This window comes from Salvelinus namaycush, chromosome 1, assembly GCF_016432855.1.
Source record: "Salvelinus namaycush isolate Seneca chromosome 1, SaNama_1.0, whole genome shotgun sequence".
Lineage (NCBI taxonomy): Eukaryota > Metazoa > Chordata > Actinopteri > Salmoniformes > Salmonidae > Salvelinus > Salvelinus namaycush.
Genome location: NC_052307.1, coordinates 19,624,377 through 19,696,465, shown reverse-complemented (window position 1 = coordinate 19,696,465; position 72,089 = coordinate 19,624,377). Strand labels below are relative to the sequence as shown.

Here is a 72,089-nt window from a genome sequence, read left to right as displayed (position 1 = left end):
CATCAGCGAGCCCACAATGGGGAATGTCTAAGGCAACTAGAGGAGCAGATAAAATCATAATGTATCTCTGCGAACAACATCTTAATGTTTTTCCATTGAATGTGAAGATACCACTAGATATGCAGATGAAATACATGACATTTTTATCTGCCATGTTTTTTTAGTTTTTAAAAAATCTTTTGAAAAACCTTTCTCCTCTGCTCTTGTTACTACCTGTGATGAATGTGATCCATACGTGTTGAATGCATGTTTAGAATGTGTTAGGATTTGAAACCAAATAAATGTGAACGTTATGCAACTGTGAGATTGTTGTCATGTCAAGCATTATTTGAGTGCCATGTAGAACCCTTTACACAGAGGGTTCATTATGGAACCCAAAATAGTTCTACCTGGAACCAAAAGGGTTCTCCTATAGTGACAGCCGAATAACCCTTTTGGAACCCTTTTTTCTAAGAGAGTAGTGTTTTTGGAATGCACACTCTCTGGCATTTGAAGCTCGTCAACAGATTTTGGATGGGCCTAATCTGTGTGTCCCTGATCCATCCCCCAACATCCAGTCTAATTTGTTTTGCGACTATCATTCACACACACAAAAACAAACTGTTCCTGCATGTCAAATCAGATAGAGAATGATCTGTACCTAGACAACATGAATTATGATCATCTACATTTAGGTGTAACTAAAGTGCAGGAACAGGGTCACAGTATACTGTACCTTTGGTAGAACCTAAATGCTAAAGCTATAGGGAATGATGCAATGCATATTCAAATGTTAAGCAATTCATATCTACTATAATAGGTATAAATTGTCCTTACTATAGTCAGAGAAGAGGAGGAGAGATGAGAAACACATGATCGGCAGATTCATGGTCCTGTTTAGGAGGTTGATCGATAGTTTGTATTTGTAGTTATTATGGATCCCCCCATACTCTTCCTGGGGTCCAGCAAAATTAAGTCAGTTCTACCATTTTTAAAACATTACAATACATTCACAATAGACTTCATGACACATTAAGCGTGTGCCCTCAGGCCACTACTCTACTACCACATATCTACAACACAACATCCATGTGTACGTGTGTGTGTATAGTGCGTATGTTATTGTGTGTATACATGTGTCTGTGCCTGTGTTTGTGTCTCTTCACAGTCCCTGCTGTTCCATACAATTTATTTTTATCTGTTTTTAACAAATCTAATTTTACTGCTTGCATTAGTTACTTGATGTGGAATAGAGTTCCATGTAGTCATGGCTCTATGTAGTACTGTGCGCCTCCCATAGTCTGTTCTGAACTTGGGGACTGTGAAGAGACCTCTGGTGGCATGTATTGTGGGGTATGCATGGATGTCCGAGCTGTTTGCAAGTAATTCAAACAGACAGGTCGGTGGATTCAACATGTCAATACCTCTCACAAATACAAGTAGTGATGAAGTCAATCTCTCCTCCACGTTGCACCAAGAGAGATTGACATGCATATTATTGATGTTAGCTCTCTGTCTACAGCCAAGGGCCAGCTGTGCTGCCCTGTTCTGAACCAATTGCAATTATCGTTATTCCCTCTTTGTGGCACCTGACCACACGACTGAACAGTAGTCCAGGTGCGACAAAACTAGGGCCTGTAGGACCTGCCTTGTTGATAGTGCTGTTAATTTTAAGAATGCAGAGCAGTGCTTTATTATGGACAGACTTCTCCCCATCTTAGCTACAATATGTCTTGACTATGACAGTTTACAATCCAGTGTTACTCCAAGCAGTTTAGTCACCTCAACTTGCTCAATTTCCACATTATTCATTACAAGATTTAGTTGAGGTTTAAAGTTTAGTGAATAATTTGTTCCAAACACAATGCTTTTAGTTTTGAAAATATTTAGGACTAATTTATTCATGCCACCCATTCTGAAACTAACTGCAGCTCTTTGTTAAGTGTTGCAGTCATTTCAGTTGCTGTAGTAGCTGACATGTATAGTGTTGAGTCATCCGTATACAGACTCAAAGCCAGTGGCATGTCGTTAGTAAAGATTGAAAAAAAAGGGGCCTAGACAGCTGCCCTGGGGAATTCCTGATTTTACCTGGATCATGTTGGAGAAGCTTCCATTAAAGAACACCCTCTGTGTTCTGTTGGACAGGTAACTCTTTATCCACAATATAGCAGGGGGTGTACAGCCATAACGCATACATTTGTTCCAGCAGCAAACTATAATCGATAATGTCAAAAGCCACACTGAAGTCTAACAAAACAGTCCCCACAATCTTTTTACATCAATTTCTCTCAGCCAATCATCAGTCATTTGTGTAAGTGATGTGCTTGTTGAATGTCCTTCCCTATAAGCGTGCTGGCTATTTGAGTCAATAAAGAGGGCTTTACTATTCTTGGGTAGCCCGAATGACCTTTGCTTCCCTCCAGGCCTGAGGGCACAAACTTTCTAGTAGGCTTAAATTGAATATATGGCAAATAGGAGTGGAAAAATTGTTCGCTATTATGAGTAATTTTCCATCCAAGTTGTCAGACCTCGGTGCCTTGTCATTGTTGATAGACAACAATAATTTTTTCACCTCTTTCACACTCATTTTACAGAATTAAAAATGTCAATGCATATGTTTCATAATTTGGTCAGATATACTTAGATGTGTAGTGTCAGCGTTTGTTGCTGGCATGTCATGCCTAAGTTTGCTAATCTTGCCCAAAAATCTATAAAGTAGTTGGCAATATCAGTGGGTTTTGTGATGAATGGGCCGTCTAATTCAATGAATGAATGGAGCTGAGTTTGACTTTTTGCCCCAAATTTCATTTAAGGTGCTCCAAATCTTTTATCATGTATCTTTTGTTTCACAGTATAGCCTCTTCTTCTTTTTATTCCGTTTAGCCGCATGAGTTCTCAATTTGCAGTACGTTTGCCAATCGGTTGTGCTGCCAGACTTATTTGCCAGTGGACCTGCTGCTTGCATCATGTGTGTGATTGTCAGTGGAGCTGCTGCTTGCATCATATGTGTGATTGTCAGTGGAGCTGCTGCTTGCATCATGAGTGTGATTGTCAGTGGAGCTGCTGCTTGCATCATGTGTGTGATTGTCAGTGGAGCTGCTGCTTGCATCATGTGTGTGATTGTCAGTGGAGCTGCTGCTTGCATCATGTGTGTGATTGTCAGTGGAGCTGCTGCTTGCATCATGTGTGTGATTGTCAGTGGAGCTGCTGCTTGCATCATGAGTGTGATTGTCAGTGGAGCTGCTGCTTGCATCATGTGTGTGATTGTCAGTGGAGCTGCTGCTTGCATCATGAGTGTGATTGTCAGTGGAGCTGCTGCTTGCATCATGAGTGTGATTGTCAGTGGACCTGCTGCTTGCATCATGTGTGTGATTTGTCCAAGGAGTGGGCTATAGGAGAGGACCCACTTATCTGCTCAAGGCTGCGTGAGGTGAGGGGCATTTGACAGGCTTTTCTAACAGCAGCCCCTCTTCTCTCCCCTGACAAGATTCCCCCCAAGCCTTCACTGACTGACCTCCACTCTCAGGTCCATTCAAGTCTGAGCGTGTGAAGTGCCTTTCAATGGAGACGTATCATGCATGGATAACAAAGGATAAAGGTTGCATTTACATTAGTTAAAATATGTGTAGTAAGATCTATCTCTCTTCAACATCAGATTTGCAACTTTTCAGTTTACACTATCCTTACTTCAGCCTCAGATGTGGTGTGGCCAAAGCCACATTCCTGCTTCATGTGTGAGTGCGCCTATTAGCATACCGTAAATAGACAAACAAAATAAGGATAGCAATTCAAACTATACAGGAGGTTCTCATCTAAACTATATTTCACTTAATGTTGCACACTTGATTAATGCAATGATTCACAAATGTGTGGATATTTTAAATGCCTTTAAAGGGTAGGTAGCATAAACATAACCACATGTAACATATGGATTCGCAATAGTATACACATCAAAAGTCACAATGCAAAGTTACACCCTTACTTTTGTAATTTTCAAGTTATTACATAAAACCGATCAGAATTCCCAAGAATTACATTTCTTTGCGGGGTGTGACGTTATATTCAGGACCCGGCAAGCCAGCCTATTCCCTATAATGTAAACTCCAACTTAAATAATTAACTTCAAATGTATAACTTCAAATTAAAGAAAATCATTTTGCACTCATGACTACTGGTTTCAATTACATTTTCAGCCAACTTACAAGCAAATACTTTAGGAATTTATTGCTACAAATCGTCTCGCAAGTTTGCTAGCCAACTAGCCTGCTAATGTTAGCCCCATCAGCCTACTTAAGTTACATTAGCACTGCATGAGTCAGCTAGTTGCTATCAACACCTAGCTTACACCTACATTAACCAGTTATCAAATAATGTTACCGGCATATGCAATTATCTTAGCCAGCAAGCCAGCAAGCCAGTCAGCTAAAGTTAGCTATTTTAGACTGCTAGCTAGCCTAGCCAGCTAACTAGACTAGCTAGCCAACCACCACTGTCAATATAGCGAAGTAGTAAGCCAGAGAACAACACCAACTAGTCTAACACAGACAGGAACCCACAGAACACAAACAAATCCAGCAGATATAAAGTAGAGAGAGCGGAGACTTACTGATTGACGGCTGAGTTAGCTCAAAAAAAAAGCCCCGGAGAGAGGCGCTTCGGAGAGAAGCTCCAAACAGATGAAAATGATCACAACGGCACAGTCAGATATTGTAGCGTGCTAGTACTAAGCCAAGAATGAAACACGCTGGTAGCCTATTCACGGAGCCCTGATGTGTGGAGAATCTGATTGGTTGTTTACAACACACCTCCTCATGATTGGTGGATTGTAGCGCACCACTGCCAACACTCAGTCTGCATGACTAGTGGCTAACATTAGCCAGCTCGAGCTAGTTAACACATAGTAGATCCTCCATATGACTTTGAGAAATAGAGCATTGTGGGTAGTTCAGAAGATATCCGGAAATAAGTTAATAAATATGTAAAACCCCCTAAACATAACTATGTTTGTAGTTATAGGTGACCAGATCATGACCACAACGAAGTTACTAAGTCATTGACCACACTGTGTTGTTACTAGGGTGAGTAAAAACGCATGCTTCCTACCCTTTCATTTTCAATTTGGCTAACAGAGAAAAAATGCTGTCTACTGGTATTGAGGTAATTAAGTAATTATTGCAGGCACATGGTTTGGAAGAGCAAAAATGTTGTCTACTGGTATTAAGGTAATTCTTGCAGGGATATGTGGTGTGGGAGAGCCATTGTCTTTACACTATACCACTCAGAGGTGGGTATGTGGTGTCAATGTCCCCCACACTAGGGGCCTCTTTACGCTACACTACTTTGACGACTCATAGGAGTCCCAGGAAATATACTTTTATAGTGTAAATGGCGGATCAAGGTTCTACCTCCGGAGGTAGTGTGGGAGACATCTACACTACATCATCCCGTTTTAGTGGTATAGTGTAAAGACAATGGCTCTCCCACACCACGTCCCTGCAATAATTACCTTAAGGATCTTAATACCAATAGACAACATTTTTGCTCTGTTAGCCAAATTGAAAATGAAAGGCTTTTAAAATATCTACACTTTTGCGAATTGTTGCATGTGCAATATGGTTTAGATGAGAAGCTCTTGTATAGTTTGAATTGCTATCCTTATTTTGTTTGTCTATATACTATGGTATTTACGGTAGGCTAATAGGCACACACACATGAAGCAGGAATGTGGCTTAAGGCCACACCACATCCAAGGCTAAAGTAAGGATAGTGTAAAAAGAAAAGTAGAAAATCTGATGTTGAAGCGGGATATAGATCTTACTACACATATTTTACTAATATAAATCCACCCTAAAACCCAGAGGTAGTTTGGGAAACATCTCTCGAAGAGAGATTTGAACCTAGATCTGCCTCTTTACACTACACAAGTATCTTTCCTCAGACTAGTATGTGTTGTTTAATTAGTGTAGTGTAACAAGGGCCTTAGAGGGGGAGATTATGTGAATAGCTAACATAATAACAACTCTCATCAATACTTCTATTTGTATCTACCACTCACAATAGAGAAATGGGTCATACCATGACAAATGCAGTAAACACAATTCAATGCATTATGATGACACAATAACATCCACAAAATCATCAACATTGTCAAGATCAAAATATTCAGAACCAAGTTATAGTATAGTAACATTCAGTAGAGAGGAGAGATATGTTAATTGGAGAGTGGGGGGTTAATTTCAGGCCCTGGCAGCATTAGGTTTTGGTCGGCCCACTGTAGCGGAAGCTGCCCTTTAGAAACGCCACACTCTGAGCCATGTTTTCTTATCAGAACTAAAAGTCCAATATCCTCTCTCTTTGATAACACCCAGAGGTTTGATAAACACGGAGTTAGAGCTGATATGGAAGAGCACAGTACCACAGATTCAGGGGGAGGGCTACTGCTTTGATTGAGATGTAAAGACAACCTCGGGAAAATGACGCCTTTACTTGTTTTGCCACACACATATTCCTCCTGCAACTGCATTATCATTTGTTAATTTTGTTCGCTCAATGCCTTGACGATGTAATATGAATTATTTTACTGTAATAGGAATTGTATGGTATCAACCCCATTACACCTGTCTGTGCTTTAGGTTAGGCTCATTTACGTCACACTTGGAGACATGTCAAGGCTGGGGCCGACCCACAACCAAAACATGAGAGATACAAGTGGAGAGAGGGAGAGGTGGGTGGAGAAAGTGAGGTAGAATTCTTATTAGCTGTATAAAGACATAGAGAGAGAGAGAGAGAGAGAGAGAGAGAGAGAGAGAGAGAGAGAGAGAGAGAGAGAGAGAGAGAGAGAGAGAGAGAGAGAGAGAGAGAGAGAGAGAGAGAGACCATTTCAGGACAATGGAGCATGGACTGTAGGAAATGGCAGAGGCATTAGAGAAATGTGAGGGAACAAGGTTACATTTTTCTGGAAGTGTGTCAGTTGGTGGAGGGTGAGGAATGGTGGGACTGTTATTGGCAGGCAGTGGGTCTGGAGTGCTCCAGGGTCAAGGGGACACAAGATGAGAGGGGTGGAGAGGGGGGAGACGAGAGAGAGGGGTGGAGAGGTGGGAGACGAGAGAGAGGGGGAGAGGACCACACCTGGAGAAGGCACGATTCAGGAGCGTGGCAGAAAGGACTGAGGCTAATAAAGCCAAGTGGACACTGACAGGCCTGTACCATCAAGGCCGGAAGATCCTTTAATCTCCATAATTTCCTTCTGGTTGTTAAAGGGGCATTCTGCAGTTAAAACAATAAAAATCACACCCCACCACTGTTTTGTTAAAAAGCTGATGGATTGGGCTGGAGAAATGTAACCACTGTCAAATTCATAGACAGAGCTATGAATGCATGGACTGACCATTCATGATATTAAAATGATACTTTTTACCATGATTTGAGGCTATATCGTGTTTGATTACAATGATATTGTTTACAAACAATGGAGTAAAACAATCTTATATCTTGGGTTCTAATGGGGTATGACAGTTGAACTAATCTCATGAGGCATTTATATTCTTCAATAATCAATGGGTAAATATACAGTACAGTGCCTTCAGAAAGTATTCACAACCCTTGATTTATTCAAAAAAAATTGTGTTACAGCCTGAATTCAAAATTGATTACATTTAAAAAATCCTCACCTATCTACACACAATACCCCATAATGACAAAGTTAAAGCATATTTGGGGATTTTTTGGGGCACATCTATGGAAAATGAAATCAGAAATATTTAATTTACATAAGTATTCACACCCCTGAGTCAATACATTTTCAAGCCAATTTAAGTCAAAACTGTGACTCAGGAACATTCAATGTCGTCTTGGTAAGCAACTCCAGTGTATTTTAGGCCTTGTGTTTTTAGTTATTGTCCAGCTGAAAGATGAATTTGTCTCCCAGTGTCTGTTGGTAAGCAGACTGAACCAGGCTTTCCTCTAAGATTTTTGCCTGTGCTTAGCTCTATTCCGTTTATTTTTATTTAAAAAAAAACTTGCTAGTCGTTGCCGATGACAAGCATACCCATAACATGATGCAGCCATCACCATGCTTGAAAATATGAAGAGTGGTAGTCAGTGATGTGTTGTGTTGGATTTGCCCCAAACATAATCAAATCAAATCATTTGTCACGTATTTGTCACGTGCGCCGAATACAACAGGTGTAGACCTTACAGTGAAATGCTTACTTACAGGCTCTAACCAATAGTGTGAAAAAGGTGTGTGTGTGTTGGTAAGTAAAGAAATAAAACAACAGTAAAAAGACATTTGAAAATAAGAGTAGCAAGGCTATATACAGACACCGGTTAGTCAGGCTTATTGAGGTAGTATGTACATGTAGGTATGGTTAAAGTGACTATGCATATATGATGAACAGAGAGTAGCAGTAGCGTAAAAAGAGGGGTTGGTGGGTGGTGGGACACAATGCAGATAGCCCGGTTAGCCAATGTGCGGGAGCACTAGTTGGTCGGGCCAATTGAGGTAGTATGTACATGAATGTACATGTATGTACATGAACGCACCACCCTCTGAAGTGCCATGCGGTCGGAGGCCGAGCAATTGCCGTACCAGGCAGTGAGTGATGCCACCGGTCAGGATGCTCTCGATGTTGCAGCTGTAGAACCTTTTGAGGATCTCAGGACCCATGCCAAATCTTTTTAGTTTCCTGAGGGGGAATAGGCTTTGTCGTGCCCTCTTCACGACTGTCTTGGTGTGTTTGGACCATTCTAATTTGTTGTTGATGTGGACACCAAGGAATTTGAAGCTCTCAACCTGCTCCACTACAGCCCCATCGATGAGAACGCTTTGTATTCAGGACATACATTCTTTACAGACTTCCTTCTTTCAACTCTCTCATTTAGGTTAGTCACATTCTTGTCACAATGTTTTTGATCCATCCTCAGTTTTCTGCTATCACAGCCATTAAACTCTGTAACTGTTTAAAGTTACCATTGACCTCATGTTGAAATCCCTGAGTGGTTTCTTTCCTCTTCGGCAGCTGAGTTAGGAGGGACACCTGTATCTTTGTAGTGACTGGGTGTATTGATAGACCATCCAAAGTGTATTTAACGGCTTTCGTCTTCCTCCTCGTCTGAGGAGGAGAAATTAGAAGGATCGGAGGACCAATGTGCAGTGTGGTAATTGTTCATTTTGTTTAATCAAAGTGAACACTCAAAATACAAAAAACAACAAATGTGAAAAACCGAAACAGTTCTGTCTGGTGCAGACACACGAAGACTGAAGACAACCACCCACAAAACCCAACACAAAACAGGCTACCTAAATATGGTTCCCAATCAGAGACAACACAAAACACCTGCCTCTGATTGAGAACCATATCAGGCCAAACACAGAAATAGGAAAACATAGAAATACAAACATAGACTGCCCACTCCAACTCACGCCCTGACCATACTAAATAAAGACAAAACAAAGGAAATAAAGGTCAGAACGTGACAGTGTAATTAATAATTTCACCATGCTCAAAGGGATATTCAATGTCTGCATTTTTTTTTTGAAGGCACTGTTATTAATTTAAAAGTCCCAAAAATGGATGTACCAATGCCAGATTGCCCCTTTAAGATGTACCTACGTTTATAAGGAAATAATGATTGAAAATGAAGTCAGATCATGGTGGAAAAAAACTGGATTAAAATAATATGTATTTATTGTTAAAGATATGCTTGGCCTGTCACTCTCAAGAGGGAAAACATCTACTTAATTTTTCCTGAAAGAATTAACACAATTCTGTGATAAGAGCTAGGTAAATGAGCAATCTGTTTGGGTAAGGGTATTATAAATACAAATAGCAATTGTTTTAGATGATTTTGGAGAGGAATGTGAAACCAGTCATGGAAGTAAACTGAAAAGCATATCAACATGACAGGTATTTCTGCCCCTTTCCCACAGTGAAAAAGCCAATAGAATATCGTGACATTGTTTTAATTATATGGCCATTTAACTTGCGGTAATGAAACTTGGACACGCAAGCCAAATGGGTAGGCTCCTGCAGCCTGGAGTATGTGATGACGATGCACAGCATTGCGCAATGACAATCGCACAAAATGTAGCCTTCTTTTTGTAACAGATATCAGGGATGTGACAAATGGAAAATATTTCTTATGTTTAATCAGACATCTTTTGATTGTTTTTCCCATTAAAACGATAACACAAATTAGTAAAATTCCATGTGAATTCACAATGCAGATGGAGGGTCTACATCACATTTCCCTTGGAGAGAGAAAATGGTGTCATTTATGTTGGTGGCCCTCTTGCTTTTAAAGAGAGTGGCGCATGTAGCTTGTTCTTGTTGTCTTCCAGTCCCAAGTTATCAAAGTCATAGAGCTAGTCATAGAGCTAGAGCCTCCGTGTAGCAAGTTATTAGGAGATACAGTGGGGCAAAAAAGTATTTAGTCAGCCACCAATTGTGCAGGTTCTCCCACTTAAAAAGATGAGAGAGGCCTGTAATTGTCATCATAGGTACACTTCAACTATGACAGACAAAATTAGAGAAAAAAAATCCAGAAAATCACATTGTAGGATTTTTAATGAATTTATTTGCAAATTATGGTGGAAAATAAGTACTGCAGTGCATCTCCTCCTCATGAACTGCACCGGATTTGCCAGTTCTTGCTGTGAGATGTTACCCCATTCTTCCACCAAGGCACCTGCAAGTTCCCGGACATTTCTGGGGGGAATGGCCCTCACCCTCCGATCCAACAGGTCCCAGACGATGATGCTGTGACACACCGCCCCAGACCATGACGGACCCTCCACCTCCAAATTGATCTTCTCCAGAGTACAGGCCTCGGTGTAACGCTCATTCCTTCGACGATAAACGCGAATCCGACCATCACCCCTGGTGAGACAAAACTGCGACTTGTCATTGAAGAGCACTTTTTTGCCAGTCCTGTCTGGTCCAGCGATGGTGGGTTTGTGCCCATAGACGACGTTGTTGCCGGTGATGTCTGGTGAGGACCTGCCTTTACAACAGGCCTACAAGCCCTCAGTACAGCCTCTCTCAGCCTATTGCGGACAGTCTGAGCACTGATGGAGGGATTGTGCATTCCTGGTGTAACTCGGGCAGTTGTTGTTGCCATCCTGTACCTATACCGCAGGTGTGATGTTCGGATGTACCAATCCTGTGCAGGTGTTGTTACACGTGGTCTGCCACTGTGAGGATGATCAGCTGTCTGTCCTGTCACCCTGTAGCTCTGTCTTAAATCAATCAATCAAATGTATTTATAAAGCCCTTCTTACATCAGCTGATGTCACAAAGTGCTGTACAGAAACCCAGCCTAAAACCCCAAACAGCAAGCAATGCAGGCGTAGAAGCATGGTGGCTAGGAAAAACTCCCTAGAAAGGCCGGAACCTAGGAAGAAACCTAGAGAGGAACCAGGCTATGAGGGGTGGCCAGTCCTCTTCTGGCTGTGCCGGGTAGAGATGATAATAGAAAATGGCCAAGATGTTCAAACGTTCATAGATGACCAGCAGGGTCAAATAATAATAATCACAGTGGTTGTAGAGGGTGCAACAAGTCAGCACCTCAAGAGTAAATGTCAGTTGGCTTTTCATAGCCGATCATTCAGAATCATTCGGACCTAATCGGAAAGATAGGTAGGAGCAAGCCCATGTAATGCTTTGTAGGTTAGCAGTAAAACCTTGAAATCAGCCCTTGCGTTAACAGAAAGCCAGTGTAAAGAGGCTAGCACTGGAGTAATATGATCAAATTTATTGTCTCTAGTCAAGGTTCTAGCAGCCGTGTTTAGCACTAACTGACGTTTGTTTAGTGCTTTATCCGGGTAGCCGGAAAGTAGAGCATTGCAGTAGTCTAACCTAGAAGTGACAAAAGCATGGATACATTTTTCTGCATCATTTTTGGACAGAAATTTTCTGATTTTTGCAATGTTACGTAGATGGAAAAAAGCTGTTAGTCAAAAGAGAGATCAGGGTCCAGAGTAACGCCGAGGTCCTTCACAGTTTTATTTGAGATGACTCTACAACCATCAAGATTAATTGTCAGATTCAACAGATCTCTTTGTTTCTTGGGACCTAGAACTAGCATCTCTGTTTGTCCGAGTTTAAAAGTAGAACATTTGCCGCCATCCACTTCCTTATGTCTGAAACACAGGCTTCCAGGGAGTGCAATTTTGGGGCTTCACCATGTTTCATCGAAATGTACAACTGTGTGTCATCCGCATAGCAGTGAAAGTTAAAATTATGTTTCCAAATGACATCACCAAGACGTTAAATATATAGGTAATACTAATAGTGGACCTAAAATGGACCCTTGAGGAACACCGGAATTTACAGTTCACAAACCATCCACAGAGACAAACTGATATCTTTCCGACAGATAAGATCTAAACCAGGCCAGAACTTGTCCGTGTAGACCAATTTGGGTTTCCAATCCCTCCAAAAGAATGTGACGACCGATGGTATCAAAAGCAGCACTAAGGTCTAGGAGCACGAGGACAGATGCAGAGCCTCGGTCTGACGCCATTAAAAGGTAATTTAACACCTTCACAAGTGCAGTCTCAGTGCTATGATGGGTTCTAAAACCAGACTGAAGCGTTTCGTATACATTGTTTGTCTTCAGGAAGGCAGTGAGTTGCTGTGCAACAGCTTTTCAAATTTTTTTTTGAGAGGAATGGAAGATTCAATATAGACTGATAGTTTTTTATATTTTCTGGGTCAAGGTTTGGCTTTTTCAAGAGAGGCTTTATTACTGCCACTTTTAGTGAGTTTGTTACACATCCGGTGGACAGAGAGCCATTTATTATGTTCAACATAGGAGGGCCAAGCACAGGAAGCAGCTCTTTCAGTAGTTTAGTTGGAATAGGGCTCCAGTATGCATCTTGAAGGTTTAGATGCCATGATTATTTTCATCAATGTGTCAAGAGATATAATATAAAAAAATTGAATATCTCCCTTGATCCTAGGTCCTGGCAGAGTTGTGCAGACTCAGGACAACTGAGCTTTGGAGGAATACACAGATTTAAAGAGGAGTCTGTAATTTGCTTTCTAATGATCAAAGAAGTTCATGAATTTATCACTACTGAAGTGAAAGTCATCCTCTCTTTGGGAATGCTGCTTTTTAGTTAGCTTTGTGACAGTATCAAAAACACATTTTGGATTGTTCTTATTTTCCTCAATTAAGTTGTAAAAATAGGATGATCGAGCAGCAGTGATACTGCACAGTACTGTCTTTCCAAGCTAGTCGGAAGACTTCCAGTTTGTTGTAAAGCCATTTCCATTCCAATTTTCTGGAAGCTTGCTTCAGAGCTCGGGTATTTTCTGTATACCAGGGAGCTAGTTTCTTATGACAAATCTTTTTTGTTTTTAGTGGTGCGACTGACTGCATCTAAGGTGTTACGCAAGATTAAATTGAGTTCCTCAGTTAGGTGGTTAACTGATTTTTGTACTCTGACGTGCTTGGGTAGGTGGAGGGAGTCTGGAAGGACATCTAGGAATCTTTAGGTTGTCCAAGAATTTATAGCATGGCTTTTGATGATCCTTGGTTGGGGTCTGAGCAGATTATTTGTTGCATGGTGGTTCGATAGTCCAGGATTATGAGGAAAAACATTAAGATCCACAACATTTATTCCACGGGACAAAACTAGGTCCAGAGTATGACTGTGGCAGTGAGTAGATCCGGATACATGTTAGACAAAACCCTCTGAGTCGATGAAGGGTCCGAAAGCCTTTTGGAGTGGGTCTGTGGACTTTTCCATGTGAATATTAAAGTCACCAAAAATTTACTACAAGATCCGATAGGAATTCAGGGAACTCCATGAGGAACGCTGTATATGGCCCAGGAGGCCTGTAAACAGTAGCTATAAAAAGTTATTGAGTAGGCTGCATAGTTTTCATGACTAGAAGCTCAAAAGATAAAAACACAGCCGTTTTTTTTGTAAATTTAAATTTGCAATTGTAAATGTTGGCAACCGCCAAGCCTTTGCTGGATGCGCCGGCGATATGGTCACTAGTGTAACCAGGAGGTGAGGCCTCATTTAACACAGTAAATTCATCAGGCTTAAGCCATGTTTCAGTCAGGCCAATCACGTCAAGATTATGAACAATGATTCGTTCATTAACTATAACTGCCTTGGAAGTGAGGGATCTAACATTAAGTAGCCCTATTTTGAGATGTGAGACATCACAATCTCTTTCAATAATGACAGGAATGGAGGTGGTCTTTATTCCAGTGAGATTGCTAAGGCGAACACCGCCATGTTTAGTTTAGCCCAACCTAGATCGAGGCACAGACGCGGTCTCAATGGGGATAGCTGAGCTGACTTCACTGACTGTGCTAGTGGCAGACTCCACTAAGCTGTCAGGCCGGCTAACAGCCTGCTGCCTGGCCTGCACCCTATCTCATTGTGGAGCTAGGGGAGTTAGAGCCCTGTCTATGTTTGTAGATAAGATGAGAGCACCCCTCCAGCTAGGATGGAGTCCGTCACTCCTCAGCAGGCCAGGCTTGGTCCTGTTTGTGGGTGAGTCCCAGAAAGAGGGCCAATTATCTACAAATTCTATCTTTTGGGAGGGACAGAAAACAGTTTTTAACTAGCGATTGAGTTGTGAGACACTGCTGTAGAGCTCATCACTCCCCCTAACTGGGAGGGGGCCAGAGACAAGTACTCGATGCCAACACATCTTTCTAGCTGATTTACACGATGAAGCTATGTTGCGCTTGGTGACCTCTGACTGTTTCATCCTAACATCGTTGGTGCCGACGTGGATAACAATATTTCTATACTCTCTACACTTAGCCAGCACCATCTTCAGATTAGCCTTAACGTCGGTAGCCCTGCCCCCTGGTAAACAGTGTATGATCGCTGGATGATTCGTTGTAAGTCTAATACTGCGGGTAATGGAGTCGCCAATGACTAGGGTTTTCAATTTGTCAGAGCTAACACTTGACATTGTCCATAAGCTTCATACAAAAAATCATACAATGATGGAAAGACCTGTCTGTTGTCCTTGTTAATGCAGACAGAGAAGAGCTCCAACTTCTTAATCATAGCCTCAATTTTGTCCCGCACATTGAATATAGTTGCGGAGAGTCCCTGTAATCCTAAATTCAGATCATTCAGGCGAGAAAAAATATCACTAAGATAGGCCAGTCGTGTGAGAAACTCATCATCATGCAAGCGGTCAGACAAGTGAAAATGATGGTCAGGAAAGAAAACTTTAAACTCGTCTCTCAATGAATTTTTTTTTGTCAATACTTTGTCCCTTGATAACCAGCGCACTTATGTATGTTGTAAAAGTGTTACATGGTCACTGCGCATATCATTGCATAGTGCAGTAAATACACGAGAGTTCAGGGGCCTTGCTTTAACAAAGTTAACCATTTTCACTGTAGTGTCCAAAACATCTTTCAAGCTGTCAGGCATTCCCTTGGCAGCAAGAGCCTCTCGGTTAATGCTGCAGTGTACCCAAGTGGTGTCTGGAGCAACTGCTTGCACGCGCATTACCACTCCACTATGTCTCCCTGTCATGGCTTTTGCGCCATCAGTACAGATACAAACATGAGCAGCAACTACGTTTGGCTACATACAGACCATTAGTGGAATTCCTGCGAGAGAGTAACGGTTAATGTGATTGGATGTTCATTATTTGACTAGGCTACCTGTATTTCAGGTTGTGTTGTTATTTCGCTGAACACTAGATGGTTTAATATTATTTTTGGCAGTAAAACGAGGCTACTCAGGCGAGAAAAAAAACCCACACAAATGTATAGCCCCGTTGGAAAATATAAATGGACTGTTTGAAAATGTGAAGAAAAAATGTTTCCCAAAATTGATTGAATGTGAATCACATTTTATTTGGAATACCTCCGACATCATTGCGCGTTCCCCTGCGGGTACGTGTACCCCAGTTTGGGAATAGCTGATCTAAGGAATTATCTAAGTGAGTTTCAGAGATGGCCAGTATTTGAATGTTATCCGATGTTAGCAAGTAACTGATTTCATAAACCTTATTTCTAAGGCTACATACAGTATAATAATACAGGGTATTCTTATCACTTTCCTGGGTAGCTTATCGGAGATAGACATAAAACACTGTTTGGCTAATAGAGTCAGTCAATCAGGCACTGAGTGTCAGTTGATGTATGCGTGTGTTAGATATTATATGTTAAATATTAGTAACACACATATTTTACTGCCAATTTATTGTTAGTTCCCTTCAGTATAGCCTACAGTTCATATCATTCCATTTCTTTACATTGTTTTGTTTACCTTAATTTGCTTCCTCTGTAGACACTGTCACGTTTGTGTGGTTGTTGCTGAGGGAGCCACGCCACAAACCTCGTTAAGCACATGCATAGGGTGTATGAATAACAAATACTGAGAAGTGCTTAAATCAAAAGGTGTAAGAAAGGCACACGTTTCCTAAGTCTGAATCAGCCCCCTAATGAATAGGCTACCTACCAGGCTGTTGTAACCTTGAATGTGAATGTGTTTCTGGCAGATGCCAACATTTTAATATCTGCTTGTCCAGTTAATGGACTTTTTCGACATTACAGTTGATAGTGCAGGCGGCTGCCAACTGACTGATCAACAAATCACCTTGCATCATAAATAACTACTTATTCATATTTGTAGGTCAGTCAGTCATAATTTACCCATTATATATTACGTTTTTTTTGCTCTCAAACATGGCCATTCACTTCAACCTGATCCCCTTCACTAGAGCATGATCATAAATGGCAACAGCATTTTAATAAATTCTCATATCAAACACAGAGCGATATACAGTGCCTTGCAAAAGTATTCATCCCCCTTGGGGTTTTTCCTATTTTGTTGCATTACAACCTGTAATTTAAATAGATTTTTATTTGGATTCCATGTAATGGACATACACAAAATAGTCCAAATTGGTAAAGTGAAATGAAAAAAATAACTTGTTTAAAAAACAAAGTGGTGCGTGGATATGTATTCACCCCCTTTGCTATGAAGCCCCTAAATAAGATCTGGTGCAACCAATTACCTTCAGAAGTCACATAATTAGTTAAATAAAGTCCACCTGTGTGCAACCTAAGTGTCACATGATCTGTCACATCATCTCAGTATATATACACCTGTTCTGAAAGGCCCCAGAGTCTACAACACCACTAAGCAAGGGGCACCACCAAGCAAGCGGCACCATGAAGAACAAGGAGCTCTCCAAACAGGTCAGGGACAAAGTTGTGGAGAAGTACAGATCAGGGTTGGGTTATAAAAAAATATCCGAAACTTTGAACATCCCACAGGGCACCATTAAATCCAAGATAAAAAAATGGAAAGAATATGGCACCACAACAAAGAGAGGGCCGCCCACCAAAACTCACAGACCAGGCAAAGAGGGCATTAATCAGAGAGGCAACAAAGAGACCAAAGATAACCCTGAAGGAGCTGCAAAGCTCCAGAGCGGAGATTGGAGTATCTGTCCATAGGACCACTTTAAGCCTTACAGTCCACAGAGCTGGGCTTTACGGAAGAGTGGGCAGAAAAAAGCCATTGCTTTAAGGAAAAAAATAACAAACACATTTGGTGTTCACCAAAAGGCATTTGGAAGACTCCCCAAACATATGGAATAAGGTACTCTGGTCAGATGAGACTAAAATTGAGCTTTTTGGCCATCAAGGAAAACGCTATGTCTGGCACAAACCCAACACCTCTCATCACTCCGAGAACACCATCCCCACAGTGAAGTATGGTGGTGGCAGCATCTTGCTGTAGGGATGTTTTTCATCGGCAGGTACAGGGAAACTAATCAGAATTGAAGGAATGATGGATGGCGCTAAATACAGAGAAATTCTTGAGGGAAACCTGTTTCAGTCTTCCAGAGATTTGAGACTAGGGCGGAGGTTCACCTACCAGCAGGACAATGACCATAAGCATACTGCTAAAGCAACACTCGAGTGGTTTAAGGGGAAACATTGAAATATCTTGGAATGGCCTAGTCAAAGCCCAGACCTCAATCCAATTGAGAATCTGTGGTATGACTTAAAGATTGCTGTACACCAGCGGAACCCATGCAACTTTAAGTAGCTGGAGCAGTTTAGCCTTGATGAATGGGCAAAAATCCCAGTGTCTAGATGTGCCAAGCTTATAGAGACATACCCCGAGAGACTTGCAGCTGTAATTGCTGCAAAAGTTGTCTCTACAAAGTATTGACTTTGGGGAGGGGGGGGGGGGGGGGGGGGGATTAGTTATGCACGCTCAAGTTTTCAGTTCTTTTGTCTTATTTCTTGTTTGTTTCACAATAAAAAATATTTTGCATCTTCAAAGTGGTAGGCATGTTGTGTAAATCAAATGATACAAACCCCCCCAAAAATCTATTTTCATTGCCGTTTGTAAGGCAACAAAATAGGAAAAATGCCAAGGGGGGTGAACACTTTCGCAAGGCACTGTAACCATGATTCTCAGGGCCAGGAAATGAAATTGAGGGAAAACAAATTAGAATTTGTTTAAAGTTGTGTCTATGTATCTATAATACTTTGGAGGCAGAAGAGAATGAGGACTTTTAGATCAGTCTCCAAATTGTAAGAGGAGAGATTTGGTCAAGGACAGCTCCAGGAGGTTTGTCAGGAAGTAACAGTAATATTTTTACTGTACATATTATAATAAAATAATAATTAGGTGGGTGCTTATGCTTGTCCTAATACAACTGCATTAATTGGAAATAAATGTTTTGCATATCCCACTCTCCCTGAAACACCCTTGGAATGAGTAGTTATTTATGATGCAAGGTGATTAGTCATAGCCAGGGTCTACCATTATCAACGGTGACACTGGAAAATGTACGGTTAAGTGTTTTGCTCAAGAGCACATGGGCAGATTTTCCCCCTTGTCGGCTCAGGGATTCGAAGTAGCAATGTTTTGGTTACTGACCAACGCTCTAACCACTCAGCTACCTGCCGCCCTGAAGTGGCTGTATTGTCCAGAGAGTGGAGTCCATATTGACAGGCCCACCACAGACCTCTATACACTGTTCTGGGCAACTGAGTAGCTCCTGTCTCTCTAATACTGAATGTTTTGCCAAACAACTGTTATTTTAAACATCAAAAGATTTGTGGCATGTTCAAGTGTGAAGGACGAAGAATTTCTGGACTAAAGTGACAGAAGAATAACATTTTGAATAGAGATGCAACAATGTACTATATATATAGGCCCTATTGATGCATACCAAGTTTCTACTGCGTGAAATTACTCTGACTGCTATAATGGATTATCATACAACAACGAAAAATTGGGATATATTTAATTGTGTGCAAGGTTGCAGTTGAGGATAACCTTGTGAGAGTCTAACAACATGTTTCTATTGTTGTTGAACACAAAGCTGACTTCTCAAAGGCGTACTAACGGGAAAACATCTGTTAAATTTCAGTTATAAGTCAAGGCCAAGGAATGGTGGTAATGCATCGTGGTGCTCCTCCATCTATGCTGTAGGCCTACATCTCCCAGCTTTGAGCATAAATGAGGCTAAGCATTTTACAAATACTGATAGCGCTGCATTGTTTTATTGGTTTCTCACAATCAGCCTATTTTTACTACCTTCTCCTACCTTATTATTACTACTTACTTACTACCTTATTATAATAATAAGTAACTAATACAATCCCGTATGCTCACCTTAGGCCTGCTGTACGTGCTTCAACCATTACTGAAAGATTGTATGGTTTTGTAGTCCTTGGTAGTCTTTATGCATCAAAATACAAAGTATAGAGTAGACCAGCAGAGGGCATCATTCAGAAACACATATTCATCTAATCCATCACATTTCAACAAACCCCATGGTCTATTCTAAATGGAATTCATACTGATATATAATTATTTTACTTCCAAAGTAATTATAGCTCTTAGAAAAGTGTGTATGGTTTGACCTTGTGACAAGACACTTGGGGAAACCCCTTGCACGCTTGCTTTCTTAAGATGCTATTGTAGTTAAACCATCTATTTTCCTTCTTTAAGTGTTTTGTTAAGTTTGTGCAGTACCCTTACCCCAAGGACAGATGGAATACACTGACATATGTATTAAGCCTGAGGTTCTCCTATACTGTTAAAGCTTGCTTTGTAATTTGTTTTAGTCAAGTACAAAATGCAGTCGCTCCATATATGTTCTTCTTCGAATGCGGTCTCCACTTTCTTCTGAGAAAGCAGTCTCCTTACACTTTCTTCTGAGAAAGCAGTCTCCTTACACTTTCTTCTGAGAAAGCAGTCTCCTTACACTTTCTTCTGAGAAAGTAGTCTCCTTACACTTTCTTCTGAGAAAGCAGTCTTCTTACACTTTCTTCTGAGAAAGCAGTCTCCTTACACTTTCTTCTGAGAAAGCAGTCTTCTTACACTTTCTTCTGAGAAAGCAGTCTCCTTACACTTTCTTCTGAGAAAGCAGTCTCTTTACACTTTATTCTGAGAAAGCAGTCTTCTTACACTTTCTTCTGAGAAAGCAGTCTCCTTACACTTTCTTCTGAGAAAGTAGTCTCCTTACACTTTCTTCTGAGAAAGCAGTCTCCTTACACTTTCTTCTGAGAAAGCAGTCTTCTTACACTTTCTTCTGAGAAAGCAGTCTTCTTACACTTTCTTCTGAGAAAGCAGTCTCCTTACACTTTCTTCTGAGAAAGTAGTCTTCTTACACTTTCTTCTGAGAAAGCAGTCTCCTTACACTTTCTTCTGAGAAAGTAGGCTCCTTACACTTTCTTCTAAGAAAGCAGTCTCCTTACACTTTCTTCTGAGAAAGTAGTCTCCTTACACTTTCTTCTGAGAAAGCAGTCTTCTTACACTTTCTTCTGAGAAAGCAGTCTTCTTACACTTTCTTCTGAGAAAGCAGTCTTCTTACACTTTCTTCTGAGAAAGCAGTCTTCTTACACTTTCTTCTGAGAAAGCAGTCTCCTTATACTTTCTTCTGAGAAAGCAGTCTCCTTACACTTTCTTCTGAGAAAGTAGTCTCCTTACACTTTCTTCTGAGAAAGCAGTCTTCTTACACTTTCTTCTGAGAAAGCAGTCTTCTTACACTTTCTTCTGAGAAAGCAGTCTTCTTACACTTTCTTCTGAGAAAGCAGGCTTCTTACACTTTCTTCTGAGAAAGCAGTCTCCTTACACTTTCTTCTGTAATGTTCCAATAGTTCCTCATCGAGGCAAAATTGATCCATCCATAACTTGTAAAGGTTGCTACACCATGGGTTGAGATGGTTACACGTGGACTGATGTTCTACATGTTACAGTGCCTCCAGAAAGTAGTCATACCCATTGACTTATCCACATTTTGTTGTGTTACAAGCTGAATTCAAAATGGATTAAATATTTTTTTCTTCTTCACCCATCTACACACAATACCCCATAATGACAAAGTGAAAACATCTTATTTACATATATCTTATTTACATGAGTATTCACATGCCTGAGCCAATACTTTGTAGAAACACCTTTGGCAGTGATTTCAGCTGTGAGTCTTTCTGGTTAAGGCTCTAAGAGCTTTCCACACCTGGATTGTGCAACATTTGCCAATTTTTCTTTAAAAACATCTTCAAGCTCTGTCAAATTGGTTGTTGATCATTTCTAGACAACCATTTTCAGGTCTTACCATAGATTTTCAAGTAGATTTAAGTAAAAACTGTAACTCGGCCACTCAGGAACATTCACTGTCTTATTGGTAAGCAACTCCAGTGTAGATTTGACCTTGTGTTTTAGCTTATTGTCCTGCTGAAAGGTGAATTCGTCCCCCAGTATCTGGTGGAAAGCAGACTGAACCAGGTTTTCTTCTAGGAATTTGCTTGTGCTTAGCTCCATTCCGTTTCTTTTTATCTGAAAAACTCCCCAGTCCTTAACGATTACAAGCATACGCATATGATGCAGCCCCCACTATGCTTGAAAATATGCAGAGTGGTACTCAGTGATATGTTTTGGGCAAACACAATACAACACAACACATTGTATTAAGGACAAAAAGTGTATTGCTTTGCCACATTTTATTTGCAGTAATACTTTAGTGCCTTGTTGCAAGTTTTGGAATAGTTTTATTCTGTACAAGCTTCCTTCTTTTCACTCTGTCAATTAGCTTAGTATTGTGAAGTAACTACAATGTTGTTGACTCATCCTCCGTTTTCTCCAATCACAGCCATTACACACTGTAACTGTTTAAAGTCACCATTGGCCTCATGGTGAAGTCCCTGAGCGGTTACCTTCCTCTCTGGCAACTGAGTTAGGAAGGACCCCTGTATCTTTGTAGTGACTGGGTGTATTGATACACCATCCAAAGTGTAACTAATAACTTCACCATGCTAAAAGGGATATGTAATGTCTGCTTTTTACATTTTTACCCATCTACCAACTTCTTTGCGAGGCATTGGAAAACCTCCTTGGTCTTTGTGGTTGAATCTGTGTTTGAAATTCACTGCTCGACTGAGGTACTTTACAGATAATTGTATGTGTGGGGTACAGAAATGAACTAGTCATTCAAAAATCATGTTAAACACTATTATTGCACACAGAGTGAGTCCATGCAACTTATTATGTGACTTGTTAAGCACATTTTTACTCCTGAACTTATTAAGGCTTGCCATAACAAAGGGGTTGAATACTTATTGACTCAAGACATTTCATCTTTTCATTTTTTATTAATTTGTAAACATTTAGGAAAACATTATTCCACTTTGATATTATCGGGTATTGTGTGTAGTCCAGTGACAAAAAAATCTAAATCTAATCAATTTTAAATTCAGGCTATAACACAACAAAATGTGGAAAATGGGTGTGAATAGTTTCTGAAAGCACTGTACATCCAGTCAGTCTGTCCTGTTTGTATTCCATCCATGTCTGAACCATCAGACAGCACATATTTTCTGTAGCATAATAATATCAAAAATGTATTCAATTAAATGTTCTAAAAATATAATACTTAAACTTTTTTGTGACATATTTACTCTTCATTTTTTATTTTTTATTACATGTAAAACAGATTAACATGAATGCACTTTCACCTATAAAGCAATTGTTTTCCTATCATTTTTTATTGCAGAGATTCTGCTGTTTTGGCAGAAAATAGCTGCAGAGGGCACAATGAGCAAAATATAAACGATGAAGTCAAAACAATATCCCAGTCCCAATCCTGCTCTTTACTTATTATACTAATATATCTCTGAGACAGAGACAGAGGACGTCTGATGCTAGGGCACCATTGACCTGTAGCCACAGCACACTTGCAAAACAAAAGAGTGCTGGAGAAAAACATTAGATAGACCATATTTCTGTGATTCATTGACAAGAGGCCTGGCCTGGTGTCTGCAACTGCGGGCCCTCCTCCTCCTCATCACCCCGTCCTGACAGTGGGCTCAATGTTTGTTTTCTGCCTCTTGGATATAATAAATGGATGTGTAGAGAACCTATTCAAGGACCTTTTTGTGCCTAATCAGAGACCTTGAAGGGTCACTGTTCCATACTAAGATCCTTCACTGCAGTGGGGACAGTGCACTTTAGGATACATACAACATAGAGTGATGGATAGATGTCTCCTTAGCCTTAGGCCCAAAGAGCTAATTTCCCTATTATAGTTGCTGAGTTTCTGTTAAAATGCTGCTGATATAATAATGACCAATTTGAGTTATTTTCATTACGTCTTTGCAACCGTGAACCGTATGTGAATAATGTAACAGAAATGTTATAGTGGCAACTCCTGCATTGATCCTGTCCTCGAACTGTATGACCATAAACATAACAATGGGTGGCAGGGACGGACTGGGACAAGAATATGGCCCTGGCATTTCATCCACACCAGCCCACATCACTGCGCGCGCCACCAACTCACTCGCCACACACCCCATCCTCACACATACACCCTGACCCTACACAACCTACTTAGACACATGCAACAGTGCTGACACATAACATTTACATCTTTATGTGCACTAACTAATATCATAGGCTAATTGGAGTTCAACACCTGAGGAAGTGGAAACTCAAAACACATTAACTAGATCGCTAACTCTAAATAATACCCACTGCTGGTTAGGGCCGTTACGATACCAGTATCCTGATATTCGTTAGTATCATTGCAAGGAAACAAAACACAAAGAGAATTGAGCTTCTTTAGGAAAACAGCCCTAATGTTGGAAACACATCCACAGTCACATGTATTTATTTCCCAAGCTATAGCACACTATTTTACATACAGCAGGCTTTTAAAGGACCAAAACGTTTGATATGCTTTGGGTATTCATTTTTGACATGGAATAAATATTGCAATACTGGTATCGTCCCGGCCCTACTGCTGGTAGTAGCTATATATTCATCCAACAGTAAATGTATGTAATGTCCTAAAAAAAACTTTGCAGTTGTAGGGTACTACCCAAGTAGACCTATTAGGCCTACAGTGCCTTTGGAAAGTATTCAGACACCTTGACATTTTGTTACGTTACAGCCTTATTCTAAAATTGATTATGTCATTTTTTTCACTCATCAATCTACACACAATACCCCATAATGACAAAGCTAAAACAGGTTTAGAAAATTGTTGCAATTAAAAAAAAAAAAAAAAAACGTAAATATCACATTTACGTAAGTATTCAGACCATTTAACTCAGTACTTTGCTGAAGCACCTTTGGCAGCGATTACAGCATCGATTCTTCTTGTGTATGACGCTACAAGCCTGGCACATCTATATTTGGGAAGTTTCTCCAATTCTTCTCTGCAGATCCTCTCAAGCTTGTCAGTTTGGAAAAGGGGTGTTGCTGCACAGCTATTTTCAGGTCTCTCCAAAGATGTTCGATCGGGTTCAAGTCCGGGCTCTGGCTGGGCCACTCAAGGACATTCAGAGACTTGTTCCGAAGCCACTCCTGCATTGTCTTGGCTGTGTGCTTAGGGTCATTGTCCTGTTGGAAGGTGAACCTTTGCCCCAGTCTGAGGTCCTGAGTGCTCTAGAGCAGGTTTTTATCAAGGATCTCAATGTACTTTACTCCGTTTATCTTTGCCTCAATCCTAACTAGTCTCCCAGTCCCTGCCACGGAAAAACATCCCCACAGCATGATGCTGCCATCACCATGCTTCACCGTAGGGATGGTGCCAGGTTACCTCCAGACGTAATACTTGGCATTCAGGCCAAAGAGTTCAATCTTGGTTTCATCAGACCAGAAAATCTTGTTTCTCATGGTCTGAGATTCTTTAGGTGCCTTTAGGCAAACTCCAAGCGGGCTGGCATGTGCCTTTTACTAAGGAGTGGCTTCCGTCTGGCCACTGTACCATAAAGGCCTGATTGGTGGAGTGCTGCAGACATGGATGTCTTTCTGGAAGGTTCTCTCATCTCCACAGAATAACTCTGGAGCTCTGTCAGAGTGACCATTGGGTTCTTGGTCACCTCCCTGACCAAGGCCCTTCTCCCCCGATTGCTCAGTTTGGCCGGGCGGACAGCTCTAGGAAGAGTCTTGGTGGTTCCAAACTTCTTCCATTTAAGAATAATAGAGGCCACGGTGTTCTTGGGGACCTTCACTGCTGGAGAAATGTTTTGGTATCCTTACCCAGATCTGTGCCTCGACACAATCATGTCTCGGAGCTCTACGGACAATTCCTTCATCCTCATGACTTGGTTTTTACTCTGATATGCACTGTCAACTGCGGGACCTTATATAGACAGGTGTGTGCCTTTCCAAATCATGTCAAATCAATAGAATTTGTTACAGGTGGACTCCAATCAAGTTGTAGAAACATCTCAAGGATGATCAATGGAAACAGTATGCATCTGAGCTCAACTTCGAGTCTCATAGCAAAGGGTCTGAATTCTTACGTAAATAAGGTATTTCAGTCTTTTATTTTTAATACAACTCTCATGGCCTGAAAAATTCTTTAACAATTTTGCAATGTAAAAATTGGAATAAAAGTGATCAAAGTTCATCCGAGTTGGCTCTTCATTAATTCTCCTGTCCACACAAAAAAACGTAATGTGAAAAAGTAGATTTACAGTCCGGGCCTATTTTCTAAGAGTTGATTGGGGTTGGTCCGGCCCGGGTTTATGGTTTGCGCAATATGGTAACCTACTGTATGTGTGGGCGTGGCTATGAGCGAAGTGTGCTTATATCTCTCACTTAACAGGAATGAGATTTACTTTCTATGATCTCCCTTCCTCTCTGCTCTGATAGACATGAACCTCATCTCTCCAGCATTGTACTTCATCATTTATTTTCTTGTAGAATAGTTGCCGCCCGAAGGGTTCTGAAGGAACTGCAGCACCCCTGATGAATTGAAACTGATTTTCCAAAGTTATAGAACTACTGCTGTCTGTTCAGAAAGAAATGAAATAATTCAGAACAGTCTACTACACCATGAGTAGACATATACTTTAACCACAGTGGATCAATAGGTTATTGTGGATTGTAGCCCAATAACAGGGAATAGCCTCCAGTCGGGAACGTGTGGCAAATCTGTCAGTGATCAAACAGCATGCAGACAAAACAGGCCTTTTGCAACATTTCAAGTACAATCGAGGGAAAACACAGGTTGGAAAGCAAATGGCTCCTGCTGAAAAGAGCAGACTCTATGCTGTAGGTTACCAACATATTTGATCAACTTCCAAATATTGCTTTGGAAGAGAGAGATTGGCACGAGCTCATTGGCCATCACCAGCGAGTGAGCTGCATGTCAATGGGTGAGTCAATGAAACTGGAAAGCATTTTAAGTCTATAATTTTCTCCTCATAATGTATCCTACAATGTCTCCACACCTAGGCCTAGTGTCACACCCTAATCTGTTTCACCTGTCTTTGTGCTTGTCTCCATCCCACTCCATGTGTCTCCCATCTTCCCCAATATCCCCAGTGTATTAATACCTGTGCTCTCTGTTTGTCTGTTGCCAGTTTGCTTTGTTTCGTCATGCCTACCAGCCGTTTTCCCGTGCACCTGTCTTTCTCTAGTTCCTGTTTTCTAGTTTTCCTGGTTTTGATCATTCTGCTGCCTGCAATGACCCTGAGCCTGTCTGCCGTTCTGTACCTAGTCACTCCACCCTGGATTACTGACCTCTGCCTGCCAAGACCATGAGCCTGCCTGCCACTCTGTACCTTTCGGACTCTGCTCTGGATTACTGACCTCTGCCTGCCCTTGACCTGTCGTTTGCCTGCCCCCCTTGTTTTTGTAATAAACTTTTGTTACTTTGAAACTGTCTCCATCTGGGCCTTCTCCTGAGTCTTGACACCTCGGCTATTGATCGATTCAAGACAAGGATGTTTTTATTGATCTCAGATTCTCAGTTTGTCAGTGTCAAAGTAACCTGCCATTTCGATCATTTGTGCTGTATTTAAAAAATATTCTGCAAAAGCCCCCAGTCATGTAAAATGACGTAGAATTGCATGAAATGCATTTATAAAAGGCCACATTTTTCCTGGACCCTAGGCTACTAAAGTATTTCCCAATGTGTGAAACTTCTGTAAGTGCCTCTACTCTTCTGCTCTATGTCACTACGCAAATGTGATTATATGCATGCAATGCTTTATTACAAAGGTAGTTTTTTTCTCATGCGTTCCGGCACCTGAGAACTCCCCCACCCACCTCTTGTGCTCATTTTTTGTTCCTGCAATTCCCGAGTTACACATTAAGCACTGCAGCATGCCCCAGTGCAACAGGCACAGAGGCAGGGCACACACTTTCCTTACAGTAATCATGAAGATAATGCACTTTACTGTTTGACCAAATCTTGGTTTTAGCTGCCCCAAAAAATGCATGTTTTGAGTGAGGTGACAATGTAGTATGTGCTCTTTCTACGTTTATAGGCACATTTTCTATTTTTTACTATCCATGATCTTGGCTGACTAACTGATTACGGAGTCGGAGCAGGTCTCTTTGCTAATAAAAATGTCTTTGTGTATGTCAATTTTGACCATCTCACCCAACTTAAAAATGGTCCAGCCCATCTGGCATTTGCCAGAATTGCCAGATGGCCAATTCGCCCCTGATAGTAGAATCCAGAATGAAGCAAATGTTTATCATGATCCGGAATTCCAAAATAAATACCTTGTGGGTTTTGTATTGCTCCAACTATGCAGGCAAATTGATACAACTAGAATTGCTAGATAACCAAATGCCCTGGCGTAAACTTGTCATGTTTTGCCACACATGCTTTTACACATTCAAATAAGAGGTTGAATTGACATTGACCTTCGTGTCATTCAAATAGTTAAGCACTTGAGCCCAATATCTTTGGAATATAGCATCTCTACACAATATCTCCCCTCACTGAACCTATGTTCTCAATACACATTTTACACCAGTCTCATTAACACAGAACTTATACAAAAGTGGACATTTCGTATCTGATACAACAACAGATATATTAGAATTCAGGAGCATCTCGGAATGTAGATTCTAAGAAAAATTTTGAGTTTTATTAATTTGACAAGGCTGCGCTGGTAGCAACAATTGCATTGAATTATGGACTCAGGTAACTATCCTTCTGGATTTTGTAAACTGACAATGTTTTGTTTAACCACTAAGTTCAAGTTCTCCTGTGGAGTTTATCTTTGGGAATTCTAGATAGATGCTGGTGGTTCATATGATTCTGTGTGCTTCTTTGGTCAGGGGCTTGCATTGCACATCAGAGGTGGGACCAAGTCATTGTTTTACAAGTCACAAGTAAGTCTCAAGTCTTAGCACTCAAGTCCCAAGTCAAGTCCAAAGTCAAGACAGGCAAGTCCGAGTCAAGTCTCAAGTCAAGTCTCAAGTCAAGACCAACAAGTCTCAAGTCAAGTCTCAAGTCCTAAACAAGTCATAATGTGCTCTTCACCAAATGTAATACCATTTCATAATTTTAACAACAGATAGTATATTACATTTAAGCAAATCATGAATGCTTTATAACTTTATATTTCCATGGAAATACATGGGTAGCAATGAGAAGGACCCCCCCCCCCCCATAGCAATCGACTATCAAGGACACACACACACACACAGACACAAAACTTTCTTTAATAGCATATTTTTTAATATTTGGGATTGGGAGGGTATCAAGTCAGTTCGAGTCAAAAGGCTCTAGTCCAAGTTAAGTCACGAGTCATTGGTGTTAAAGTCAAAGTCGAGTTGCAAGTCATCATATTTGTGACTCGAGTCTGACTCGAGTCCAAGTCATGGGACATGGGACTCAAGTCCACACCTCTGTTGCACATTGCATTGACCGATGGCCATTAAATTTCTGAAGTACAGTACCAGTCTAAAGTTTGGACACACCTACTCATTCAAGTTTTTTTTTTAACTTTTACTATTTTCTACATTGTAGAATAATAGTGAAGACATCAAAACTCTGAAATAATGCATATGGAATCATGTAGTAACCACCCCCTCCAGGTGTCACCCATCTTCCCCATTATCCCCTGGGTATTGTGTTTTCTGTCTGTATGTGCCAGTTCGTCTTGTTTTGTCAAGTCAACCAGCGTATTACTCCATGCTCCTGCTTTTTCTCAGTTTTTGCTTGTCCTCCCGGTTTTGACCCTTGCCTGCCTTGACTCTGAACCTACCTGCCTGGTCATACTGCCTGCCCTGACCTGGAGCCTGCCTGCCACTCTGTACCTCCTGGTCTCTGACCTTGTTATGATCTTTTGCCTGTCCACGACCATTCTCTTGCCTGCCCCTTGGATTATAATAAATATCAGACTCAAACCATCTGCCTCCCGTGTCTGCATCTGGGTCTCGCCCTGTGTCCTTATTATCCTCTGCAGCAGAGGTAACTCTGGGTCTTCTTTTCCTGTGGCGGTCCTCATGAGAACCAGTTTCGTCATAGTGCTTGATGGTTTTTGTGACTGCACTTGAAGAAACTTTTCCGGATTGATTGACCTTTATGTCTTAAAGTAATGATGGACTGTCGTTTCTCTTTGCTTATTTGAGCTGTTCTTGCCATAATATAGACTTGGTCTTTTACCAAATAGGGCTATCTTCTGTATGCCTTCTGTCTACCTTGTCACAACACAACCGATTGGTTCAAACACATTGAGGAAAGAAATTCCACAAATGAACTTTTAACAAGGTACACCTGTTAATTGAAATGCATTCCAGGTGACTACCTCATGAAGCTGGTTGAGAGAATGCCAAGAGTGTGCAAAGCTGTCATCAAGGCAAAGGGTGGCTACTTTGAAGAATCTCAAATATAAAATATATTTTAATTTGTTTAACACTTCTTTGGTTACTACATGTTTCCATATGTGTTAGTTCCGATGTCTTCACTATTATTCTACAATGTAGAAAATAGTAAGAATAAAGAAAAACCATTGAATGAGTAGGTGTGTCCAAACGTTTGACTGGTACTGTATATTGAATACACATTTTATACAACTGAAGACTTCTCGTCTCATAGCCACAGTATGCCAGTTTCCATTAATAATTACATTTGTTTATTGAACTAGCATACACAGTGCTTAAGGACAGACATATACTATGGATAGAGAGTCCCTCATGGAGTCTGTTTCTGACCGTTTGAGCAGACACATGCACATTTGTGGCCTGCTGGAGGTCATTTTGCAGGGCTCTGGCAGTGCTCCTCCTTGCACAAAGGTGGAGGTAGTGGTCCTGCTGCTGGGTTGTTGCCCTCCTACGGCCTCCTCCACGTCTCCTGATGTACTGGCCTGTCTCCTGGTAGCGCCTCCATGCTCTGGACACTACGCTGACAGACACAGCAAACCTTCTTGCCACAGCTCGCATTGATGTGCCATCCTGGATGAGCTGCACTACCTGAGCCACTTGTGTGGGTTGTAGACTCCGTCTCATGCTACCACTAGAGTGAAAGCACCGCCAGCATTCAAAAGTGACCAAAACATCAGCCAGGAAGCATAGGAACTGAGAAGTGGTCTGTGGTCACCACCTGCAGAACCACTCCTTTATTGGGGGTGTCTTGATAATTGCCTATAATTTCCACCTTTTGTCTATTCCATTTGCACAACAGCATGTGAAATTTATTGTCAATCAGTGTTGCTTCCTAAGTGGACAGTTTGATTTCACAGAAGTGTGATTGACTTGGAGTTACATTGTGTTGTTTAAGTGTTCCCTTTATTTTTTTGAGCAGTGTATATGACATGTAAATCAAAAGTAAATGTTTTCTGATTGTTTTACATACATTTCTTCCAAATGCATTGTGTCTTACAATATGAGTACTGAAAGCATAACAGGCCTATCGGTGATGAATAATATAAATGTTTGAAATCTGCTATATTTAAAAAAATACATTTGGCATAACAGACCCATACGATACACTGTGTGTCTGTCTACTCATATATATGTGCATCTCAGTTATTATCTGCATGCTTGGATGGGAAAAAGGGCGCATCATCGTTTCCGTGGTCGTCACATGACGATGGCCAATAAGAACTTTAGTAACTTTTTTGCTATTTGATAAAGAAAGAAAAGCAAAGAGAACGCTGGAAATGACTGCAGTTATTCGTGGAGATCACCATTATCCTAAATTATTTGTTTATTAGGCTCCGAATTTGTTTTGCAGATTCGGATTGTATATGACATACAAAGTGGTCAAAGTTTTGCAGCATCTTCTTTAATAATAGGTTTTATTGTCGTCGACGTCTAGCCTGCCTCATAGGTAATACAATGTTGGGAGAAAAGGCACAAGGTAAGTGAACAAATCCGCTAGCGGAATGTGTAGAATTGTCTGAAGCTTCGGATATGCCTACATGAACTTTTAGTTATTTGCTATCTGTAAACCCACAGATACTGTAGGCTTATGCAATTTTTTATTTTGTAATATGCCTCTATTTTGTTGTTGCACGTTCATATAGAATAGCTTATTTAAAATAATTTAGTAAGCAGATAGATCAATATTTAAATAAAGATATTCAGTCTGCACTTAATATGTTTATGTCGAAGCCTTTAACCATATTGCAACACAAATATTATATTAACCTGGCATATTCAGCAGTCTATTCAAGGAATAGCTATTCAATAGGATCCAAAGTATTTCTCCTTGCAAACTTTTTTGGGGGAGAATAAAGGAAATAATAAGACAAAAATATAGTTTTATTCTGCATTTGAAATCAAAATGGTAAGAATGAAATGCTTTCCCTTGATGTCTGACCTTGAGGTATAGAGTAGCCTAGGCTAATAGATGTAGATATATTTTTTAAGCCGTTTGCATCTAAAGTAATTGCCAAAACAGCAAATATAGTCCAATGTGAATTAGTGAATCGAAATGAATTCTACAAAATAGCCTATAGAAAAACAAAACAATTAAGCCTCCTTATTGGATATTATCTTCCTATTTTGTCCAAAATAATTATAAAAGCTAGTTAGCCTAACACCCCTTGTCGAAATGTAGGCTATTGTTTAAACGGCCTTGGAATATAATTAACTCATGCATTGGGTCTGCGTTTCCTATTATAGATCGAGTCTATTGATTCATGAAAAATTATTATAAAAAGAGTAAGGACTGAAATGTGAAATAATACGCCAAAGGACCGTTGATGCGTAAGCTATAGGTCTACTAAGGTCTTTTTGTTTAAATTATTGCTGTTCACATTCATATGGTCTAAAGTCATAACTTAGTCCCAGAATTAAAACTAACTCTGGATCTTAATTACGAAAAAAAACGACTGATGATTATGATAATAATAATATCGATAACAACAAACAACATGAATAATAACAAAAATGTAATAACAATCGTTATAGCCTAATAACTATGCTATAATAGCAGTAATAATAATAATCACGACAATAACAATAATAATAATAATCCTAACAGTATTAATAATCATAATAATGGATAGGCTATTATCACTTTCGATCATCCTCCGTTCCTATTTGACACTGATTTGGTTAAAGGCATTCTCCTTAAAATGGTACATCTCCGTGTATTATGTTGCAAGAAAGGGTGTCCTGTACCACACATAGGTTGTTTTCTCAAGATAGGTGATCGCATCCACCGCTCATTGGCCAACCTCCCAGTAGAAGGTGAGAGAGCCCTGAGTAAAGGACATGTGCTCTTGTCGAAGCGCGCGTGGACCGTGTTGTAGGTGTGGATTATAAAACGCGTTATTCTATCCTAGTCTGAGGCATTTCTTGATTAATAGGAATAACCACTTGGAAGAAGGGGGCGATAAAGGTAATCAACCATACACGTTATATTTGGTCGAATCCGTTTAAACATTTGCCTGTCTTATCATAAAAGGTTTTTAAAAAAGGTTTTACATTGGATTTGAATAAATCGTGAATATCAATGTTTTTATGTTTGCTTCCATGCATTATGGAATCGTCGGTCTTATTTTTGTGAAATAGACTGAAACTATTGTCAATCAGCTCTCTGAAAAACACTAATATCACCGGACCATCAATCTATCATATTCTTTGTGGAAATACATTTACTTTTGCATTTTTCGCAATTTATATATTAACCCACATTAAGATTATTATTAGCGAAACTATATATATTTAGGTTTTAAGCCTTTTGGAAGTTTGATTTAAAGCAGATATTATTTCACAGCTGCACAGAATCCTACAATTTCGTCCTGCATTTTCAAATTTGTCAAGGGCCGTAAATGCATTTGATTAAGAAACTGTACATTATTTGAATTCATTTATTCGTTACATCCCTGCTTCATCCGTTTTTCTTGACCCTTGCTTTTATTTGCGACCCAGGCGTTCCATTGATGGTAGGCGTAATGGACTACACCTATGATGAAGATTTGGAAGAATTGTGTCCTGTTTGTGGAGATAAGGTCTCAGGATACCACTATGGACTCCTTACTTGTGAAAGTTGTAAGGTATTTTAATTTGGAATTATTCCTTTTTTCAATTTCCTTTTTTTCTTGTGTTTGTGGGTATTGTGGCTCGTCAACCTAATGTAGGATAGATCTTTTCTCCAGGGCTTCTTCAAGAGGACAGTCCAAAACAAGAAGAGGTATACTTGTGCAGAAAACCAGGAGTGTAAAATAGACAAAACACAGCGGAAGAGATGTCCCTGCTGCCGATTCCAGAAATGCCTCGATGTTGGCATGAGATTAGAAGGTATGGTTCTCTTCATCTCACCCCTTCATTTGACATTATCATTGAGTGGATTTCAACCTTATTGTCCAGAAAAAAATAAGCCTTTAATGTTTTGGCATATTTTTTCATTTGAATATGATTGTATCTATATGCATTTGTTATAATTTGCTATATGCCCGAAATATGTCCAACATATGTAGGCCTCAAGGGATGCTATAGCCTAATGTCTTCGTATCAGTTGCTTCTGAAATGTTAAATATTTTCGCAAAGGTTGTAGTGGTAGGTTTGTTTTGAATTAGGGACAGACAATATACAGAGTAGAGAAGTTTAGCGTCCGTGGTTTTATGGGACGCAAAAACATGATGTGTCCAGAGCGCGGAGCACACCAGTGATTCCCACCCAGGCTGAGATGCGAAAATGAAGCACCTGTTTCCGCGGAGGAATGACACATTCTTGATTTGCTAATAAAACTCTGGGCTTCTCGCTGTGGTTTTAAACGGAGACTTAATATTTACATCAACGCGGTACCATGGTGTAACTGCAAAGGCATTAGCATATGTTGTGTAAAATGTCAAAAAGAGAATTGTGTAATAGAATGAAGTAGTATGATACCCTGTGGTTGTTTTACATTGCTTTCCCAAAAATTGGTTCAGGAAACTGCCAAACACATATTCCTGACTAAATTAGGCTATTTTCCCGTGCACTTGTTATGGCTGTATTTGCAATGATAAATATTTAAATAATAAAATTAGAATAAATAATACTTTTTCATGAGGATCATTTTACCATGATATCCTTCCGGCTATAGTAGCATAGTAACAATTTCCATATAAAGACCCACTGTTGTTGACATAGTTCTGTTTCCCCACTCCTTGTCTCTTTCTGTGACAGCTGTGCGTGCAGACCGCATGCGTGGGGGCAGGAATAAGTTTGGGCCCATGTACAAGCGGGACAGAGCCATGAAGCAGCAGAAGAAGGCTTTGATACGTTCCACGGGCTTCAAGCTGGAGTCTGCTCCTCCACAGCTCTCCCCTGTACAGACTAACTATGGCTTCACTGGCACCCTGCACAGCCTCCCATCCCTCCCCAAAGGACTCATGCCCTCCATCCCAGCCTCCATCACCCCCACAGACTATGAGTCCAGCCTCTACGGACCCTCCTCCCTGGGGGTGGCCATGCAGCCCCATGGACCCCTGCCTACCCAGTACCAGTGCACAGCATTCCCCAGCAGGGCCATCAAGTCTGAGTACTCTGACCACCACACAAGCTCCCCAGAGTCTCTGGTGGGGTACCCCTTTCCGGATGTGTACCCCTCCGGAGGCTCCCCACAGCCTCCCACCCTCTCCCCACTGGTGCTAGAGCTGCTGCGCTGCGACCCAGACGAGATGCAGGTGCAGGGTAAGATCATGACCTTCCTGCAGCAGGAGCAGAGTGGCCGGGGCCGGCAGGACAGGCTCAGTACCTTCAGCCTAATGTGTCGCATGGCTGACCAGACTCTGTTCTCCATAGTGGAGTGGGCCAGGAGCTGCATCTTCTTCAAGGAGCTCAAGGTAAGCTTCCCAGACCCTGTCCACACATGAATGATAGGAGAGACATGCACATTTAGAAATGATTCTTAGAATAATGATCACAGTATCATATCTTATCATTGTAATGTTCTTATTATTCCACTTCATTCATAAGTGATATCAAGAATATTGAAGATAAACTTTTTTAGCTTTGATATCTTAATGTTTCTTGATCCTCTTTCTGAAACCCTGCACCCACACACACATTATGGCAGTAAAGAACAAAGGCCTGTGTAAAAATGTTAGATTTACTATGACAGACAGTTATCATTGTTTCTGTCCCTCCTTGTTTCTGGTGGAGGCACTCAAATAGAGCAGCAGTTAAAGAGGGGACATCATAACCCAGTGTATCTCCCTCTGGGTAATGATTTGGGGTGCATCACTGTCCATGTCAGATAGGCCTTATACATTGAGTCTCTTTGTCAACTGAAGGGTGTAATTGAGTTGTGCCATACTGTACAGCATGAGTTATGGCTCCAGTCAAATGTTACTTCCGGCCCCAAGAGGAGAGTGAAATCAATACTGTTGTTTGACACTGTGGTGACTGACCAGAGGGGTAAACTACGAAGGAAGCTAGATCTACTCAGGGTTTTCTAAAGCTAACCAGCTTCAGTTAGCTTCACATTCCATCTAAGGCTTCATCTGTATACTACTACGGTGGATATTGCTCATCTGCCACGTGGCTAGTCGAATGCCGAACTCTTCATGGAGACAATGCTGTAGCATCAATCCATGGGCGAGTCAGTGCCACATTTTAATTTGTGTAGAAATCAAAATGAAACACAATTTATGTAGCAAATTCAGCAGGCTATGGTGTGAAATAGGCTTTTAGAAGTGCAGTCTTTATTTTATTACTTATCATTAATACCGGCTTTGGTGTGCACAAGCAACATTTTTCCCACTCCCATCTATAAAATAATTGTATTAAGTCATAACTACAAACGTTTTACAGTGCGTGATGTTTGAAATGCGCTCTGTCATTACTAAATGTGTAATGTGATAGGTATTTTAAAATTAACATTGTAAAACAAAAAATATGAAGGGGATGATGACGCAATCTTTGCGAAAGGGAGGGAATCAGATTTCATTGGTCCTCAACTCGCGGCTCAGCCACTTTATTCATGATAAATGGAGTAAGCTCTGAGGTAACCTGCGGGTTAGTTCTGAGGATTCGTTGCCATAGAAATTGACCTGGTTAAAAGGTTAGGCACTTTCGTGGTACCGGTTATCCCGAGATGAACTCAGGGTTGACCAACGTTACCTCCATAACTCCTCAAACCTGATTCGTAGTATAGGCCTCTGGGCATGTTACAGATAAGTGGCCTAAAGGAGACAATGCATGCTGGTGTTGATGAAGGCTGACCAGTGTGATATTGCTCAATGCTCACTGTGCTATTCATTTTATTGATGCTGGCATCAGAGAATGGCTTGCGACGGGAACTTACTAATAGATTGTTTGCTCTTTGCCATGTATTATTCCAAAAATATTTAGCACCTATCTGAATTGACGTGTATTTAGAAGCAACTTTTTGTCACATTATTGTTATTTGTTAGCCTTATCGGTGAGACAGTGAGTCCATTGTTTGGTGAGATAGGATCATAGTATCTATGTAAAGACTGTGTCATGGGGACACACACAGTGGTCCCATTCTTCACTTTACTTTACTCTTTTAACTGGGTTATTTTATAGTCGGTAGGCCTATATGCCTCTGAGGACCAATGTTCTGATGCAGTGATCAGTGGCCAGTAGTAGTTACAGCAGCATCATCAGTACTATGGAGTTAGACCTGACTGGGGAGGAGGATTCTACCCCTGGATAAACAACAGTCTGAAAAATAGCATAAATGACAGTGATGGGGTTTTGTTTTAAATACAATATGAGAAAATGGCCAGCATATTTGATTTGATGTAATCGTGTTTAATCTAATCTAGCTATGGGATTATGATTATGGAAAATTGGAGAGCCACTTTAGTGTTGCCTCCATCATGTTGATCGTGCAAAGCCAACAGTAACATTTGAACTGCATGGATTTCAGTCATGTTACGTACCTCTGATGTATCCTGGCTAAATTGCAACCAATTGTGAGGTTGTAGATGTGAACAGTGCGAGGCGAGCACAAAGCGGTGGATGTTTGCCAGGAGAGAGAGAGAGCCTACTGCAGAAAGAGCTATCTCTCTGAGTAATTACATTCCATCCAGACGATAACAGGGGAATGTCAGCTCTCTCTCCACAGCCCAGTATTTTGTCTCTCATTGTTCATATCTGCAAAGGGAAAATTGAGCTATCATCTGCTAAATTTACCTTGGGCATTGCCAGTATGTTTGTGTCAGAAGCTGCCCGTTACTTGAGTTTTTACATACAGTATCTGACATTGACATACCTGTAGCATATGATCAAACATCATTACGTGCATGCAGGGTTGGTGCATTGTAGCAGCCCTTTACTAAATGTTGATGAAAAGAAAGATATATATTTATTGTTCGATGGTTTTAGACCTGTCCGTCTGATCTCCAAAACATCTGTATTGGTCTCAAAGCCAAATTCTGACAGTTATGGAATGGCACTGAGTGAGGCAGGTTTATGCTTCTCTGTTTCTGCCAGCCAGGGGGTACAAGACTGAATGTCCCTTGACTGAACGTTCACTGTGTGTATGTGAGTGTGTGTGTGTGTGTGTGTGTGTGTGTGTGTGTGTGTGTGTGTGTGTGTGTGTGTGTGTGTGTGTGTGTGTGTGTGTGTGTGTGTGTGTGTGTGTGTGAAATGTTGTGTCTGTGTGCCGAATCCTCCTTGAGAAGAGGTACTGTATGATGAATCAAGATGTTGTGTGTTTGTCCTGTAGCTCTGACTGGGAGCAAGATTGGACTCCTCCTCTGGACAGATATATAGTTCCATTGAAGGGGTAGTAATTCTGTCATCCCCATACCAGATGAATGTGTGTCCTGGTGCTATTTGGGGGCTTCAGGAACACTCTGTGTCACCAGCTGCAGAATTACTGACAGTGTCGTCCTTCGGCACCCAGAGTAATATGTGCTAGCAATGAGGAGCATCCAATCACCCCCCCCCCCCCCCCCCCCAAGATGAGGGAGGTGACGGAGGACAGGGAGCGGTGAGGAGGTGGGAGAGGTCATCTCTGTGGCTCGTAAATACAACGTGATGATGCGCGAGACACTGACACCAGCCCCAGATGCTGGAAATATGGCACAAGGACCCTCATCTTCCTCTCTGGGTTTTATAGTCACCCCATGTATCTGTCCATGTAGCTATGTGTGTTTCAGGTGGGACCACGCTATCCCATGTGGATGATAGCTTTTAAGGGGGTTGATGTTAGATTGATGCCTGCTTGAGATTTTAATATCAGTGTTGGCTGTTTTATTTTATTTATTTGACATTGGGTTTGACATTAGATTGGTTCTCCACTATCCTATGCTTGGCCAGCTGTGTGGAATGAGTTTGAGCTTTGATGTGACCTGTTGTTTTCTGATTCTACTTTAAGGTAGGGGACCAGATGAAGCTTCTTCACAACTGCTGGTCTGAGCTGCTGGTCCTGGACCATGTCTTCAGACAAGTGCAACATGGGAAGGAGAGCAGCCTGCTGCTGGTTACTGGCCAGGAGGTAAGCAGCCTTGCAGTTCCAACATAAAATTAATACAATCATACATTCATGAATACCAGACATACATACACTCACTCACTCACGCACACACGAGCACACACACACACACACACACACACACACACACACACACACACACACACACACACACACACACACACACACACACACACACACACACACACACACACACACACACACACACACACACACACATTCACCATGTAGTCGTTACAGATACACAACCTCCACGGATAGCAATAGGTTTTTTTCTTTGTTGTTGCAGTAATGTGAATTGTGTAGGTGTGCTATTCAGAGGGTGAATGTACAAGACAGAAGATTTAAGTGCCTTTGAACGGGATATGGTAGTAAGTGTCAGGCGCACCGGTTTGAGTATGTCAAGAACTGCAACGCTGCTGTTTTTTTTTCACACTCAATAGTTTTCCGTTTGTATCATTGATGGTCCACCCCCAAAGGACATCCAGACAACTTGACACAACTGTGGGAAGCATTGGAGTTAACATGGGCCAGCATTCCTGTGGAACGCTTTCAACACCTTGTAGAGTTCATCTGAAGATGGCGCCGGAGGGGATGGCTGCCTTCTTATAGGCTTTTAACCAACCATGCTATTTTGTTTGTTTTTTCCCTTTCTTCGTAACTTGTATTTTACACAATGTTGCTGCTATCGTCTATTATGACCGAAAAGAGCTTCTGGACATCAGAACTGTGATTACTCACCTCAGATTAACGAAGAGTTTTTCTTCAATGAGTCGGATGGGAGGGATATACTTCAGACACCCGACCATGCTCAGATCCCCGTCGTTCGCCGGAGAAGGAAACAGAGATTTTGAGGAAAAAGATCAGGGTGCCTTGTGAGGATCAGGCGACGAGTGGCTAATCTGCCTTTGCCTTCCGTCCTGCTAGCTAACGTTCGATCGCTGGAAAATAAATGGGACGAACTGAAAGCACGTATATCCTACCAACAGAACATTAAAAACTGCAATATCTTATGTTTCACCGAGTCGTGGCTGAACGACGACATTAAGAACATACAGCTGGCGGGTTATACACTCTATCGGCAGGATAGAACAGCAGCCTCTGGTAAGACACGGGGCGGGGGCCTATGCATATATGTAAACAACAGCTGGTGCATGATATCTAAGGAAGTCTCAAGGTTTCGCTCGCCTGAGGTAGAGTGTCCCATGATAAGCTGTAGACAACACTATCTACCTTGAGACTTTTCATCTGTATTTTTTGTAGCTGTCTACATACCACCACAGACCGATGCTGGCACTAAAACCGCACTCAATGAGCTGTATACCGCCATAAGCAAACAGGAAACGCTCACCCAGAGGCGCCGCTCCTAGTGGCCAGGAACTTTAATGCAGGGAAACTTAAATCAGTTTTACCTCATTTCTATCAGCATGTTAAATGTGCAACCAGAGGGGAAAAAATTCTAGACCACCTTTACTCCACACACAGAGATGCGAACAAAGCTCTCCCTCGCCCTCCATTTGGCAAATCTGACCATAATTCTATCCTCCTGATTCCTTCTAACAAGCAAAAATTAAAGCAGGAAGCACCAGTGACTCACTCTATAAAAAAGTGGTCAGATGAAGCAGATGCTAAGCTACAGGACTGTTTTGCTAGCACAGACTGGATATGTTCCGGGATTTTTCTGATGGCATTGAGGAGTACACCACGTCAGTCACTGGTTTTATCAATAAGTGCATTGAGGACGTCGTCCCCACAGTGACTGTACATACATACCCCAACCAGAAGCAATGGATTACAGGCAACATTCGCACTGAGCTAAAGGGTAGAGCTGCCACTATCAAGGAGCGGGACTCTAAGAAATCCCGCTATGTCCTCCGACGAACCATCAAACAGATCTTATCTTAGATTGAATCGTGCTACACCGGCTCCGATGCTCGTCTGATGTGTCAGGGCTTGCAAGCTAGTACAGACTACAAAGGGAAACACAGCCGAGAGCTGCCAAGTGACACAAGCCTACCAGATGAGCTAAATATATTCTATGCTCACTTCGAGGCAAGTAACACTGAAACATGCATGAGAGAATCAGCTGTTCCGGATGACTGTGTGACCATGCTCTCTGCAGCCGATGTGAGTAAGACCTTTAAACAGGTCAATATTCACAAGGCCACAGGACCAGACGGATTACCAGGACGTGTACTCCGAGCATGCGCTGACCAACTGGCAAGTTTCTTCATTGACATTTTCAGTCTCTCCCTGTCTGAGTCTGCAATACCAACATGTTTCAAGCCAACCACCAATCCCTGTGCCCAAGAACACTAAGGTAACCTGCTTAAATGACTACCAACCTGTAGCACTCACATCTGTAGCCATGAAATGCTTTGAAAGGCTGGTCATGGCTCACGTCAACACCATTATCCCAGAAACCCTAGACCCACTCCAATTTGCATACCGAACCAACAGATCCACAGATGATGCAATCTCTATTGCACTCCACACTGCCCTTTCACACCTGGACTGAACACCTATGTGAGAATGATATTCATTGACTACAGCTCAGCGTTCAACACCATAGTGCCCTCAAAGCTCATCACTAAGCTAAGGACACCGGGAATAAACACCTCCCTCTGCAACTGGATCCTGGACTTCCTGACGGGCAGCCCCCAGGTTGTAAGGGTAGGAAACATCACATCCGCCACACTGATCCTCAACACGGGGGCCCCTCAGTGGTGCGTGCTCAGTCCCCTCCTCTACTCCCTGTTCACTCATGACTGCACCGCCAGGCATGACTCCAACACCATCATTAAGTTTGCTGATGACACAACAGTGGTAGGCCTGATCACCAACAACGATGAGACAGCCTATAGGGAGGAGTTCAGAGACCTGACCGTGTGGTGCAAGGACAACAACATCTCCCTCAACGTGATCAAGACAAAGGAGATGATTGTGGACCACAGGAAAAGGAGGACCGAGCACGTACCCATTCTCATTGACGGGGCTGTAGTGGAGCAGGTTGAGAGCTTCAAGTTTCTTGGCGTCCACATCACCAACAAACTAACATGGTCCAAGCACACCAAGACAGTCGTGAAGAGGGCACGACAAAACCTATTCCCCCTCGGGAGACTGAAAAGATTTGGCATGGGTCCTCAGATCCTCAAAAGGTTCTACAGCTGCAACATCGAGAGCATCCTGACAGGTTGCATCACTGCCTTGTATGGCAACTGCTCAGCCTCCGACCGCAAGGCACTACAGAGGGTAGTGTGTACGGCCCAGTACATCACCGGGGCCAAGCTTCCTGCCATCCAGGACCTCTATACTAGGCGGTGTCAGAGGAAGGCCCTAAAAATTGTCAAAGACTCCAACCACCCTAGTCATAGACTGTTCTCTCTGCTACGGCACAGCAAGCGGTACCGGAGCACCAAGTCTAGGTCCTAGAGGCTTCTAAACAGCTTCTACCCCCAAGCCATTAGACTCCTGAACAGCTAATCAAATGGCTACCCAGACTATTTGCATTGCTCCCACCCCATCTTATATGCTGCTACTCTGTTATTATCTATGCATAGTCACTTTAATAACTCTACCTACATATACATATTACCTCAATTACAGTGACCCTACACGTTGACTCTGTACCGGTACCCCCTGTATTTAGCCCCACTATTGTTATTTACTGCTGCACTTTAATTATTTGTTATTCTTATCTTACTTTTTTTGTTGGTATTTTCTTGAAACTTCATTGTTGGATAAGGGCCTGTAAGTAAGCATTTCACTGTAAGGTCGGATGTGACAAATACAATTTGATTTGATTTGATTTGATGCCCCGACGAATTGAGAGTGTTCTGAGGGTAAAGGGGGGTGCAACTCAATATTAGGAAGGTGTTCCTAATGTTTGTATGGTCAGTGTATACCCACAAATAGATATGTACAGTGCCTTCAGAAAGTTTTCACACCCCTTGACTTTTTCCACATTCTGATGTGGTACAGCCTGAATTTATGATGGATTGAGATTTTGTGCCACTGATTTACACACAATACCCTACAATGTCAAAGTGGATTTTTTTGTTGTTGTTAAAAATTTTACAAATTGATAAAACATTTAAAGCTGAAATGTCTTGAGTCAATAAGTATTCAACACCTTTGTTATGGCAAGCCTAAATAAGTTCAGGAATAAACATGTGCATAACAAGTCACATAATAAGTTGCATGGACTAAATCTATGTGCAATAATAGTGGTTAACATGATTTTTGAATCATTACCCCATCTCTGTACCCCACACATACAATTATCTGTAAGGTCCCTAATCCAAGTAGTGGATTTCAAGCACAGGTTCAACTACAAAGACCAGGTAGGTTTTCCAATGTTGTAACGTTCGTTCTCCTCCTCATCTGAGGAGGAGCATGGATCAGACCAATATGCATCGTAGTTTGAAGACATAATGATTTATTTAAAGAAAGACGAACACGAAGCACACTTGATAAATTACAAAATAACAAACGACGTAAACAGACCAGAACATGAGAACTTACAGACAACGAAGAACGCACGAACAGGAACAAACTAACAAACGAAACAGTCCCGTGTGGCACAAACACTGACACAGGAACAATCACCCACAAACAAACAGTGTGAACAGCCTACCTAAATATGGTTCTCAATCAGAGGAAACGTAAAACACCTGCCCCTGATTGAGAACCATATCAGGCTAATTGAAAAGAACCCAACATAGAAACACATAACATAGAATGCCCACCCAGCTCACGTCCTGACCATACTAAACAAAGACAAAATAAAGGTAATAAGGTCAGGAACGTGACAAATGTCTTGCAAAGAATGGCACCTATTGGTAGATTGATACAAATAAAAAAGCAGACACTGAATGTCACTTTGAGCATGGTGAAGTTATCAATTATACTTTGGATGGTGTATCAATACACCCAGTCACTACAAAGATACAGGCGTCTTTCCTTACTCAGTTGCCGGAAAGGAAGGAAAATGCTCAGGGATTTCACCATGAGGTGACTTTAAAACAGTTACAGACTTTAATGGCTGTGATAGGAGCAAACTGAGGAAAGATCAACAACAGTGCAGGGACAAATCCAACACAACACATCACCATTCATATTTATTTATTTTTATTATTTTTTTACCCCCTTTTCTCCCCAATTTTCATGGTATCCAATTGCTAGTAATTACTATCTTGTCTCATCGCTACAACTCCCGTACGGGGTCGGGAGAGACAAAGGTCGAAAGCCATACGTCCTCCGAAACACAACCCAACCAAGCCGCACTGCTTCTTAACACAGCGCGCCTCCAACCCGGAAGCCAGCCGCACCAATGTGTCGGAGGAAACACCGTGCACCTGGCTCCCTTGGTTAGCACACACTGTGCCCGGCCCACCACAGGAGTCGCTGGTGCGCAATGAGACAAGGATATCCCTACCGGCCAAACCCTCCCTAACGACGCTAGGCCAATTGTGCGTCGCCCCACGGATCTCCCGGTCGCAGCCGGCTGCGACAGAGCCTGGGCGCGAACCCAGAGTCTCTGGGGCGCAGCTAACGCTGCGATGCAGTGCCCTAGACCACTGCGCCACCCGGGAGGCCTCCACCATTCATATTTTCAAGCATGGTGGTGGCTGCATCATGGTTTGGATCAGTTCGTCATCAGCAAGGACTAGGGAGTTTTTTAGGATGAAAATAATGGAATACCGCTATAATCACAGACAAAATCCTAGGAAAACCTGGTTCAGTCTGCTTTCCAACAGACACCGAGAGACAAATTCACCTTTCAGCAGGACAATAGCCTCAAACTCAAGGCCAAATATGCATCAGATTTGCTTATCAAGATGACCATGAATGTTCTAGAGTGGCATAGTTACAGTTTTGATTTAAATCAGCTTGATAATCTATGGCAAGGCTTGAAAATGGATGTCTAGCAATGATCAACAACCAACTTGACGGAGCTTGAAGAGTTTAAAAAAGAATAATGGGCAGATATTGTAAAGTCCAGGTGTGCAAAGCTCTTTTTTGTAGATCGTTGAGAAAAAAAGACAATGAAATCCATTTTATTCCCAATTTGTAACACAACAAAAAGTGAAAAAATTCAAGGAGTGAGAACACTTTCTGCTGCCTGCTCTTGTTCTTGTGTTTGGAAGATGCAGAACAGAGAAGGAAAAAACAAACATCAGCTTGTAACTGACTCCTGGGTTTAGGGAGGAGAGGGGAACGCTGGCCGCTGGTATTTATTTGCCTCGTGTTTAAATCAAGTTATTTTTTTCTCATAAAGACTGCAATGGAAAACTGGCCATTTTTATCTACATACTGTACTAGGTTTGTGAGAACAGAAGGAAGAGGGGCTTAAAAGTTACACTGTATCATTCTAGAAGCTACTGTGGGAATTTGAGGATTTAACGTCCAATATGTTACATAAAATGCCAATCGCATTAATTTAGAAGGTGGTGAGAAGTTACTGCAGACTCAATGTATGGCATCTATGAACCTGTACTGAAGCTGTACTGTACTGTAATTCAAGTTGCAACACCACCACTTTTCAACCTCATTTTCATTATCTCCAGCACAATAACAGTGTCTACATATGTGAAAACAGCACATTTCTACGTTTTGTAGAAAAAAATATGAATTTAAAAGGTTTGAGTTTGAGTTTGAGTTTGAGTTTATTTTTACAGGGACAGTGCACATTAATCAACGTTTCAGTAAAAGTGCCGGTTTTAGCCAGCCGGCTAATTTTCAACCGCAGTCCCTGGGCAGGTTATTAAAAACAATTACAATATAGACAATAGCAACATAGAACAAGACATAGCAACATAGCACAAGCAAGACGTAGCATACAGACAGAGCAACATAGAACAAAAAGCAGCAAGACAAAATTCATAAAAGCGACAAAGTGTTTCCACACCTCACCATACAGACAACAGACATGGAAAGCGGCAACACACAGCTAGGGACCATGTTCACAAATCTGATTGACCTTTAGCCATGTCTTCAAGCATTTTGTGAAAGTGTGATATGTGGTGCAGTTATGTGTGTCTGATGGCAGTGTATTCCAGACATGGGAAGCTCTCACAGAAAAAGCGGATTTACTAAAGGTGCTTTTCCTTAGGGGAACTACACAGTCACCTCTCATGGCAGACCTTGTGGATCTGCTGCCATATGTTTGGGTTTTCTGTTTAACAAAAATACTGAGTGGAGGGGGAGCCAAGCCATTTAGGATCTTGAATACAAGACATGCATCGGTGTATTGCACAAGATTTTCCCAACTCAGGAGCTCATGCTTTCTGAGGATGTAGCAGTGATGATGGCTATTGGGCTTCCTATCAAGCACTTTGAGAGCCTGTTTGTAGACAGACTGAATAGGTCTTACTGTTGTACAGCAAGCTTGGGCCCAACTAGTCAAGCAGTATGTTAAGTGGGGGAGTATCATAGATTTGAAGTACAGTTTTGCTACCTCTGTAGTCAAACAATTTCGTATAAATCGGAAATTAGCTAGGTTGAATTTGGTTATTTGAATTACCTTTTTCACATGCTTTTTAAAAGAGAGGTTGGAATCAAGTATGATGCCAAGGTACTTAAAATCAGATACCACCTGGAGCTTCTCCCCTGACACATAGACATCTGGCTCAGTAGCATCTGTTGCCCTCTTTGTGAAGAACATGCAAACAGTTTTTTTCACATTGAGATGCAAACACGAGTCACTGAGCCACTTTGTAACCTGGACCATTACAGTAGTGAGTTCTTGTGCAGCTTGTTGTTTGCTCTTTGCATGCACATATATCACTGTATCATCTGCATACATTTGAACTTCAGACCCAGTACAGACAGAAGGCAGATCATTAATGTACAGGCTGAACAGGAGGGGCCCCAGTATTGACCCTTGGGGCACGCCCACATCATAGCTAAGAGTGGGCGACAGCTCATTGCTCACTCTGACACACTGAGTTCTGCCTTCAAGGTATGATTTCATCCATCTCAAGGCATCGGGGGAAAAGTTGAACTTGGACAATTTTGTGATGAGAATCTCATGGTTAACAGTATCAAAAGCCTTCCTTAGGTCCAGTTCTACCCCATGACATCAAAAACAGTGATTTTCGAACACTATGAGAGTCGCGGTGATGTGGGGAGTAAGAAAATACCCTCCCTCTGTTTTGAAAATCACAGTTTTTCTTACTTTTAATCCTACCCTTTGATATACATTTACATTTTAGTCATTTAGAAGAGTTTCTTATCCAGACCAATTAGGGTACCTTGCTCAAGGGCACATAGACAGATTTTAGTTGGCTCAGGGTTTTGAACCAGCAACTTTTTGGTTATTGGCCCGACACTCTTAACCGCTAGGCTACCTGTCACAGAGAAGCATTTTTGGGACCTTTCTTATCTTTCTAACCATAGATCGTAGAAATGCGGTGTTTTTACATATGCAGACACTGGTTCGGTGCTGGAGAAAATGTATATGAGGTTGAAAAGTGCTGGAATTGCCCTTTAAAACCTGTATATACAATAATAGTTAATGTTGTCCTTTTGTGTTGTGTTGCAGATGGATCTGTCATCCATGGGGTCACAGGCGGGGTTGAGTCTGTCAGGCCTGGTCCAGAGAGGACAGGAGCTAGCTGGGAGGCTACTAGCCCTGCAGGTGGACAGGAGAGAGGTTGCCTGCCTCAAGTTCCTCCTCCTCTTCAATCCCAGTGAGTAGACCACATGGAAATACGCTGTATGCTGTACCACATTAGATGGTGATTATTAGTCTTATAATATGTATATAATTTAACACACTTTTATCCAAAGAGACTTACAGTCATGCGTGCATACATACAGCTCATGTATAGCTCATTACAGCTAGCTCAAGAATGGAATAATCATCTTTGAAAATTACTATGGTCTTTCAAAGATTTGAATTTGATTAGGTTTGAGGTACTTACTTCATACTTGTTTTTATCGTAGCTGTGGTTTGTATAACGTGACGTGTAGTACTTAAGAATGAGCAAATAACTTTTTCAAACTTTTTGTTGGAAATAGGTTTTAGTTGACAAGTCTCGCTGTCCCATTTATTTTGAAAGGCAGAAGTGGCATTTTAAATGGAAAAGTCACAGCCATTAATATATGTTTTTTTATCCAGAAGGTTCCAACTGTTATCTGAACCAGTCCTTTATTTTCAGCTATGCTCACATAATTCAATATAGGGCCTTGTCAAAAGGCAACATTAACAAAGAAGACAACCTCACCCATTATTCTTTAATAGCATTCAATGGAACCTTAATGGATGGGTCTATCATTCAATAATCTGACTGACATTCATGCTGTGGCTTCTGCATATGGAGTGTGTATAGACGACAGTTGCCCAGATTCCCTTAAGCGACTGCTATTTAGCGCCAGCGAGCTGGGAATAAAAGGCTTTAGAATAATGAGAGCACTCGTCACATGCAGAAAATATTTCCCATCTCCGCTGTCTGTTTCATTCTCTTGCTCTCTCTCCCTCATCTTTCAATCAATGAGTCCGGTTTATCAGGGCAATTTAGTTGCCCTTAAGTGGTTTGAAAAGATTATTCAAAATATTTAATTACTGTGTGAATGGCTCTTCTGACTCAGCTGATGCTGAATAGAAGTCCATTATAGGGTCTAGCTATTGTCACATATACACACACACACACACAACCAACCCACGCTGTACAGATCCAATGTACCAGAAATGGAATATTAGTAATAAACTGATGCAATTTCAATGCTAAAGTTTAGGCCTACACTTGATCTCAACAAGTTACAGATGCTGAGCCTTAACACAGGGATTTGAGGAACAGTTTCAAATAAATATATCAATATTCTCCCATTTATGTGACATCTGCAGAGTCATTCAATTCCCTCTAAATCTCTTTCCTATGTCCCTGTCCAGATGTGAAGCTGTTGGAGAACCAGGTGTTTGTGGAGAGTGTTCAGGAGCAGGTGAATGGGGCTCTGCTGGAGTACACTGTGTGCACCTACCCCCTGTACCTGGACAAGTTCAGCCAGCTGGTGCTGCGTCTGCCAGAGCTGCGAGCCCTCAGCACCCAGGCAGAGGACTACCTGTGCTACAAACACCTGAGTGGGGAGGTGCCCTGCAACAACCTGCTCATTGAGATGCTGCATGCCAAGAAGGCCTGTATATGAGCACCACGCTACCATCACTATACACCAGCAGACTGTCTGTGGGACCGATGGTGTGGAAGCAAAGAGGGGATTTATGATTACAGCTAGGAGAAGATGAGTTGTGTGTTTGTGTGCGTGCGTGCGTGCGTGCGTGCGTGCGTCCGTGCATGCGTGAGTATCCCCTCTGTCCAAGGTGTGTGTAAACAGAATATGGACTCATTGTTTTGGCAGTCCTTTAAATGTACATAGTTATAAAATGTACAAAGAAAGCTATGCTATGATACTGTATGTAGTAAATGTAACATTTTGTTGAATTCAGCAGAGTGAGGTCTTATATCAGCGTTATATCAGAGTTATATGATTACAGCTAGGAGGCACCTTCCCACTCAGGTGTAACACCTGTCATATAACACCTGTCATTAAGACATGTCTTAGCCTTTCAAATATAGTGGAAGCACTACATTTATTTGAGCACTTGTTCCTTTGTAAATTGTCACCAACTTTACCAAAAAATGTGGTATGTGAAAAATATGTTATGTTCAATATAGTTTTTTTCTATTAGATATTGATATTCTAAGATATGAACTACACATATGTTTCAAGAATTAAATCTGCATATTCCTGTTACGTTTAATGACTGTCTGTTACTCCAATGAGAGATCGACTTAAAGTGATAGAAAGAGAGTGATACAGAGGAGAGAGGGGGAGGGGGAAGAGATGGCGTAAGAGAGAGGGAGGGAGAGAGCCCTGAATGTGGCGCTGATGTGTGGGAGAGAATGAAAGCCATCTTTGGCTGCAGTCGTCTCTTATTAACAGATTAATGGAGGACGGCCCCAGAAAGAGACACGCACGTGTGTGGACAGAAAAATGAACAACAAAGAAAGCAATCTCTTATTAAGTAGACGTGTTAAAAATGAATGTTCTTGGTAAGCTTTACGGTATAAGTCCTCTAGCTTCTTCTGTCCACCCGGACTACAGAGCCAGGTCAAGGATAGGGGGTCGTGCACTGTGGATGTGCTCCAGACATTTTGTACTCGCAGAATGAAGGAAAACATGCAATTGGCAATGTATGGAATGTTTGCTTTTCAAGCTAAATTTGAAAGAGATCTATGGAAACCCAGTTGGATTCAAGTGTAAAGAGAAAATAGACTTATCGTACTTGAGAAATGGCAGGAAAATTGTTAGATGAAGCACAAAACATCGAGTATCAGGACGGCAAGGAATGAAATCAACATCAACAATAACATGTAACACCCACATATCCGTTTGCGTAATTTCAGCACATAGTGAAGCAACATGTTTGAATTGTCTCTCTCATACAGACATGGCAGGGTTGGCTGTTTTAACTTCTTGGAGACAATCAGAACACCTGCCTTAAAATAACCCTGGCCTGTCTGTCTGAATATATTTACCTTTTTGTAACTGAAATGACTGTCATCTGTACCTCTTTGTACAGTACATTTATATTGTGAAGCAGGAAAAGAAATGCCACAGTGATTAATACATCAAGCTCAGATGTTTCACCACACATACTTTTCTATTTCTTAAGGTTGAAGATACTTATTGTGTAATTGGTTCTCTATATGTTGCTTTTGCTTCTGTTGAGTTTCACCTTATTCTGTGCAGTCCCAGTCTTGGATGTTTTGGTGAAGTGATGAGGTCTGTTTAAGATCTCATTCTCAAACTGTCTGTGATGGTCCACTTGGTTGCCTCTGTCAGCAATATGAATGCTTTTCAAACAGAAACAATCAAAACATACTTTTCTTTAAATATATTTTATTGTAATAGCATCAAATCAATAAATGCAATTAAGTAAAGCGCTACTTATGTTCTGTCCCTTTCTTTTGAACCATCCCGCTGTTGTTCAATGACCATTGGGGTCATATATACATAATACATTCTTTTCAAATACTCTGGAGGCTATCCAGGATAGTGGTAGCAATTTATGAGTCATGACAACGCAATTCATATTAATGTGAAAGTCTATGGTTTTGGGCTGACAAGTCAGTGCTACTTCACAAATACATATGTAAATGTACATTTCAGCCAATGGCTACAAAGAGCGCAAATATTGGAGGCCATTAACAGTAATTAAACAATACATTTAAGGAACGAAGTATAAGGGCTTTGGAAAAGCTATCATTTTCATACAAATCTTACAATGTATTGTTACAAAATCGATTAACTAGCCTGCTAATATTGTTGCACTCTCTAAGTCTAGGGGTCTTAGTCCTAGTTACATGGTCTATAACCTGATTTAAGATGTGCATCTATGTGAGAAATCAGCGTATAAGGACTGTGTTGTATGTACATGTACCCAGAAGACAGCAACCTTACCTTAGGTCTAAGGCCAGCTCCTTCATGACCTCTTGGTTAGCCAGTCCAAGCAGATTTTTGATTGTTCAGAGGTGACAAAAATAAATATATGCAAAAAACTAAAAACACGCCCAAGCAAAAGATTTTAAACAAAACCAAGGGCTCATGGTTACCAAGAAAAAACATCAGCCTAACGGCTCTAATAGCTGTCTCAATCCCGTTTCCTTGCACCTGTGCCCAATCAACACTTAATAAGGCCCCACAAGACTTCCTGGCTAAGCATTTGAACCAGGTTGCTGCTGCCCCCTGGGGATGAGGTGTGGAAGTGTGTGGTAGTGTGTTTGTCTATGTCCTAACAATAACCTTCCCCCATCTCATACCGATATATGTATAGAAATACAATTATATCAGACAATAATGTACATTATATTTGCCCCAGCATATTCTTCTATTGGGACAATAAACAGTTTCATGCGATCATTTGAGCTGTAGTGAATAATGTGTTTCGGTTCAGAGTGCACCTTCCTGCAGTGGAGATAGGGAGAGGCCAAGATTGCTGTTGCTTGTTATAAGGCAGGATAGGCCAGGGCAGGGGAGGGAGGAAAGGCTTGGGGAGATAGCCAAGCTGCAGCTAGCACAGCCTCCAATACACATAGTGGTTGGTTGGTGTTACAGTACTGTAGGTGGACAACAGGTGATATGCTTCATAAAGTCTCTTTATGAGCTGCCCAGACAGTGCACAGTGAGTTAGCAGCATATCTCTACTATATAATGCTGTTGATCTATGAGAGGATCTGTCATCCTACTATCCACGTTTTCACACTGACAACACAATCTTGTTGTCTGGTCATATAATATCTTACAGTAGTATAAGCCTTTAATCCTAGATTCAAAGTTTCCAGTGCTTACAGTGATGTCTACTGTTTAGTTATGTCTGTAAAAACAGTCATATCTGATGTCTAGTTATGTCTGTAAAAACAGTAATGTCTACTGTCTAGTTATGTCTGTAAAAACAGTAATGTCTACTGTCTAGTTATGTCTGTAAAAACAGTAATGTCTACTGTGTAGTTATGTCTGTAAAAACAGTAATGTCTACTGTCTAGTTATGTCTGTAAAAACAGTCATGTCTACTGTCTAGTTATGTCTGTAAAAACAGTCATGTCTACTGTTTAGTTATGTCTGTAAAAACAGTAACGTCTACTGTCTAGTTATGTCTGTAAAAACAATAACATCTACTGTCTAGTTATGTCTGTAAAAACATTAACATCTACTGTCTAGTTATGTCTGTAAAAACAGTAACGTCTACTGTCTAGTTATGTCTGTAAAAACAATAACATCTACTGTCTAGTTATGTCTGTAAAAACAGTAACATCTACTGTCTAGTTATGTCTGTAAAAACAGTAATGTCTACTGTCTAGTTATGTCTGTAAAAACAGTCATATCTGCTGTCTAGTTATGTCTGTAAAAACAGTCATATCTGCTGTCTAGTTATGTCTGTAAAAACAGTAATGTCTACTGTCTAGTTATGTCTGTAAAAACAGTCATGTCTACTGTCTAGTTATGTCTGTAAAAACAGTAACGTCTACTGTTTAGTTATGTCTGTAAAAACAGTAATGTCTACTGTCTAGTTATGTCTGTAAAAACAGTAATGTCTACTGTCTAGTTATGTCTGTAAAAACAGTCATGTCTACTGTCTAGTTATGTCTGTAAAAACAGTCATGTCTACTGTTTAGTTATGTCTGTAAAAACAGTAACGTCTACTGTCTAGTTATGTCTGTAAAAACAATAACATCTACTGTCTAGTTATGTCTGTAAAAACAGTAACATCTACTGTCTAGTTATGTCTGTAAAAACAGTAACGTCTACTGTCTAGTTATGTCTGTAAAAACAATAACATCTACTGTCTAGTTATGTCTGTAAAAACAGTAACATCTACTGTCTAGTTATGTCTGTAAAAACAGTAATGTCTACTGTCTAGTTATGTCTGTAAAAACAGTAATATCTGCTGTCTAGTTATGTCTGTAAAAACAGTCATATCTGCTGTCTAGTTATGTCTGTAAAAACAGTCATGTCTACTGTCTAGTTATGTCTGTAAAAACAGTCATGTCTACTGTCTAGTTATGTCTGTAAAAACAGTCATGTCTACTGTCTAGTTATGTCTGTAAAAACAGTCATGTCTACTGTCTAGTTATGTCTGTAAAAACAGTCATGTCTACTGTCTAGTTATGTCTGTAAAAACAGTAACGTCTACTGTTTAGTTATGTCTGTAAAAACAGTCATGTCTACTGTCTAGTTATGTCTGTAAAAACAGTAACGTCTACTGTCTAGTTATGTCTGTAAAAACAGTCATGTCTACTGTCTAGTTATGTCTGTAAAAACAGTCATGTCTACTGTTTAGTTATGTCTGTAAAAACAGTAACGTCTACTGTCTAGTTATGTCTGTAAAAACAATAACATCTACTGTCTAGTTATGTCTGTAAAAACAGTAACATCTACTGTCTAGTTATGTCTGTAAAAACAGTAACGTCTACTGTCTAGTTATGTCTGTAAAAACAATAACATCTACTGTCTAGTTATGTCTGTAAAAACAGTAACATCTACTGTCTAGTTATGTCTGTAAAAACAGTAATGTCTACTGTCTAGTTATGTCTGTAAAAACAGTCATATCTGCTGTCTAGTTATGTCTGTAAAAACAGTCATATCTGCTGTCTAGTTATGTCTGTAAAAACAGTAATGTCTACTGTCTAGTTATGTCTGTAAAAACAGTCATGTCTACTGTCTAGTTATGTCTGTAAAAACAGTCATGTCTACTGTCTAGTTATGTCTGTAAAAACAGTAATGTCTACTGTCTAGTTATGTTTGTAAAAACAGTCATGTCTACTGTCTAGTTATGTTTGTAAAAACAGTCATGTCTACTGTCTAGTTATGTTTGTAAAAACAGTCATGTCTACTGTCTAGTTATGTCTGTAAAAACAGTCATGTCTACTGTCTAGTTATGTCTGTAAAAACAGTAACGTCTACTGTCTAGTTATGTCTGTAAAAACAGTCATGTCTACTGTCTAGTTATGTCTGTAAAAACAGTCATGTCTACTGTCTAGTTATGTCTGTAAAAACAGTCATGTCTACTGTCTAGTTATGTTTATAAAAACAGTCATGTCTACTGTCTAGTTATGTCTGTAAAAACAGTAACGTCTACTGTCTAGTTATGTCTGTAAAAACAATAACATCTACTGTCTAGTTATGTCTGTAAAAACATTAACATCTACTGTCTAGTTATGTCTGTAAAAACAGTCATGTCTACTGTCTAGTTATGTCTGTAAAAACAGTCATGTCTACTGTCTAGTTATGTCTGTAAAAACAGTAATGTCTACTGTCTAGTTATGTCTGTAAAAACAGTAATGTCTACTGTCTAGTTATGTCTGTAAAAACAGTAACATCTACTGTCTAGTTATGTCTGTAAAAACAGTAATGTCTACTGTCTAGTTATGTCTGTAAAAACAGTCATATCTGCTGTCTAGTTATGTCTGTAAAAACAGTCATATCTGCTGTCTAGTTATGTCTGTAAAAACAGTCATGTCTACTGTCTAGTTATGTCTGTAAAAACAGTCATGTCTACTGTCTAGTTATGTCTGTAAAAACAGTCATGTCTACTGTCTAGTTATGTCTGTAAAAACAGTAACGTCTACTGTCTAGTTATGTCTGTAAAAACAATAACATCTACTGTCTAGTTATGTCTGTAAAAACATTAACATCTACTGTCTAGTTATGTCTGTAAAAACAGTCATGTCTACTGTCTAGTTATGTTTGTAAAAACAGTAACGTCTACTGTTTAGTTATGTCTGTAAAAACAGTAACGTCTACTGTCTAGTTATGTCTGTAAAAACAGTAATGTCTACTGTCTAGTTATGTTTGTAAAAACAATAACATCTACTGTCTAGTTATGTCTGTAAAAACAGTAATGTCTACTGTCTAGTTATGTCTGTAAAAACAGTAATGTCTACTGTCTAGTTATGTCTGTAAAAACAGTAACGTCTACTGTCTAGTTATGTTTGTAAAAACAGTAACGTCTACTGTCTAGTTATGTTTGTAAAAACAGTAACGTCTGCTGTCTAGTTATGTCTGTAAAAACAGTAACGTCTACTGTCTAGTTATGTTTGTAAAAACAGTAACGTCTACTGTCTAGTTATGTTTGTAAAAACAGTAACGTCTGCTGTCTAGTTATGTCTTTAAAAACAGTAACGTCTACTGTCGAGTTATGTCTGTAAAAACAGTAACGTCTACTGTCTAGTTATGTCTGTAAAAACAAAAAGTACACATACACAAAAAGATAACTGTAAAAAAAAGATTGAAGGTGTGATATGCACACGACAAATGTTGTGTTGCCTCTCTGGAACAGCCATTTCCTAAACAGCAGATGGTTCCTGACCCTGGGAATGGGACACTGTGGTGGAGGAGGAGCTGTCGCCCTAAAAAAACGCTTCCTGCTTCACACGTTCTGTGTGTGTGTGTGTGTGCACATCTTTGAGTCTTTCATTCTGTATGTGGGGTGTATGTGTATGTGTGTGTGTGTGTGTATTCTATATGTGCAGTATTTGAGTGTGTGTCTATTTACATCATCTACAATATTTGTATGAGAGTGGATGCATCTATTGTGTGTATCTGTTTGTGGTATTCACTGTGCAATTCCGCTTTCTTCCCACCAGGTTATATGATAAATGTGATTTTGTGTCCAATTCCAAACATTCCATCAGCAGCCTGTTGTAACAGAAAAGTAACACAAAATGTATTATTCTATCAACATATTATGTCCAATATAATAGATTATTCTTTCTTTGCAAAAAAGAAAACTACAGACTAGACCTTGTAAAACCTCCATTATTGCCCCAACACAACATATTGGGTGGATTGAGTGTGTGTGCGTGTGTGTGTCTGTCTGTTTGTCTGTGTGTGTGTGTGTGCGTGTGCGTGAATGCGTATGTGTGTGTGCATACATGCGTGTGACACAGTCAAGCTGTGGGAGCAGGTGTTTGAGTGGATGATCGGCGGTAGCCTGATTGTCTAACTACTGAGGAAAATGATGTTTCCTATTGTTCTGACTGTCAACATCGGACCCCAAGTGCCACTCACACACCACCGATCAGGTGTTTGCCATAAAAGAGAAAACATTCAGCAAATCAAAGGACAAAATTTCACCTCTCTCCTTTCTGATGATTAGATTGAGACTATAAGGATCTATCTGCATTTTTTTTGTCAAAATGTAGTTATTGATATAGCCTTGTTCTGTTCAGTGTTCTCAACTTATATAGTACTCTAGATACCCAATTCATGTTGCTATGTTCAAAAGAATACACAATAAAAATTGCTGACACCATTCAAACCGATTAGGATTCAGAACTTTAAAGCCAATTATCTCAGAATCCTCTTTTTTTGCAGATAGAACCTTATAGTTCCAGGCTCTCGACATGGTGAAATGACCTGGCCCACTTCAAAAACCAAAAAAGAGCTGCCAATATGTTTACAAAACACACACCTGATGTTATTACATGTAGTCAAAATAATTGTACAATCAAAAATAATTTAAATCTGAAGAAAATATAGATACTAACAGAAGGGGATTAAATGATGACCAAATTGTCAGTAGACAATGTAACCTGGTTCCTTATTGTATGTGTGCCAGCCACATTATTTTTAATAAAGCAAGATTAAATGAAAGTCAGATTCAGCTGTCTAGGAAATGGTGAAAATACCTGAGGGCTTGAAAGCAGTCAGTTGAACCACCTGGTAAAGTAAAACAGACATGTTGATGTCTGGGAAATGGATCAGAATTCGTAAAATACACAATGAACCATTTAGAAGTGATGGTAGGCCAAATAAGAGGATAGAGTCTCTTTAGATGCATAATACCAAACATACCTGGTTTCCTGATGCTGGTTTCAAGGAGAAACTACTTTCTTTTCCAAAACTCTCTGAAAGACAAAAAGGCAAAATCTCACAGAGATGCATTTATTCACCTGGTACTAAAGGAGAAGTTTATCCAAAATCTAGAAACCAAGTGATTCCATACATTGAAACTAGTTCAGTGGAGTTGGCCCTCTCCCCCTCTCTCCCTGTAGTGCTGTACTGAAACAGCTGCAAAAGCAGTTCATCTGACTAGTGACGTTGCTGGATGCAGGCCTCGCTTTGCGCTGTTGCCAGTGAATTCATGATACAGAAATATGCAAATTGTGGACAAATTCATTGTTTTATTGAAAGCGTACTGCGGAATTAGCTATTTTTGTCAAAAGTATAATCGGTTTTGAGTCAGGAAATGTGTACTTTTCCACCCAAAACATTAGCGATTATTTTATATCATAATTTGATGTAGCCGTCTGACACAGCAGCGGAGATGGGTGCCTTAATCACAGATACAAGTTTTTGTGAAGACAGTGAAGTGAAGACTACGTTACACATTAGTTATACAAAGTAAACGACAACCTCCAAAAATGTCTGACGACCAAAAAAAAGCTACTGGAGGGGTGCTGATGGTGTCGTCGCCTGAGTATTCGGACGGAGAATTGAGGCAAATTGCAGCAGTAGCTGGATCACAGCCCCAACCCATCTCCAGGATCAACATAGACGGTGGTGCAGTTGTGACAATTTCGCTCCAATGCTGCAAATAAAGAACATTTGTGCTGCAGAGAGAATTCGAATAAATGACTACAATTCTTACAGACATGGAGGAACATAATGGTGATGAGAAGCAGTTGGTTTGCTTTTGTGACCAGAGGGATTTTGCTGCCCTCATAAACTCCGGTGTCCTGAAAAAAAAATGTATTCAAAAAACGAATTGGAGCGCACATCTGTTTCAGCTGTGCCAAATGGAGAGTTATCTAACGAGTAAGTAGCTAAACTTTACTTTATTGCATGACCGCGTATAATAAACCTATATGAGCAAGACCGTTAGTGGGTTTTACATTAGCCCAAAACACTATATATCATATGTTTATTTATCAAAATGTTTTTGGGATATTATATTCTGCAATGTAAGGTGACACATTTAATTTTTTATGTCTATTGTTTCTCAACCGCCCTGTCATAAATACATATTCTAACCTGTAGAGAACCCAGGTCTATATGTCTACATGATATGATGCAATGGTAATAACACAATAACAACACTTCGGACAGGCTAGTCTACCTACCTCCAAAAGCTTGCGTTGTCGCCTTCTCTTCTCAAATGCGCCTTTGTATTTTGGCACTGCGCCATATCCATCCATGGAAATATAGTAGCAACAGCTGTATCTTTTAGTATCCTTCAGTTTCCTGTCCCCATCATTTCAGATTGCATATCTTATTCATATACATCCCCACTTAAGTGCTTGCTACACACATGTAGCAATGCAAGGTTGGCTGCAGGAGTATTTATATTGTATTTACTATTTCGATTTGCTATTAACCTTCTTCTGCATCACTCCATATCTTTTATCGGAACACCGTGACATTTGGTGGCTTCTTCCCTTGATTTACTGTATAAAGTGCAGTCAGGGACCGGACATCAGCTTGCTCTTGCTGCCATCTCTTTTTCCACTTTGCATAACTAACTTTACCTGTGATTTGTCTAACTATTAACTTTGACACCAGGTTCTTTCTCACCCCTTAAAGAATTGAATTTGTGACATCAAGCTCCATATAAGGGCATATTGTGACGTTTCTACATATCACTGTCTACCCCATGAGGGCGCACATGCGCAGTTGTTAGCCATCGCCGCTGCTGTGGCAGTCGGCTAGATAAGATAATAATATAAAATAATCGCAAATATTTTAGGTTGAAATATACAACTTTCCTGACTCAAAACCGATAGTACTTTTGACAAAAATAGCTCATTCGGCAGTACGCTTTCAATAAAATAACACATTTCTGAATAATGAATTCACTGGCAACGGAGTAGAGCGAGGCCTGCATCCAGCACGAGTCACAAGTCATGTGACCCATTTTTGCAGCTGTTTCAGTACAGCACTACAGGGAGAGAGAGGGGGAGAGGGCAAACTACAAACTAAACTAGTTTCAATGTATGGAATCATTTGAGAGTTTTGGGTAAACTTTCCTTTAATGCCTTTAATGGCATTCATGTCAGGTTTGTTGAACACCTAAGTGTAATATCCAGACTGCATGACCCCTTGCACCACAACCCACCACTACCCAACCCTAACCCAACCCAGCCTACCCAAAACCAGACAACCTGACCCACCCCAACCCTCCACAGCCCCAATCCTCACTCCAACCCCAGAGCCACCCACCCCACTCTGGCCAGCCTCTCCTACCACTCTTGATGACCAGTGATGTGGAAGTGGTGCTGCCGGGGCCTGAGATGTCGCTGGTCTCTGGGCTGGAGGGAGGTGGCAGACTGTGGGTCCACGTCTGGGCTGGACCCCTCTGGGACGGCAGAAAGCTGATTGGCTGGGAACAGTTCTACAACCAATGAGATTGCATTGAGAAGTTTACATGACGCCGACTGATTGTGTATTCAATGCATGTTCATCCTGAATTAGCATAATGTTTTTCTCCAGGTTGAGAATAATCAAAATGTTAGTACGGATGTCGCTGTATGCTTTTTGTCTCACCGTGAAAGACAAGGCTTTCCTCTTCTCTTTGATCCTCTTTATGGCATTTCTCACCTTTAAGAAAAGCAGACAATACCCTCAGTAGCTTGTACTGCCACTGACGTGTTCAGCATTGTCAAATGGTTGGCATGCCACAGATAGACAACTGCATTCTGAGAGAAAGAAGCCCCGCTGAAACAGAGTTCTTAGAAAACATACCTCACTATTGTAAACCGCATACACCAGGAATATGTACAGGCCCTACAGGAAGGAAAAGACAGAAGACAATGTACAATATAGTGAGTTATTTCTATGGACCCTCAACAGCCTAAGTATAGTTTGAGGATGATGAGGTTTACCTCCCCTCTCTCCGGATGAAGCCTCACAATAAATCTAAATTAACTAGCAGCTCTCTGAGGGTTACTCTGGGGCCATGGCCAGCTCATTCACATGAATTAACAACCATGCAGGAAGCTTATATGAGAGAGAGAGATAGAAAGAGAGAGAGGGGAGCCTACCTCCATCTGATTTATAGGTCTTATCAGGAGTGTGATGGGAAGAGAGGTGGAGGTGAATCTGGCGAGGGGCCAGCCTTGAGCCCTGCCATGATCTGTCTTTCAAAGGTCCAGACTGAGCCACCCTTTCCCACACACTACACTGCTCCCGTGGCCCACCAATCGGCTTGTCTAGCCCATCTCTCTTGCGCTCGCTCTCTACAAACTTTTACAGATAAAGATCCTTGAAAGGATGGCTTTGCTCACCTGGAAAGCATTGAGAGCGATGAACACATAGGCCACCATCATGGATAGGTGCACCAGGACTCCACACAGCCAGGTAAGGCCCAGCACCGGCAGTAGAATAAGGACTGGTCGCGTCACAGCCCTGCAGAAGTCAGACTGTCAGTATAGTACACACACCCACTCATGCACCGACCCCCACACACACACTCTCCTGGCAGGACTCAGTTGATGCTGAATAGAAGTCCATTATGGGGTCTAGCTATTGTCACATACGCACGCACGCACGCACGCACGCACACACACCACACACACACTGCATAACTGTACAAAATGTAGTTATTTGACAACCACAGCTATACTTGATGCGAGTGTATTCAATTTAAATTAGTAAAAATAATAATAATAATCACATTATTACATTATTATCATGTATGCTCTGTGTCTCTGATTTGTTGTCGTCCTGCTGCACCTGGGCCAGGAGATTGAGTTCACGTTGAACTTTGTCTACAAGGACAAAGTGAGCAATTCCTCTTCTTCCTTAGCTTTTCTTTTCAATTTAGTCTTCTTTCCAAACTTGTGACATCTCATCACATTCTTACGGGGAACAGATAGACTGCGGAGGGGGCAGAGATGGCTTGCTTACTCCTTCACTCTCTTTACAAGGAAATGAAGAGGTGATGATTGAAAATAAATATCTCAATGAAATACTGTCTTGGTGTTCATAGATGTGCAGTGTGCACAATATCATTGTTTTATTTCTCTTGTCTCTGCATGTAGGCAGCTATATATGAGTATAGCATGTTTAGACCCTGTCTATATTGGGACAGGACTGAACCCTTTGCCCTGGTCCCTGTTTAGAGTCCACATTGACCAGACAATGAGCTCAGTGAAAAGCACACAGACCAACACACACCCACACAGTCTGCCTCTCCGTCTCTCTGTCTCGCTAGGACCAGGTGTTAGGCTGATAAGACCTATAACAACTCCCACTACTTCAGACTCAAACTACCTCATTCTCATACAGTTACAGTCTCTCTGTTTAGTTCAGTTAAGTTTGGCTGTGTGGATCGGTCACTTGTGGATTTGAAAATCACCTATTCCACAGATTGCGCTTCAAAGGAAAATTCCTCTGACAGCTCTCTGTCTCGTTGTATCGCACATATGAAAGATACCATGAAAAGCCACCAAGTGTTGGATGTTGGGTTTCAGAATCAAAATACTATGTATGTGTCCTAGGTTTGCATGTGCGTGAGAGAGCAGGAGAGTCAGGGAAAGAGGACGAGAGATTGAATGAGAGCGAATGAGAGAGAGAGAGAGAGAGAGAGAGAGAGAGAGAGAGAGAGAGAGAGAGAGAGAGAGAGAGAAAGAGAGAGAAAGAGAGAGAAAGAGAGAGCTATAGTGTGGTGACTCACCAGGTCAGGTCGAAGGTATGGAGTTTAGATGCTGAACTGGGAGTGAGCATCTTTGCGCGACGACGAGCGCTGGACACTGTCACTATGACTACCCGGCAAAGCACCACTGCATTGACCTAGGAGTACACAAAGTCTTAGAACAACTGATGGACATGCCATATTGTTGCTGCATGACACATGTATGACACATGAATAATCATCACAGGTGAGCACACACACACACACACACAAATGCACACACACACATGCAAATGCACACACACACACACACACACAAATGCACAAACACACAGTAAAGTGAAGTAACACAAGTAAAGCAAAGCTACATACGACCAAGATAAATAGAACAGGTCCCACAAAAGCCCAAATCATATCAGTCTCCACATTGAGCCAGCAGTGATTGTCTGCTTTGTACTTGTCCAAGGATATCGTCAAGGTTACACCAACAATCACAACAGGTAAACCTGCAAAAAGAAAGCAACAATATGATTTTTTTAAAGGAATATAACACAGGAATGTCTTTAATGAAGAGAGTTGACATTGCTGTGTTACAGGCACTGCAGTAGACATCATTCACCAGCCATTCTATTTAGTCTGAAAAAAGTGAACACCTCAGACAGCTGGCCAATAGATGAGCATCTTATAACACATCATAATGAGTGTGTTTAGCTATTTGAATAAATACACTCTTCCAATGTGGTCAGTAGGAACACAGCCTTTGGTCTAGATGAGTTGTGTTCCAGACAGCACTGTGCACAAACTGGGCTTGTAGGATATAGGCCAGTGTCTTGTGTGACTGGATGAGTCCTGTGTGGAGTGTATCAGGACATAGTGTTATTGCTGTAGTGTGTTTTACCCCAGCCGATGGAATAGTACATCTTCATCCTGCGGTCCTCGCTGATGTTGACAGACACCACCTTACTCCACAGCAGCAGCCCCTCCACCAGCATCCAGGAGAAGGAGGCCATGAAGAAAAAGTGCAGCAGGGCTGTCACCACCAGACACACCCCCTAGTGAACAGGAGGGACAAAGCATTGACACACTTGTCCGCCATTTAAGTAACACACATATAGTACCGTGGTCTCGAGAAGAGAATGGAGTCCTATCATACATTCAACGACCAAAGCAGATAAAAGCCTACAGGCACATGGATCTCTGACCCTATGCCCTCTTCTAGTTCATAGTACCCATAACCATACAGAGAATGGGATGTTTGAAGACAGACAGAGCTACTGTACGTAAAGAGTCCCACCTCGTTAGCAGAGGCCCAGTCACTGCACATTAGCAGAAGCTCAGCTATTCCCAGAGCCACGATCAGGTTCTTATGGACAGTGGTGCGGTCAGACTTAGGAACTCTGAACCCACACCAGGCCGGAGAGGGGAGAGGAGAGACAGAGAGAGGATCAAGGTCAGACCAACATGCCTGTGAGTCAGTAATCATACATAAATACTAAACACAGCAGCAATGGGTCTGCTCAGCATGGTAAAGAAGACATATTGTACAGACAGAGCTAATCATTCAAACAAACACATGTCTTGTACCCTTCACATGCTAGTAGATTATTCCGTGAAGCAGAGCACCACTCACCCCACAGCAATGAAGAGGATGAAGGTGAAGAGTAGGCCACACAGAGACACTCCACAGCCAATGAACGTCATCACCTGGAGGGCTTTTTCATTCTCTGGACTCCTCTGACACACACACACATAGGTATTTATCAGAAACTATACTGACTATAAGTGTCTGTGACTATTCTCTATTGAGTGCACTATTTCACAATGTGGAATGTGAGGACTTGTGGAGGATAGAATGGACCTTCACCTGGACTTCATAGACTTGCATCAGCAGGGCAAAGTTGGTGGTGTGGTTGCAGAAGCAGACAGTGGAGTCGTATTGTTTAGAGATGACCTCACATCCTCTAGTAGACCACCACCCCCCTGCCTCTGGCCTAGAGGGGGACAACAGTTTACACTTTCATCGCAATGTACGGTAACCTTTACACTAATGAATCAAACACTGATTTCTATTGATGTAATGGCAGAACATTTGCTGTCATTATACTTACATCAGATCAAAGTCCCAGAATGCACAGACTGGGTCATACACGGTCCCTACAGGATTCTAAAGGAATCAATGGAACAGGACATCCTTTCACACTTACAGTAAAGGACAGACTTATGGAGGAGAACAAGGGGCATATATCATATTCTCTCTGAGCGAGGCAGAGGTATATAGTGTATAGAGGAATATATTCCATGTGAGTGTGAGACTAACCTGAGCTCTGTGTTGGAGCTGGAAGCGTACAGCCATGCTGACAGGCTGTCCGTCACCCAGGACTGTAGTAGAGATGACAGAAGAGCCCAGGATGGTGCCCAGGTACCTGACACACATAGCACAGCACAGGCCATATGGGGACAGTCACACATAAGGCTGGATATCAACACTGGCTTATGCTCAGTAGGCACTAATGGGAAAAAAGTGTTCATGGAAAATGAAAAGTAATGTTCTTAATGGACTGATTCATATCTACAGTAATTCATGAAAAAAAGAAGTTGCAAATGATTTCTTCTCATTTCGTGCCTACTCAGTGTCACCATGGTCTAAAACAGTTCAGAGTTCTCGTCTTTCCTACCGCTGGATGCCATCGGTGACGATGGGAAACATGGTGATGTTCTCCTCTGAGTTGAAGAGAGGCCGCAGGGAACTGTACCACGTGTTCACCACAGTCACTATCTGGAAGCCTGCTCATACAACATCCACATAAACAACAACATCAACATCCACATAAAAAAACAACATCAACATCCACATAAACAACAACATCAACATTCACATAAACAAGAACATCAACATCCAGATAAACAACATCAACATCCACATAAACATCAACATCCACATAAACAACAACATCCACATAAACAACAACATCCACATAAACAACAACATCCACATAAACAACAACATCCACATAAACAACAACATCAACATCCACATAAACAACACTTCTAAGAACACTAGACAGTTTAACAATGCAGCACAAAGTGGAAACAGAGCAATGTTATGTCTCATAATAGCCAGCTAATACAGATTGTGAATAGTTGTATGAAGTCAAGTGGTACTACAAATGGATGAAAACATCATGTCTGTACCATGCATTGACAAGTGTGTACCAGTACATACACTAAGAACACCTGCACTTTCCATGACATAGACTGACCAAGTGAATCTAGGTGAAAGCTATGATCCCTTATTGATGTCATCTGTTAAATCCACTTCAATCAGTGTAGATGAAGGAGAGGAGACAGGTTAAAGAAGGATTTTTAAGCCTTGAGACAACTAAGACATGGATTGTGTATGTGTGCCATTCGTTCATTCAGAGGGTGAATGGGCAAGACAAAATATGTAAGTGCCGTTGAACGTGGTATGGTAGTAGGTGCCAGGCGTACAGGTTTGTGTCAAGAACTGCAACACTGCTGGGTTTTTCACGCTCAACAGTTTCTTGTGTGTATCAAGAATGGTCCACCAACCAAAAGGACATCCAGCCAACTTGACACAACTGTGGGAAGCATTGGAGTCAACATGGGCCAGCATCCCTGTGGAACGCTTTCAACACGAAAGGCTGTTCTGAGGGCAAACACGGGGGGGGGTGCAACTTGCAACTCAATATTAGGAATGTGTTCTTCATGTTTTGTACACTCAGTGCTTGATAAATTCTTGGAATGTATTTTAAAATCCTGCTTCATCACTGTAGGTGTTTTAACTGTTAGAAGAATGCACGGTTGAGACTGTAAAGTAGTCAGCAGGCTATGATTGAAGGAGTTTATATTCTCATCTAGACACAGTACAGCTACAGACAGCACAGTTACAGACAGTACAGTGCTCTCAGGGATGTCTCTCACCGTTGTCATGGAGATCCTGCATGTTCTGTGTGGGGACTGAGATGCAGTCTATGTTGGTGACGCTGTCCACCACTGGACCACAGAACTTAGACCCACTAGATTTCTCTCCCAGACTCTGCTGCTGGACCTCCAGCTCTGAATGACATAAATAACTGTTCTCAGTGGAATTAACTATAGAAAGAGGAATGGTTGTAGTCACAGCAGCACATCCTACAAAAAGTGCTAATGAGTAAACATGCAAAGGACAGAAAGGCCTGTACACGGTATGCTCCTACATGCAACCACCTGTGACCTGACGAAGACAGGTTCACTGCGGATAGGAAGGTTGTCATTAAAGGTGGTATAAGGAGCATACATAGTGTAGTGGGCAGGCCTAGCTGTCCTTTTTGTATTATAGTAAGAGGAACAGCTAAGTGCTCCATAGCGGTTGGTAAATTACGTTGTATTGTAGCAAGATGCCTGTGTTAGGCAATAGTAGGTCTAGAAGAACAAAGGAAAGAACAAGTATGAAGCTCATGTGGTGGGATCCAAAGAGGTCCAGGTTTCTCTGATAGCAGTAGACGCATTACCCACATGAAAAAATACTATATTATAAACTGGGTGGTTCGAACCCTGAATGCTGATTGGTTGACTGCCGTGGTATATCAGACCGTATACCATGGGTATGACAAAACATTTATTTAGACTATTCGAATTATATTGGTAACCAGTTTATAATAGCAATAAGGCACCTCGTGGGTTTGTGGTATATGGCCAATATACCACGGCTAAGGGCTGTATCCAGGCACTCCGCGTTGCCTCGTACATAAGAACAGACCTTAGCTGTGATATATTGGCCATATACCACACCCCCTCGTGCCTTATTGCTTAAGTATACTATGGTATAACTACTACAGTATTCACTGTAGTGCTTTTGTGGACTAAAGTCAGCAAAAAGTATTTACTGTAGCATACTGTAGTATTTACTCTTTACTATAGTATAAATAATGTAGTAAAGGAAAACTGTAGTATATAATATAGTAATAGTAATTAATGTGGTGTTTTTGCAGATTGTACTATAGTTGTCAGGTTTTGGCCAAGACTGTTCGGGTTTTGGTCACTAGATGTCCCCATTGCACCTTTTTTGTACCTTTTGTTTTTCTTGCTCTAATTATTGTTTGCACCTGTAGGTCATTCCCTTGTTAGTATTTAAACCCTGTGTGTTCCTCAGTTCCTTGCTCAGTGTTTGTAAGTTAGCACCCAGCCCCTGCCCAAGCCTTGTTTTATATAGATATTTCTCTTGTTGGATTTTCCAGAGGTTCTCTGGTTTAGTTCTTGTGTATTATTTGAGTAGTCTTTTGAGGTTTGTTTTTCCCTGCTGTTTTTTACCACTTTGTGGAGTTTCTTTTGTATTTTGGAGGATTTCCACTTTGTGCCTCTTGGCTTTATTTTTGGACATTGTGGATTTAGTTTCTTTGCCTGAAGATTTTGTTCTTTAATTAAACCACCATCTCTAGTACTGCTGTGTCTGCCTCATCTTCTGGGTTCTGACGATTATTAGTGACTGTTTCTCGCACCGGGTCCTGACAGAAACACTGAGCCATTATAATGAACCCAGAGGCAGCCAGTACCCAGGATCTTTTTTCCATGCTGTCCCACCACGAGGGGACTGTCCAACGCCACGAAGCTGCTCTGGTTCAGCAAGAGGCCTTAATGGCTAGACATTCTCAACTTCTGTCAGAGATGCTGACTTCCATAAAGCAGATTTCGGATCGACTTTCCCCGGCAACCGCTTCTGCTCCAGTTCATCCGATTCAAGTGCCCCTGGCAGTTAATCCCCTGGCTGAACCTCGTCTGCCGCCTCCCCAACGGTTCTCAGGGGATCCGAGTGTTTGTAAGGGGTTTTTCACCCAATGTTCTCTCTCCTTTGAGCTGCAACCATCGTCGTTTCCCACCGACCGGTCCAAGATAGCATATATCATCACCCTGCTGTCGGAAAAAGCCCTAGTCTGGGCTACTGCTGTGTGGGATGCCCAAAGTCCCTGCTGTGCCAGCTACTATACCTTTGCTGAAGAATTCAAGCGAGTGTTTCAAGGTCCTACCAACGGCCCTGACTCAGCCAAACAGCTCCTGACTCTCCGCCAAGGTCGGCGCAGCGTGACGGACTATGCCATCCAGTTCCGCACTGTGGCAGCAGCAAGTGGCTGGAACGACGAGGCGCTCACAGTGTGTTTTTTGAAGGGTCTTTCTGACACCATCCAAGATGAACTGGCCACTCGGGAACCACCGGACAACCTCGAGTCCCTTATCAAGTTGGCTTCACGCATAGACCAGCGTCTGAGAGAGAGAGAACTAAACCATAGACCGCTCACCCCAGCTCCTATCGGTTCCAGCTCCGAGTCTCCACCTTTATCCTCGCTGGCTCCACCAGAACCCATGCAGGTTGGACGCATCTCCCAGGCTGAGAGAGACCGCCGGATGAGGGAGCGATGCTGTCTATATTGCGGCAAACCGGGCCATTTCCGCTCCACGTGTCCCGGGCTCCAGGGAAACGCACTCTCCCGTGCAGGCCTGGGAGGACTGTAACGGGAAACATAACCTCCTCCCATCATCCAACTCCCGCCTGCTCATTCCAGTTACCCTTTCCTGGGACGACCACGAGTTTTCTCTTCAAGCCTTGGTAGACTCTGGAGCCGCAGGTAACTTCATGGATGGGGTCTGGGCGAAGGAGAATGGCGTTCCTTCTGAACCTCTAAGTGACCCCATAAGGGTTACTACGTTGGATAGAAGCCCTTTGGGATCTGGACTTGTCACTCGTGCCACTACCCCCTTGCGACTTTCAGTTTCCCAACACCAGGAAGTGATGAACTTTCATCTGATCTCCTGTTCCGAGTTCCCTCTCGTCCTTGGTTATCCCTGGCTTCACAGCCATAACCCTCACATCGACTGGTCTGTGGGCACTATCAAGCAGTGGGGTCCTACGTGCCAAGCCACTTGTATCTTCCCGAGTTCCCAGAGTTCCCCTTCCGAGTCTCTAGAATCCATCGACCTGTCCCGAGTTCCCGAGTGTTACCATGACCTCAAACTGGTATTTAGCAAACAGAGGGCCACCAAACTACCACCCCATAGACCTTACGATTGCACCATCGACCTGTTGCCGGGGACCTGCCCTCCCAGGGGTCGGATCTTTTCCCTTTCTCCTCCCGAACGAGCTGCTATGGATACCTACATCAAGGACGCTCTGGCAGCAGGCCTCATGCGTCCATCTACCTCGCCGGCGGGAGCAGGGTTTTTCTTTGTGGCCAAGAAAGACGGTGGATTACGACCTTGCATCGACTACCGGGGACTCAATGCCATAACCGTCCGTAACCGCTACCCCTTATGGCCACAGCCTTTGAGCTGCTCCAGGAAGCAGTTGTCTTCACTAAGCTTGACCTGCGGAACGCATACCATCTTGTGCGGATCAAACCCGGGGACGAGTGGAAGACCGCTTTCAACACGCCTACTGGTCACTACGAATACTCGGTGATGCCCTTCGGCCTGACCAACGCTCCGGCTGTGTTCCAAGCGCTCATAAACGATGTGCTTAGGGATATGCTTAACATCTTTGTGTTTGTTTACTTGGATGACATCCTCATCTTTTCGAGCTCCCTTCAAGAACACACTAAGCATGTCAGACAAGTGCTCAAACGCCTCCTAGACAGCCATTTGTACGTTAAGCAGGAAAAGTGTGAATTCCATTCCTCTCGAGTACAATTCCTGGGATTTATAGTGGAACCCGGACGAGTCCAGATGGACCCCAAGAAGGTAGAGGCGGTAGCGGATTGGCCCACCCCCAAGTCCGTTAAGGAAGTTCAGCGTTTCCTGGGCTTCACCAACTTTTACCGCAAGTTCATCAAAAACTTCAGCTCGGTGGCAGCCCCTCTCTCAGCTGTAACCAAGGGTGGCAACACAAGGTTTCTGTGGGGAAGAGAAGCTGAGACGGCCTTCCAAGGACTCAAGCAGCGCATCCTCTCTGCTCCCATCCTGACACTACCAACGGCGGATGAACCTTTTGTGGTGGAGGTAGACGCATCAGAGGTTGGGGTTGGAGCTGTCCTGTCTCAGAGGGGTGAAGACAAGAAGCTTCATCCTTGCGCCTTCTTCTCTCACCGGCTTACCCCGGCCGAGAGGAATTACGATGTGGGGGATCGTGAACTCCTAGCGGTTAAGATGGCATTGAAGGAATGGAGACACTGGCTCGAGGGGGCTTCTCAACCGTTTCAAGTGCTTACGGACCACAAAAATCTGGAGTATATCCAGCAGGCGAAGCGGTTGAACTCCAGACAAGCTCAATGGTCTCTTTTCTTCAGCCGATTTCAGTTTATCCTCACCTATAGACCCGGGTCGAAGAATCTCAAACCGGACGCCTTGTCACGAATCTACTCTCCTGCCATTCGAGAAGATACTGACATGACTGTCCTTCCGGCCGCTAAGATCGTGGCTCCGATCTCGTGGCAAGTGGAGGATACCGTGAAACAAGCTCAAGCCATCAAACCGGGCCCTGGAGGAGGTCCTGCTAATCGGTTGTTTGTTCCCAAGGCAGCAAGGTCCCAAGTCCTTCTGTGGGGGCACTCCTCTCGCCTCACCTGTCACCCGGGCGTAGGTCGCACCTTGGAGTTCATCCAGCGTAAGTTCTGGTGGCCCACCATAAAAGAAGACGTTGCCACTTTCGTCAAGGCCTGTTCCGTGTGCTGCCAGGGCAAATCTTCTCACCTCCGCCCTCAAGGACTCCTTCACCCTCTATCTATTCCCCACCGACCCTGGTCCCATATCTCGTTGGACTTTATTACTGGCCTTCCTCCGTCCCATGGTAATACTACGATCCTAGTCATCATCGACAGGTTTTCTAAGGCGGCCAGGTTTGTTCCCTTGACCAAATTACCTTCTGCCAAGGAAACAGCTGAGTTGGTGATTAACCATGTGTTCCGAGTCTTTGGGATTCCGCAAGATATGGTTTCCGACAGAGGTCCCCAGTTCGCCTCAAGGTTTTGGAAGGCCTTCTGCCAACTCATAGGGGCCACGGCCAGTTTATCTTCAGGGTACCAATCCCGGAGTCCAATGGCCAAACGGAGAGGATGAATCAGGAGCTGGAAACCACCCTCAGATGCATGGTTTCCAACAACCCGTCCACATGGTCATCCTTCATTGTTTGGGCCGAGTACGCGCACAACACCTTGTGCTCCTCCTCCACTGGTATATCCCCGCATGAGTGTCAGTTTGGCTATGCGCCTCTATTGTTCCCGGACCAGGAGGCAGAAGTCAGAGTGCCTTCAGCCTCGAGGTTCATCAGACGCTGTCGGCTTACGTGGAAGAAGGCACATCTTAATCTTCTGCGTTCCTCTCAGCAGTACCAACGACAAGCCAACAGACGTCGCCGTCCCGGTCCTACCCTGTACCCCGGCCAGAGAGTATGGCTCTCAACTAAGAACTTACCACTACGGGTGGAGTCTCGCAAGCTGTCCCAGAGGTTCATCGGTCCCTTTAAGATTGCCAGGAGAGTCAATCCCGTTACTTTTCGCCTGCACTTACCCAGATCCCTTAAGATCAATCCAACATTTCACATTTCTTTATTAAAACCTGTTGTTTTTTCTCCCCTTATCCCGGCAGGCAGACCTCCCCCTCCGCCCCGTGTCATCGGTGGCCAGTCGGCTTATACCGTCCACCGGATACTGGATTCCCGCCGGGTGCAGCGGTCCTGGCAGTATCTGGTGGACTGGGAAGGCTACGGTCCCGAGGAGCGCTCCTGGGTTCCTGCCAAGGACATACTGGACCCTGACCTCATTCGTCAGTTCAGGACCCTCCACCCTGAGAAGGCTGGTAGGAACGTCAGGAGCCGTTCCTAGGAGGGGGATTCTGTCAGGTTTTGGCCAAGACTG

General features: G+C 41.9%; 2 protein-coding genes across 2 annotated transcripts in view; one reads left to right on the top strand and one right to left on the bottom strand.

Annotated features, from left to right (window-relative positions):
* Window positions 1-31,549: 31,549 nt before the first annotated feature.
* Window positions 31,550-49,265, top strand: LOC120054237 (nuclear receptor subfamily 5 group A member 2-like). Its single transcript, XM_039001676.1, has 7 exons — window positions 31,550-31,571; window positions 33,593-33,717; window positions 33,820-33,961; window positions 34,832-35,490; window positions 39,000-39,119; window positions 47,662-47,809; window positions 49,012-49,265. The coding sequence occupies exons 1-7, from the start codon at window positions 31,550-31,552 to the stop codon at window positions 49,263-49,265; spliced, it is 1,470 nt and encodes a 489-aa protein (XP_038857604.1).
* A 10,592-nt stretch (window positions 49,266-59,857) lies between these two features.
* The window catches only part of LOC120050863 (adhesion G-protein coupled receptor D2-like), a 17,547-nt gene continuing 5,315 nt past the window's right edge, over window positions 59,858-72,089 (bottom strand). Inside the window, exons 7-15 of the mRNA XM_038997393.1 lie at window positions 66,193-66,327; window positions 64,926-65,034; window positions 64,568-64,673; window positions 64,359-64,414; window positions 64,115-64,241; window positions 63,881-63,984; window positions 63,545-63,647; window positions 63,149-63,302; window positions 59,858-60,009 (exon numbers count right to left, since the gene is read on the bottom strand). Of these exons, the coding sequence (XP_038853321.1) occupies window positions 59,858-60,009; window positions 63,149-63,302; window positions 63,545-63,647; window positions 63,881-63,984; window positions 64,115-64,241; window positions 64,359-64,414; window positions 64,568-64,673; window positions 64,926-65,034; window positions 66,193-66,327 (1,046 nt within the window). The remainder of the gene's footprint in view (window positions 60,010-63,148; window positions 63,303-63,544; window positions 63,648-63,880; window positions 63,985-64,114; window positions 64,242-64,358; window positions 64,415-64,567; window positions 64,674-64,925; window positions 65,035-66,192; window positions 66,328-72,089) is intronic.

Bases quoted from the DNA above. Each gene is read 5' to 3' on its own strand.
- LOC120054237 (XM_039001676.1), top strand. From the start codon at position 31,550: ATGTTGGGAGAAAAGGCACAAG. The intron at 31,572-33,592 runs GTAAGTGAACAA...TTTGCGACCCAG, and splicing joins GTTGGGAGAAAAGGCACAAG to GCGTTCCATTGATGGTAGGC. The intron at 33,718-33,819 runs GTATTTTAATTT...TCTTTTCTCCAG, and splicing joins TTACTTGTGAAAGTTGTAAG to GGCTTCTTCAAGAGGACAGT.